The sequence below is a fragment of the Ruditapes philippinarum genome, unplaced genomic scaffold, assembly GCF_026571515.1.
Source record: "Ruditapes philippinarum isolate M1 unplaced genomic scaffold, ASM2657151v2 ctg920_1_1_1_1, whole genome shotgun sequence".
In the NCBI taxonomy this organism is placed as follows: Eukaryota; Metazoa; Mollusca; class Bivalvia; order Venerida; family Veneridae; genus Ruditapes; species Ruditapes philippinarum.
In genome coordinates this window covers 95,606-167,694 of record NW_026857627.1, presented here as the reverse complement: position 1 = coordinate 167,694, position 72,089 = coordinate 95,606, and the positions used below count along the sequence as shown (strand labels likewise).

Below are 72,089 nucleotides of genomic sequence, written 5' to 3'. Positions count from 1 at the left end.
ATTCTGTTACTATTTAAATCTATTTCAACTTTATCAAAGTTTCTTTAAGAGATAATTTTTTATATCTCAGATGTTGTATGTACCTTTGCAAACAGGGGCAGGTCTGCTCCAGTTACCACTTGAGTTACATGTGACCAAAACGGGGTCAGATGTTTCGTATCCTTGGTTACAGCTGTATGTAACGTTATCGTTATATTTATTGCCTGTTTTGGATAAAATTTTCCCTTGGTTTGGCCATTTCGGGTCACCACAGTCTGAGACAATATACAAAGAAAGTAAGTTATAGATGGACATATTTAGGGAAGATCTTTAACGTTCAATTAAGTAATCGGTGCCGCTGTTTATGACAAAATAGTATAAAATTAATCAAAACCAAATCAGGCTTACGTGATATAACCAAGTAACTAAATGATATCATACAGCGTCATCGCTGTTCTCAACTTTAAGACTTCGAGTTTACTTCCTTGATTCGATTGCAAATTTTATCTACTATAGTTCTATTTATATCTGACGTCTTACTCTATTGTGGTAATACCAATACTATACAATCACTAGTACTTTTGAAACACAATACGGTCAATTTTCCTGTTTAAGTAAAATTATTTTACTTAAAGTATTCGGATTTATTTGGCACTTTTGCCAACTTAAATTTATCTCATTTTGTGTGTTAATTGCTTTTAGCAAGTGTTTTGTCAATGGACATGTTTATGACATCACTTAATGACGTCAAACTTCAACTTGAAATTTGACGTCATATAGGATGAGAAGCGCTCCGACCACCATTGCGGTAAGCCGTTATTTTTTCTTTTTCGGAAGTTTTTCCATTTTTTTTCTATTTTCCCACCTCATTCATTCTATATGTACATTAACTATGAAATTTTGATGTCTTATATATCTAATACAATTCATAAAAGTAACATTTGCTTTAATTTTCATTTGTTTTGTTATTTGTTATAGTTACACCGACGGTCCTGCGATATCGAACTGAGACTCTCCGTCCTACGTTAACACTAATTTTTACAAAAAAAGTTATCAAATTGGAAAAAAATATTTTATACCTTTCTGGTATACTGCTAATATTTGTCAACCCGTAAGCAACTGCTTCCGAACGATATATCTAATTTGGTAGATTCATATATAACAGAACAGTCAGTAAAAGATTATTAAAAGTTTCCTATTCTGTGATAAATGTAATTCGAATGCACTCGCTCAATAATTACATGATCTTAATACATATTTTTCATATTGTATTTATTCATTCTGATTTTCAAATTTGACACGAATATATATATATATATATATATATATATATATATATATATATATATATATATATATATATATATATATATATATATATATATATATATATATATATATATATATATATATATATATATCATGGTCTAGTGTCATAATTATCCGATGTTTTCATTTACCTTTAATGTTACATTTTGGGACCTCATTACTCCATCTACTGTTAGCTTGACATTCAGATGTATTCGTTCCATTCATTTCGAAACCTACGTCGCATTTGAATGCCATCAGTGACTGATATGTTGTTCCATTCGATATTTCAATAGAACCATTTATTGGCTTTGTTCGTGGTCCACAATCTGAAAGTATCGGAGTTACTTTAACTGTCACTCTTAGTTTTGCTTTCATTAATTTGACATGGAAAAATATAAAACTTATTTTAATGTCATAATAATCGGATTAAAGCTGACGTTATACAAGTATTTGTTTTCATTTACCTTTTATGATACATTGTGGGACCTCATTACTCCATTTACTGTTAGCTTGACATTCAGATGTATTCGTTCCATTCATTTCGAAACCTACGTCGCATTTGAATGTCACTAATGACTGATATGTTGTTCCATTCGATATTTCAACAGAACCATTCATTGGCTTTGTTGGATGTCCGCAATCTGAAGATATCGGAGTTACGTATATATCAATATATGATTATAACTAAATGGTTTAAAAGGAAATTTAAAAGAGACGTTTCGGAAAGGTTAAACATTGATAGTGTGAAGCATTTAGTTACCAGACTCTGAAATATGGATTTATGTCAAGTAAAAAAGAAACAATAACGATACATACCATTGATAGTGCAATTGAGACTGTAAATACTCCAGTTTCCTGATGGTTCACAACTTGTCATGTTATCACCAATTAACGTATATCCCGTTTCACAGATGAATGTGGCTACAGACTTATATTCAGTTCCATTTTCTGTGTTGACCTTGCCATTTGTTGGATTTTGAATGGCACCACAGTCTTACAAAACAAATATGACACTTTTAAACTCATTTGACCCAACAAAATATGTTGAAAACGCGATCTAAGTTCACATGCACAGAAATAAAATGAAATGACCACTCCGGCACTTGGTATTTGAACTCGCGACCACCGGCTTATAACCAAAAATGCAAATTGTTTTAGACCGCTTACCAAAGCAACCACTTCCATGCGCAAATCAGATTGAATTTATTTAAGTATCGTAGTACAATAACATATTGTTGATCAAATCAATCAACGTAATTTTCGTGATTTTATTTCTGTGCCTATGAACCCAAACATGTCCTACAACATCGCTCTAAAATCAATTAAAACATACCTGTCTTAGACATACGGTTAAACTACATTTGTATATTTTTTTTTATCTTATTGTATATTTGTATGAAATCTTATATTTTAAAGAAAAAACAAATCATGATTATTTTTTATTCAAGCTTTTTCCTTTAATCAAATATAATGGCATTGTAAAGACAAATTTGTTAAAGAAGAATGATCTGACAGTACTATATTGAAAATGCAATATAGTGGATTCAAAGAAATAACATGTACAAATTACGTACTCTTTATTTCACATGTTGGAACTCTTCCACTCCATGAACCATTGGCCTGACAAATTCTTGTATCTGATCCATTTAGATCAAATCCTTCGTTGCACACGTATTTTGCAATCGACAAGTAAGTTGTTCCATTGACTGCAGTAGCGTTTCCGTCTGTTGGTCCTTCAGGTGAATCGCAGTCTAAAACACCAAAAATAATAATCAAATTTATAAAGGGATACAAATCTGGAAAAAGGATGTTCCTTAGGTGGCTATGAAAACATCAATATTATATGAACATTTCAGACTTGGTTTGATTGAGTCTGTTCATGAAAGATATTATAAACTTGTAACATCGTTAACGCTCCCTAGCACCGGCTTAACCGGTATTCAATCTTCAACGCTAATTATGCTGGAATCAATAATACTGTAGAACCAAAAAATAAATAAAATAAATACAACACTAAAGTGAAGTACATGGCAACGTTTTACAGCTACCACACGTCACACCTGTTGTTGTGGAAAAGTGGCAATGTCCCGGAAGCAATGAAAACAACAATAATTCTTTTCTTTTGTAAAGTAATCTTAAATTGATTTCACTTTTTAAGTCAGTTGTGCTTACGAGTAATGTATCTCAGTATTGACTACATGTATACATGTATCTCTGACTTAAAGGTTGAGAATTGAGTACCGCTCAAGCCGGTGCTAGGGGGCGTGAGGGATGTTGCACTTATTCATTATCTTTCATGTACAGACTCAATCAAACCGAGACTGCAATTCATATGTACTTTTGTTGTGATTAATGCTTCCGAGAGATCACTTTGTTTCCGGAATTTTGTTTTATATCATTTAATAAATTCATCTAAAATAAAGCTCGTACCAAATGTTATCAATTTATCAGGATACGTGTACATCGTTGTTTTGGTTTAAAAAAGATATGCGTCCAAATGATAACTACATCAATATTTTCAATTTTCACTTTTAATTCATCAGATTTTGAATTGACCCTCTCTTTTAATGGCATGTACGATTAAAATGAAAGAATAAAAATATAATCCTATTGGATAGTTTTGAATGGACAGGGATCAATGACGAATTTTTGAATAATTTTAAGGTATTGATGTTTCAATACTTATATTGCATTAATTGTTCTCTTAAAGGCGTATTCTACAGTTTTACATGATTATTAAACATGTATGCAGAATAAAACCGTCTGATTTTATCTTTCAATTCTTTGAATATGATAACGAAGCGGTAATTAATGAGTAGTTTTAAGGTTATCTATCCTACAAAACAACATGTATGTTTCATTATTGCCATTTTGCAATATATCATTTCATTGATCGCATGTGTTTTATTGATGAATGCTCAAAGACCATATGTGATTTAATTCAATATGAAACTTTTTCTCCTTCATCATCATCATCCTCGGGTGACGCAAAAAATGAAACGACACAGTTTAAGAAATACAAAGTTTAAATTTGTTTTCTTTATCTGTATTTGAAAGTGTGAACTAAAATATCAAAGCTGCTTTTTTGTTTCATTATTTAGTAAAATACATAGTCTAATCTATCTCAAAAGTCTTAACATCTTACTTGCTCAGAGTTTGAGTTTTCATATGATACGTTTTGTATAAAAATGAAACAATTTAATCTGAAATTCACAAGCTTTTTGTTCGTTTAAATACAGTGGAATTCAAACCTTTTATTTTGCAAGAGGTTGTCTTGTTATCCCAGTTTCCTGAAGCTTCGCATGTTATGTTTGCTTGACCAATCATGTTGTAGCCCTCATCACAGATGTATGTAGCATTTGAACCGTAAACTGTACTGTTCTGATGCAATACTATATCACCATTTGCAGGGGGTAATACTACTCCACAGTCTATACAATTCAAAGGATATTAATTTACATGACTTTGGAAAGAATTAAATCAATCTATCCTTATCCATTTTTTCATATTTGACTAAACTAAGATGAGGATTATTGTTTCCAGCATAAGCTTGTATCTCTTTTCACAAGGAACTCACTATACATGATGGCACTTAATATATCGTTCCGTAATTATTTATATAATAAGTCTTTTAATGACATGGAAAATAATATTGTTAGCCCTGAATGAAAGCAGGTACAAAATTCAATAATTTAAGCTGTGCGACCCAGTTTTTGAGCCTCGATGACCCATATTCGAACATGACCAAGAAATCATAGGTGCAACGTTTCTGACATATTACCATTGATTTTGGAATAAAAAATAAAAATCTCAAAAGAGTTAACAAGGCTTTTCCAAAGTTGTGTGACAAAATGTTTGAAAGCAGAAGAATGATACTCAATTTTGGGCTAGACATTATCGTATCAACCTTTCTGACAATATATCATGATATACTGGACACAAATGTAACCTGTAGTCTTGCAGTTTATTAACAATGTTTTTTCATCCATATTTGGGCTGTGGTCCAATTTATGACCCAAGAGGAACCCTCCTCTGCTTTTGAACTTGCGATAGAAATTATCTTACAGTTTTTATGGGATACTTCGATAGAACATGTATCTTTTGGAGTGTTAAATAGTTTTTTTTCATATTTGGGCTTTGTTAACTAGTTTATGACCAAAAGTAAACCATTTTCTAACTTGTACTTGAAATCATTGCAACAACCCTTCTGATATAATAAGACATTTTGGCTGAAAATGATATCCCATGTGTTTTATAAGATTTTTCGATGTTTGGGCTGTGTCTAGTTTTTTTACCCAAGATGACAGATATTCGAACTTCGACTAGTTATCATCTTGACAACCTTTCTGGCCAGTTTTCATGTTGTTGTTTCTTTTGGGTTTATTTTGCACCGGAAAAAAATAAGTAGCTTCCATTTGATTCACAAGGTATTTCCATATTTATGTGGTGTGGCCTAATCCTCAACTCCAAGAGACCCATTTACAAAATTGAGCTAAAATGTATCTAGACATTTTATTTACAATTTCCAGAATATTTAGGCCAAAACAGTAGCCTTTAGAGCATGAAAAAGGTCAATATCTTGTCTGTGTGAACTATTTGTTTTATCCCAGCTGACTTATATGCAAACCTGAGATATAAATTAGCGTTAACTACCTTTCTGACACATGTTCAGGATATTTGGACAAAAGCCAGTACCGGCAAGTGGCTGGAAGATAACAGTAGCTACTAGAGTGACAACAAGACTTTTTTTTACTAGATATGCATGACATTTTGATGACCGAAAACAATAAATTTCTGTATCTTAAAAATAACTCATCTTGTGTATTTTTCTAAAAAAGTATTGATAATGGAATTTATAAATCAGTATTATAATACTAAAAATGTCATACCTTTTATTTGGCAATATGTTGTATAATCGCTCCACTTCCCAGTATTCTTGCATTCTATAGTGTCAGACCCATTCAATTGATAGCCATTGTCACATATATACACTGCCTTAGATGCAAATGTAGTCATGTTTGAGACATAGCTGATTATACCATTTGACGGTGAAGATAATTTCCCACAATCTTCAAATTGAACACAAAAAAACAAAGAGTAAAATTATTGTACAATAGAAAAACTCTTACGTAAAGAGCCAAAAAGTCAAAATTTAAAGTACATGTATTGCATGCTCGGTTTGATGAAGCATGCTCATGGACGATGCAGAAAAGTACAAGCGGCCGTCCATGCCTATCAGAATTTAACATTAATCCGAAAATTTGTCAGAAAGGTAAGTTACCAGTGCTTGCTGTTTACTATTTTAGATATTCAATATAATAAGATTTAAATTAATTTCTGGTTGGCTTAAAAACCTTTTATAATATGCTGTTTATACCATGACAAACCTAAGAACGTTCAAATGGCAATGTATTTCTACATCATAGATGGTTAACTACGTGTTGACGTAAATTGTTTATTGCGTTTTGTTCTTAATGGCATATTTCTTTCGATTTTGGTATCATTGGATCAACAAACAGAAAATTAAAAGTTACATCGCGATAATGACTCGAATTACTTTAATTGCGCAGCATTAGCGTCGCCACTGAATACTGGCATTTTTGTTTACAGCGAATTTTTGAAAACATCGGATGGAATTTCCTATGAACTTGTCATCATTAACCCTTTGCGAAATCATCACTTCATTATAAGTACTGACAATATATAAGGTATACTATAGTCTTTCTGACAAAATATAGCCATATTTATTTAGTTGATTCAAAAAGATCTATAAATTACTTAAAATTTTCAAAATAAATTACTTAAAATTTTCAAACAAGTAATATCAATTTTTTGACTATATTACAATTGCTGTTACGTACTAAAACTATCACCTTTAATCACTATTTAAATTTCTGAGAAAATTATCAAGTATGAAAAAAATGAGTTCACTTTATTTGTCCTCTAACATCTTAAGCCTTTTTTATAATAAATTTGAACGCTTGATAATTAGATGATACTGATGTTGCTACCTTTAAGGACGCATGTAGGCATATTTATCCATTTTCCGCTGGCAGAGCATTTTATATTTGTTGTTGATATGTCACTTGTTTGGTTGTCGTTCTTGTTATAAAATCCAGTATCACAGTCTATTTCAGCAATTGACATGTACTCTGTACCATTCTTTTGACGTCTAATATTTGCATTACTGATGTTTAAATGTGTAACACTTCCACAATCTACAAACACATTAGAATTTTCAAATACATGAATTCTACGAAAAGGTTTTACTCCAATGTAACGTCAAAAAAGTAACTTGAATTCTTTTTCATCATTTTGCTTCCTTTTTATATAATCTCATACTTGTGAATTAAACTCCACAATTTTGTCATGCTAGTTTAAAAACGGTTTTGTGTTTGTTATAGAGACTGCAATTGCGTGACACTCGTTAACGACTTTTTATAAGCTAGAAATGAAATTAGTTGCAAAAGGACTAATACAATCCAATCTGTTAGATTCGAACTGATTTCTCTGTTTTTTGAAATGATAACAAAAAACATTTTAAGAAATAAGAACCGAGCATTTCGATTCTAAATGTTCATGAAGTAAGCAGGAGTAATATTTTCAAATATTTACTCTATTCATCTGCACCACCAGAGAACATTTCTCATCTGCACCACCAGAGAACATTTATCATATTAAAATTATAATGCACGTATATAATTATAAAATAATTGAATTTATCTACATCTAGTCTTTTCCGATGAAAAAATTGAACAAATTTAAAAAAGGTATCATTATAAGCTGTATTCAAACATATCTCAGGACAGTGTGTAGTCGAGTTTTTCCGAATGAGTTACATGCAAGTCAATTAGAAATGGCACATATTTCTTTCCTCACAATCATGAAATATTATATTACCAAAATCGCCATTCGAAGGACTACTCGTATTTTATTATTATTCGTAATTGTTATATTACTTTTAGAATTCATTATATCATGACGTCGTCTATTCTATTTATAAAACAAAATGCTATCACAAATCTTTGCGTTTACTTGAATAGTTATGACTTCAATAATAAACTGTATTTTGCTTTATTATAGTGTACATATTTTAGATAGTTACCTTTTCTGACACAGGTCGGTAAATTCGTCCAATCGCCTGATTCACGACAGGTTATTATCTTTGTTGATGTTCCTTCGGTTTGGTCTCCATCTTTATCTTTAAAACCAACATCACAGCTAATGTTTGCGATTGATGTAAACACTGTGTCGTTAATATAATTCCTTTCATTGACGTTAGTCAAACTTATGTTTTCTAGTTTTCCACATACTGTTATGACATAAGAATAAAAATATTATGAAATGCTAATAATAATATTCTCAATTAAATTTGAAATAAGAATTAAATAGCAAAGGTCACAGGGAACAAAATCTCAAAAAATATAAGAAATTTATTTGTTAAACTAAAATGGTTTTAGTCATATAAAATATGTCTCCCAAAACTAGGTATGATAGTGATAACTCCTGTTATGTGTGGTTGAAATTCCGCCAGCAAATTGACCAAGATTATTCTATTTAAAGATCTGGCGGTCATTTTGTGCAGTGAAGCAGAACGTTCCAACGAAATGAACAACAAAGGATGGCACTGATCAATTTTGTAAAGTAATGTCAAAATCCTGTCAGCAGTTTGACCTATGAAAGCTGGATAAGATCTCTCTGACTATAGCTCTGGCAGCCATTCTTTGCAGAAAAGTAAGACATGGCGGCGATACGCACAACTAAGGATGGTACTGATCACTCCTGTAAAGTTCAATTTAAATCCCCCAGCACGTTGAACTGTGCAAGCCAGACACGATCTTTTCTATTTTAAGCTTTTGCGTAGCGAAGCAAAATAAGCCGGTGAAATGCACAAATAGGGATGGCACTGATCACTCCTGTAAAGTTTAATTGATTCCACCAGCAATTTGTCCTTTGAAAGCCAGACAATATTTTTCTGTTTATAACTTTGGCGGTCATTTAGTGCAGCGAAGGTCAACGTGCAAGCAAGATACACAACTAGGGATGGCACAGATAACTCCTGTGAAATTTTATAGAATTACTCCCAGCAGTTTAACCTGTAAAAGCCGGATAAAGTTTTCTATTTTAAGGTCTGGTGGCAATTTTGTGCAGCGAAGCGGAAGATGCCGGCCATGTGCACAACTAGGGGTGATACTGATCACTCCTGTAAAGTTTCATGGATATTTCAGTAGTAATTCACCTGTGAAAGCCGGAAAACATATTTAGCCATCTATAGCTCTGGCGGCCATTTTCTTCAGGGAAGCGAAACATGCCGGCCATATGCACAACTAGGGTTAGTAATTTTAAACTGTTACCACTTTTTATTTTGTAAATATGGACTTAAATTATAAACACAACCGTTAACTTTTTGCAAGTAGATCCGTTGGTTGCGGGTGAAACAATTGTGCGCTTGACAAGTTTTTTATCCTGCAATCGATTGCTGCACAATAAATCAATGAAAGAAAATAAAAGAAAAAGAGTGAACATATTTCGGTAATCCAGTTTAAAATCGACATTTATATAGTAAGTTTTACTTGCAATAAGCTGTCCTGCTCGATACATGTTAACGGATTGATGACAGGGATGTTTCATTTACGTAAAGTGAGACATAACAACCGTTTGGACAAAGTGATTTCGTGGAAATTGCAAATTTTACTTCTATGTATATTTAATAACTGTAAAGAAATATGTTGATCTTTTTAGACCCATTTTATGTGGGAGAATAGCTTTCAACGGACGGGCGGATTTTGGTTTTATGTGACTTTTCCATTGTTATTAAAAAGCCACATTTAACCAAAAAAGCCACATAAAACTTTTCTGAATGAAAATGATCAAAGAAAAACTAATTGTGACCTATTGTTTCCATAGTCATATAAACCCAAAATGTTAGGTAGGACGTCAAGACGGTCGGACAGACAGACGGCGGAGGCAAAAACAATATGTCTCCCAAAATTGTTGGAGACATTATTGTAAAAAGAACAAAAAATATAGTATATATTAAAGTGTCTGTATTAAACAGTACATTCCTTTAGGTATGCAAGATGGAAGGTTCTCCCAGTTTCCTTTCGTTGAACATGTTAGTGTAGTTGTTGACAGTCCAGATGTTTGAGTGCCATGTTCGTTATAGTAACCACGTTCACACTCTACATCTGCCGTTGAGTTAAATACGGTGTCATCATGCAGTTGTACCGATGATAGGTTAAGGTTTGTTAGGTTAAGTTGCTTCACAGTCCCGCAATCTTAACACAAAAAATAAGATTAGCAATGTATTAAAATGCATGCAATATAGCATGACCAAGCATATTGACCATGTATGACCATAACTGATAAACAAATAGAAATAAACAAACAGTTTTCTGTAAATCAAACAAGTTGGCAATGTCATGTCTTGACGTTTGGTTAACATTGTTTAAAAGCTTTGTCGATGTCATTCGATTCAGAAACGATAGTAATTAACCTAAATAACATTGGTTTATTAACAAAAATATAAACTTTTAATGATAAACATATTTTTGCATTTACTATACTTTGGCTAATATACTTTAACAATTCCAAATCTAAAAGACATGTCTGATAAATTTGAATATTAGCTATTTATGAATTGATTTCCGATCTTAGTTTACGATACCCATGATTTCAAAAAAGCCCGTATATTAACTTATAATATTTAATCATGATAAAAGAAAGCACATAGTCTTTTTTATATTTTTCATCTCTATAACACGTTTGCTAGAAAATAAGCAAATATAGGTACAATAACCATAAACCTACATGAAACTGTTGTTCATGTAACGTATGATTATCCATGAAATATTTATTTATTAAGGATAAGCAATAATTGTAACACCTTTATCGCAACACAAATATAAATGAAAATAATTAAACATTTTTTCTAAGCCGTATCATTATAATTAAAATGAACTATATAAAAGTGAAAGCGGTCTTAATAAGTTAAATAAACAGTTAAATTACAAATAAATGAATAAATACCTTTCCTGACACATTTCGGTAGATTTTCCCACGTTCCGTTTTCGTTACATCTAATCACAGTACTTGTTATTCCTGATACCTGGCTACTATTTAACTCTTTATATCCCTCATCACAACTTATATTCGCAAGCGACGTATATATTGTGGTTCTGTTGATCAGACTTCTGTTTTCAGCATTTGTTAAATTTAGTTCATCCAATCTCCCACAATCTGAAACAAATGTCAAAAATGTAAATCATTAATACTTTTCAAAACATGTTAAAAACAAACATAGTTTATGATCATTTATTGAACAAAAAGAGAAATATAAGTATAATAAAAATAAAACGTTATAAAAATAAGAATAATTTATGTATGAAAAAATGAATTTCATACCTTTAGGTACGCATACTGGCATATTGATCCATGTTCCTTTATCAGAACATGTTATTTGTTGGGTTGATATTCCAGCTGTTTGATTTCTACCTTCAATAAAATATCCGTCATCGCAGTCTATATCTGCTGTTGATTCAAATTTTGTATCATTATTTAGACGTCTGTGAACGACATTAGTTATATTGATACCTGTTAGGTTTCCACAATCTGAATAAAACACAGTACATTGCACAAAATATTCTCTTTTTTATGTAATTGAAAGTCAGAATGGTTACCCTATGGTGGTTGGTGGTTAAACGTTTTCTCGTCACTCACGTTTAACAAAAACTAACCTTGTGGTTAAAGTGGTTAAAGAAAAAAAAAACCAGAAACACTTATAAACCCTACAAGATTTTTTGAGTGTCATGTTTGTTCAAGTAACGTATTGTAACGAGAGCAACGTATTAATTTGCATAATATAGCATGACCAAGTAAATAAACCATATATATAAAAATATAAAAATTACTGTATGGGCAAACAGATGGCTTGTCACTTTCAATCCAAATAAAACTGAATCTGTCATTTTTTCCCGTAAGGTTAATAAACCTGTTCATCCTCCCCTTAGTATGAACGGAATACAAATAAATGAGGTGACCACTCACAAACATCTTGGAGTAACTTTTTCATCTGAAGGAACTTGGCATACCCATATAATGAACATATCACAAAAGGCATGGCAACGACTTAATATTATGAGGTCTTTAAAATTCATCACTGATCGTAGATCACTCGAAACTATATATCTTTCTTTCATCCGGCCTCTTCTTGAATACTCAGATGTAGTCTGGGATAATATTACTCAACAAGATGAATTCGAGTTAGAAAAAATCCAACTTGAAGCCTGCAGAATTATAACTGGTACAACGAAACTTGTTTCTTTCTCAAATCTGTATGAAGACACATGTTTTCAACCCCTAAAAGTAAGACGCTATAAACACAAACTAATTCTGCTATATAAAATGTTCAATCACCTATCTCCACAATATCTATCTTCCATAGTTCCAAACACAGTAGGACAAACTTCAGTATACAACTTACGAAATGCAAGTAACACTAGAAATATTTTCTGTCAAACTCAACTTTATTCAAATTCATTCTTACCATCTTCGATTAAAGACTGGAATGATCTCCCTGTCGAATTAAGAAATGCACCATCGCTTGCAATTTTCAAAAAAAGACTAAATGAAGATGTCCAAAAAGTTCCAGCTCACTACTATATAGGTGAAAGAAGATATCAAATAATACATACACGACTAAGAACACATTGCAGCTCTCTGAAAGAACATCTGTTTTCTAAAAACATAATAGACAGCCCTTTTTGTATATGTGGTGAAATAGAAAATACAGAACACTATTTCCTCCGCTGCCCCATGTATCAAGATGACCGCACTGTCCTTATAAACAATTTAAGTCAAATCACAAACTGTAACATTGAATAATTTACTACACGGCGATAATTCACTTACCGGTGCTCAAAACGAAACAACTATATCACATATACATAAATACATACAAAAAACAAAAAGATTTGATACATAATAATATTCGTTTGAAAAGAAAACGGTCCTCCAACTCCATAGTAGTAAAGTGACTTTCTTTCTTTCTCTTGTTCCTTATCTCTTTTTCTCTTCTATTATTACTTCTCCTCCAATGTACATGTTTTAATAATTAAATTTCTCAACATATTAGTTTAATTAACCAATCACTAAACTAAGCAATATATCCCTTTAAAAATGAATTCATACTCGTGCTTATACCTCTAATCCAAAAATCTCAAATCGGCAATTGATCAAAAATGCTTATTAAATAAAAAGCTTCACGACGAATTTTTACTTGGGCGAATCCTAGGACCGTTCAAAAACCAGCCAATTACTAATCTTAGAATAAATCCCGTAGGTCTCGTACCAAAACAAAACGGTGGTTTCAGATTAATAACGCACCTTTCATACCCACCAGGCAACAGTATAAATGAATTTATCGATCCAGAATTTTGCCATGTTCAATATTCACAATTCGACAATGCAGTAAGAATAGTTCAAGAAATAGGGGGTTCTGCTTTTATGGCAAAAGCTGACATTTCTTCTGCATTTAATTTATGCCCTATATGGCCAGGCGATTTTGATTTATTAGGTATAAAAACCGAAGAGGGATATTGGACTCAAAAAATGCTGCCACAAGGCGCATCATGTTCATGTTTTATTTTTGAAAAATTTTCAAAGTTTTTACAATGGCTTGTGTCTAAAGTATCAAAATCATACTATATTGATCACCTGCTAGATGATTTTTTTATGGCAGAAAAATCTTTTGAAAAATGCTTGAATTTAATGCAAACTTTTGATAAAATTTGCAATGAACTTGGTGTCCCCCTAAGTGTCGAAAAATGGATGGGACCTGTTACAACTATAACATACCTGGGTCTTGAAATTGATTCAATCAATCAAATGGTGAGGGTGCCTTTAGAAAAAATAAGGAAAGCGAAAAACTGTCTCGTTTGTTTAAGAAACGCTAAAAAAGATCAGACTCAAAGACTTACAATCAGTCGTTGGTCTACTTAATTTTATATCAAAAAGCTATTCCCAGTGGTCGTGCCTTTAATAGACGTTTTTATGACGCCATGTCGTATGTAAAGAAACCGTTCCATTTTATTAGAGTCAACCAAGGCATGAAAGAAGATGCGAATATTTGGCTAACATTTCTTGAAAAATTCAATGGTTATGTTATGTTTACAGAAAAAAATTGGGCAGATAACTGCCATTTAGAATTATATACGGACGCATCTGGCAATAAGAACCTTGGTTGCGGAGCATACTTTCAGGGCAACTGGGTGGCTTTTAAATGGCCAGGCGGTTGGGACGATTCTACTTTTAAAAATGTTACTTATATTTAGAATTGGTCCCTATTATACTGGCATTTTATACTTGGGGCAAAGAATTAAGAAACAAAAAGATAATGCTAAGGTCCGATAATAATGCATTAGTGGAGATCATAAATAAAAAGTCATCAAAAAATAAACTAGTTATGGTACTCATCCGCCATTTCGTACTTTTGCTTTTAACCAATAATATTCAAGTGAAAGCAAAGCATATATCGGGGTACAAAAATAAAATATGTGACACTATTAGCCGTTTTCAGTGGCAGAAAGTGGCCAAAGTTCTACCGGACTACGCTGCATCAGACCCATGTCCAATCCCAGAGGCATTTCATGCGATCTTCAAATAGAGAAAGAGCGATTAATCAATGCTGCACTTAGTCAAAGTACACATAAAGCCTACCTTGCAGGTTTAAAATCATTTGAAGAATTTTTGGCAAAATTGGGACACTCTCAAAACTGGCCGCCAGTTGTACAAGATATAACGGAATATATTGCATACATGTCTTTACGTCAATACTCATTTTCAACAGTAGCTGTTCACGTTTCAGCAATAAGTTATTTTAATAAAATAAACAATTTGGTTGACAATACAAAACAATTCATAGTCAAAAAGTATGCTAGAAGGGTTCCGTAGATTATCGAAAAGACATGACACAAGACACCCGATAACACAAAATGTACTGATACAGCTTTTATCAGCCCTACCTAACGCTTGCAGATCACAATATGAGTGTTTAATGTTTTCTGCTGCTTTCTGTCTTGCCTACATAGGTCTGTTAAGAATAAGCGAATTTGCATTGCCTTCAAAGAAATCAAAAAAGGTAGTTTTAAATGTAGATGACGTAACGATCAATCAAAAATCTCATCAGACTGTATTTTAGATGTTCAAAAAACAGACCAGAGATATGTAGGATGTTCTATTGATATTCCGATAAACTGACCAAAACAAACTCTGTTATGAAAAACTGAAAGAGTTTTTACATTTTAGAAGTAAAGTGCAAGGGCCGTTATTCTGCCATTTCGATGGAAGTCCCTTAACATCCTTTCAATTCAATTCAGTATTAAAAAGGACTTTGAACTTGATAGGTCAAGAAAAAAATGAATTTAAAGCACACTCTTTTCGAATCGGCGGAGCTTCTAATATGTTCCGTGAGGGTTGTGCTATCAATGATATAAAATACAGAGGCCGTTGGCGATCTAACGCTTACAAATCCTACATCCGATAAGTTTATGCTATTTCAAAAAACTTATTTTTTTAGGATCTGCCAAAATGGCTGTAATGTGAATGCCGGCGATCCGAAATTTGGCTATTAAAATAAAATATGTATTTGTATTAAGAAACCGTTACCGGGTCTTAATACACATTAATGTATCAAATAGAGCAATTAATGCTGTTGTAATAAAAAGATGTTGTATATATTGGCATTATGTGCCTGGCATTATGTGCCTGATATTGTGTTTTTTTTTGTTTTTTTTTTAAAATGTGTTAATGAATAACAAGCAGTTGGCATTATGTGCCCGACATTATGTGTCTTTAATGATTTATAACACCCAGTTGGCATTATGTGCCTGACATTATGTGTCTTTAAAAATTTATAACACCCAGTTGGCATTATGTGCCTGACATTATGTGTCTTTAAAAAATTTTATAACTGTTACCACATAGTTGACATTATGTGCCTGACATGTGTTTTTTGATAACATTACTTGATTATTATTTAATTTAAATGGATAGGTACACAATACTGAATATATAATCAAACTTATTTCAGACTGTAAAATGTCGGATGTTTGGATTATAGGCTCTTCAATTATTAGGGATGCCTTTCAAACAGCATGTCGCAGAAGTGAAGGTGCTCACTTGGGACTTCAATCTCTAGGTTATAATGTTATATGGGAAATATCAGGGGGGCATGAAAGTTTTCTGATTTAAAACCTTCGATAGAATACTTGCTTGAGTTTTAAAAATGCGCCTAAATTTTTGATAATACACTGTGGCGGGAACGATTTAGGAAATCGACCTTCAGTTGAAATCATATGGGACATCAAAAACTTTATAACAGGGACTTTGCTTGAAAAAATGCCTGATACGAAAATAATTTGGTCTCAGATATTACCAAGAAGGTCATGGAGATATATCCAATGTAACAAAACTGCAAATAAAAACCCGCATGCGTATAAATAGTTGTATCAGTACATTTGTTATTAAACTCGGGGGTTTATTATATTCGTTTACCCTGATATTACGGAGAACCCTAGGTTGTATAGGCCGGATGGCACACATCTGTCGGACTTTGGTAACCACATTTTATTGAATACAATATCGGGTGCTCTCCACACATTCACGTCCATGGGCTGGGTAGGGCAAAATTGTTTGCTGTGGTAGCCCGCTTTGGCGGAAGCCCACAGTCAAATGTTTCACTTTGCTTGTGGGCTTTTTGGCATGTGCTACCACGTTTTTGCAACCGTTGCCGGGGCAAAAACAGTTATAGTAAAGACATTTAGTAGTTTTAACTCGAAACACATAGACATTTCAATAGGTTAAATAATTAAAATGCTTTTATCCAGCCATGGCCGTTTTCACGCCAACACGTTTTTATTAATAAATATTAGTACGTTTTTTAAACTGATTTCTCTTTTCCTTTATTCCCAAGTTGTAATGTTTGAATAATATTTGATTTATCCGCTAGAGGATTAAATCTTTTATTCAAATCTTGCAACTTAACATTTTTATTATAACACCCCCAGTAGGGCCTCAGAAAGAGTTGTCAGGGGAGACAACCTACACTGGATTATGTCATATATAAGGCAGAAAAAATTCTGGGAACGGTCTTTCATTCGTGGACACCATAGAAGAGGTAGACTAGTTTATCGTTAAAAAAATCTAAATTAAAAAATCAAATATTGAATCCCACCACAAACCCACCCGTTCAATTTCTTTGTTTTTGCTCTCTTCCCTTTTTTATATTTTCAGATAACACTATTAACACGTCATGGCTGGAACAGAAAGATATAGAAACAGGAGAATGCTTATAAGTCTCAGCGACCGTTATCGGAGCTGATCAATTTGTAAAACAGACATGTTAAAGTGATTTCATCATCTGTACCTGTGTACCTTGAGTTGAAGCATGTGCTACCACGTTTTTGCAACCGTTGCCGGGGCAAAAACAGTTATAGTAAAGACATTTAGTAGTTTTAACTCGAAACACATAGACATTTCAATAGGTTAAATAATTAAAATGCTTTTATCCAGCCATGGCCGTTTTCACGCCAACACGTTTTTATTAATAAATATTAGTACGTTTTTTAAACTGATTTCTCTTTTCCTTTATTCCCAAGTTGTAATGTTTGAATAATAGTGTTTGTAAGTTTTATAAATGTAAAGGTATGTGCTTATGTTTTTGTTTTATAAAATTATGCAATATTATAATAGTTTCATTTTTTATATCATATCTTAGTATATTAAACATAGAATGTTACAAATCTCCGTTGCATCAATTTACGATACATGGCATAGTGTCTAGTCATATCATAAGTAAACCTAAATAAAGTGAAATGTACTGTAATAGAAAGTCGGTAGTACCATAAATTATAATAAATACCATAAATTATTATTGAGATACATTCCTAATACCAAACCACGAACCAATTACATTTGTATGTTATTTTTAATGTTTATGTTATTATTTAACATACCGGTATGCAATTATAGTATTATGCTTACGTATAGCAATAAAACTATTTTATGTTTTAGGTTTTTTATTAAACAAAACAATATCTCAAGCGTAAAGATTGATGAACAATTCGTTATCATGTACACAATTGATGTATTGGTTTTATATGACTCACATATGCCGGACCGTACATGTCACGTATGGGACATATTCGGTCAAATAAATCACAGCTGTCTTTATAAGCCATATACGTTTCTGAAATTTGGTAGTATTTGCCTGACCGTTTATGTAACATATTTTACACAGTAAACTAACATTATCATCGTCGTTCTAATCTACCTTCATCAACGGTAATAATACATCATCACCAACAAGTGTCGAAAATATGTGCTTATGTTTTTGGACAATAATATTTCTTTCACTTGAAGATAAAATATCGACTTTATGTGCCCCCACTCTGAGGGGGAAGGGTATTTAAACTTTTTACTTGTCCGTACGCCTGTGCCTGCGAACGTGCGCCTGTCAGTCCTGGAATCTTTAGATATATATAATTTAGTTAATCAGCTTGTGATAATGATGATGATAATGCTGCTGCTGCTGCTGATGATGATGATGGTGATGATGATGATAATGATGATAATGATGATGATGATGATAATGATGATGATGATAATGATGATGACGATGGCGATGATCGGGCGATGAAAATGGCGGTTGTGGTATTTACTATTACGTCATTTGGTTTTTTAACAAACGGTATTGTGCAATATGGGCTTTATTAAGTACATGTGATGTACGTTTGTATTTTAATTTTTTGCGCATTTTTTGTAAGTGACAAATACGTTTTGGTCAGCATGGAAAAACTCATTAATACCTATGTAACTATATATAGTAACAAGATCTATGGTATTTCAGGGCCATTATGGCAAGATCTAGGAGGTCATTATGCAATTTTGGCTGCCTTGCTACTCGGCATTATTTTTCCATAATTGGCGAGTGAATGAGCGCACGTGCAAAATGACGTAATCAACTCTTTCAATATGGCTGCTGATGTTGAATGAACTGTATGAATGTCAATTGCACACAAAATTTAAAGTTTAAATGACGTTATCAACCTCAATCAACAAAGCTTAACATTGAAGATTTATAAACTCAAGAAAAAATACAATAACTCTACCCAAGACAAAACATGACCCTTAAAACTTCCAAAAATCATTTTAGTTAGACGGTAGAAAAAAAGATCGGATCGATGCCGATGGCAAACTTTCATAAATCTCGGAAACCGTTCATGAAGGCACTATATTTTATAAAAGTACTAGAGTATTTTTCGATATAAACAACAATAAAACAACATTGTCTCATATTTATTTTGTTTTGTCATGTTTTTAAAGGTATTCGGAGAATTAATCTGAATGACAGCTACATGTGTATTTGTTTACATTGACAACAGTCCGTTTCTTAGAAAGGGCGACAACGAAGATTAGATTTTTATGAAAACCCTAATAATTACATGAATTGTATACATGTAGTTTGAAATTAGCAGTAACAATAAAATATATACGAAATTGTTGGATTTATTATTAAAAATATAGGCATTCCAATGAAAACTAATTTAGTTGTTGAGAATACAAGCAAATCTGAACGTAAATGCATACTTTGTTGTTAAACTAACTTTTCAGGATTAATTTGTTCCATTTTGGTAATAATAATACAGTGAATTCTTCATCTCAAAATTTTCAGTCAAAAGCTTTTTCAAATATAAACATTATATTACTTGCAAAAAGTACGATTGCTAGTTTATACAAGAAGACCACTTTTTAGATGTCGTGATTAAGATAATATATACGTGAAGATATTATGTATATACCGTATATCACGTTATTTTCCGCATACAGCAAATTTTGCAACTTTGGCATTGATCTTAATTAAGCGAGGTTGTTGTACATGTTTTTTTTCTTCGTTGTTTCTGCTGACAAAGGGTGACCACTGTTTTTGTCAGATATATCTTTATAGCTTTCACAGTTTAGACATATTTTTCTAATTTTCCTCCGATGTTTTGCTTAATATTGATAAACATCTCAAAATAAACAATTACTCACATTATTATTTCGCATATAAACATAAGGACTATCATGTTTGAAATACGTTTTAAATGACAAGAACTGAACAAACACATAAGTTTTGTAACTGTAAACTATATTCAGAAAACTGTACCCTCTGTCTGCATTTAATAATGTAAGATACATGTATATACATAAACTATAGAAAACGATTACTGAAAAGGTTGAATTGTATGAAATGGTCGTGCAGAATCAAAAGATATGACAATATTTGTAATATAAGTTTTTACGTAAAATTCTATTGGCTGAGTCTGATGAAAGAATAACTGGTACTGCATTAATGTATTTTGTTAGACACTTGTCAAAAAAAATGTACTTGTATAACACTAAATTACTACGAAATGGTTGGCCTAACTTAAATTTTGGATTCATTTTGGTCTCATTCCCGGTGCGGATTGAGACTTAACCCGTTGTAGTTAAAAAAGAAATGTTTTAAATTTTGAAGTGGCCCAACTTAAGTCATCTCTAGTTTGATTGGTCATAATTAAAGTGTATTAATTGCATCTGAGTAGTTTTTGTGTGTTATTTATGACTTTAAAAGTTGTTTTGTGTATTCTCCAGGAACTCATTTGTTGGCGGAAGGAATAAAGATTAAAGTACTACCCACCATCAATTCAGGAGTTTTTGAAGTGGTGAATTTTAACAGAGTTATAATAGAATGAAGATTTCTTAAACAGTAGGTGGCTAACATATACTATCTCCGGCCTTGTTTGACTTAGATAGTGTAAAATACAGTATATAATCCATCTATAACAGTGGAATCTAGAATTAAGCCTCAAATGTGACCGATTTACTATAGACCAAAGAGTACGAAAATTCACTGGGCCGAAACCCTAAAAATGCCTAACTTGATCATTGTTAGAATTTCAAATGTTATGATATAGACTGCTTGACCTTCGTAGATTTTCTTTTATACAATCTACTTCGAAACTATAACGTTGCAGGGATTTTACTATTTGCAGCGTTTTTCATCTGATTTGCATATGTTACAGTAAAATTACAAATATTCAACAAATATTCAACAACAAAAATATTACAATGTCTACAATAGTAATCATGCTTTCCTACATTCATGTCATTTATTCTAAAGTGTCTTTACATGTAACCACAGCTTCAATTGAAAACAAAGGGAAACTTAATAATTGAATTTTATGGGACAATGCATATAGACCAATTATGAAAAATAAACTTTTTAACAACTGTTTCAGGCTTTAAATCATTTTCAATTTATTTATTAATATCCATATGTGTGGAACATAACACAAACATATATCTACTTGTAATAAAGTTGGTAAGTGAACAGCATGGATCCTGATCAGACTGCGCGGATGCATATCGTCTAAATGATAACTGATCATGGACCATAAGAATTAACCTTAACTTCATTATCAAATCAATACTAAAGGCGTGGTTTAAACAGACTTCTAAACCGCTACATATTACTTGTATTATGTATTTAAATATATGTTGTAAATTTAAGTTTACATACCTATTTTTGTGCATGGTTCTAAATACCCAAATTGGCCATCAGAGTCGCACTTTAATGTTTTATTGGAATTATCACCTTTTGTGAATTCGTATCCATTTTCACATTGGTATGAAATTGTTTGTCCTTCGTGATACAGTTTGTTGTCTTGTGTCACTGTGGTAAACCGAATATTGTTGGCGTTAGGCAATTTGCACCCTGTAATACATTCAATAAAGTTCTAATATTTTTCTTACCTTTCTGATGTTCGAAAATAATAATAAAAAAACGCTTTGAGCAAAGCTTTGAGTTTTATAGATTAAAGATAACTTTATTACAATGTATATTATACGCAAATTTGTCAATGCTGAAGTACTTTCTAACATTTTCGTTTCATCTAATTAACCGTAGAATATATGAGGAGTGTTCAAATATAAATGCATCTAAACATTATATTTTTCAATATTGATACCACATTAATTTAAATCCGTTCACTTTATCTGGATTAAAGGCTCGCTTTATAGAGTCTACTCGATGGTTGGTAAAAGATCAGTCTATGCCAATGAAATACGCTCTTGTATTAAGAAAAGTTGTTTCCTTGGCATATGGAGTAAAGACATGTTTTTATGAAATCTGTTCTGTATATGGACAAAATGCAATGTTGTTTTTCATCAGTTATCCGTTATGATAATAAATTAAAGATACACTCCATGTTCATCGACATGAAACAGTAACGTTTGTAAAATCGGTTGCTAAGATGAAAGACATATACAGTTAATACCGGCGCAAGATACACCACTAGGTGCTATAGTTGATATCTCATAAGGAGCAGCTCATACCATTCTAAAACATAATTTGAAAATGTGACAGATCTGTGCGTGTTAATTAAGACATTATATATCATCTAACTAAGATGATGTGCAGTATATGCAAGGTAGACACAACACAATTACGTTTAAGTTAAAATTCGAATGCTTTCCAGCGTGACGAACACATTTCTTTCCTTGTATTTTTCAAGTTTGGTGTACATGATTTGTGTTTGGTGTATATTTATATCCTCTTCGTACAAATGTTATTTTTATAATCTTCACAAACTATATATAAATAACATGGATTAACAAAAAAATTGTTTAGTTTTATTTTCTGCTACATACCTTTCTCACACGAATTGATAACTGTTTTATAGTAATATCCATATTTACATAAACATTGCTTCTCTTTGGTACACACAGAATTTGATAAAGTTCCGCAATTGTTCTCGGTCGTGCAATGGTTTGAATGTACTACGGAAAAATTATATTGTGAACAATTCCTTAAACAATATAACTTGGTGAATGAAACATATAATATATATATATATAAATATTTAACAACTGATCAATTCAATAATACTGTTGCTGATAACAAGAGGAAAACATAAATAAATCGTTATTTATTTATTCATGAATCTTTAAAATAAATACAGATTTCTACTAAAAAATAACTTTTTCTACATTTAAATGCTTAACCTAACATAAAATTTGAGTATTAAGTTATAGTTTCAAATTACTTACAATGTAAGGCTTATTGTAAATAAAAAAACAACAACAAAACTTTGTTAATTATATTATACATATTTATTGAGGCATTGGCAACATTAAGAGATCAACACGTTTCCAAAACCAAAACGGAAAGTTGCTAGTCATTGTCCAGATAAGTGTTGACGTTATTTTTTCTCTCAAATAGATTTCAATATTTTGGATACTTATGTCCCCTATATTTGTCAATTAAATTTAATCAGATTTAAACACACTTTGTCAAAAGTGGTAACTGTCAGCATTCATCCCTAGCACGAGCAAATAACTATACTATAGGTATTTTATGACAAATAACAATATTGTTCACAACATTTAATTTGCAATAATTCAATATTATCAACATAATCATACATGTATATATCACAATTAATATTGCCAAATATATCAGAGTTAATGTGTCACTTGGTTGTCTAATTGAATTCAATGACTCATAGTAATATAATGTAATATAAATTTAAAGTATCTCAATGGCATAATATCTCAAATTGATGATCTTGCCTGATACAGAGAGGTTTTGCTTTGTTTATTATTTGTTTTTGTATTATAATAATGTTTAGTTAAAATATACATGTACAAAATACTAGAAAGCAGCAATCGTTTTGCATTACAATGGAGGAGTTGGCCTGAATTTTTATTTAAAGTGTGTTTTCATGCTTTTTATAATAGCGTTACTTTACTGACCTTCTTCGCACAATTTGGAAGCATTTTGACGGAACCCAGCTGTACATTTACATGTGTTGTTTCGGCACGAGGCATTCCCGATCTCGTTGCAAACGCTACTATTTTGGCCGGTACATGGCTTCCCAAGTACTAAAAGTAAGAACAAAACGAACAAAAAGTAACAAAAAACGGAAATGTTATCTAAATAACTTTGACAGAAATTCCAAATAATAAAAAGTTTCCTTTATTTCCTGTTGTTGCATTTTAATTTGAATTCTGACATGATAGCTAAGTCAGGACTACAATGTAGATACCCAAATTTATCTGAAAACCAAAATTCCATCATTTTTCGGCATGTCCCCGATAACACGGGGAAGAAACTGTTACACGAAAGAATTCTAATGATAACTGTTACGAAGTTCCTAGAAGAAGTTACGGATTTCGTCAGAAAACTTTTCTTATATACCGAAGAAATACTCAGAAGAAAATGGTAATTTTCATGTTTCATATTTGTAATTTATTTTTCTATGTAAAGGGCAAGACAATATTAGTTAGAAATGTTATGTACAGTTATTCCACGCCAGTTTAGTCATTAGATCTGTAATGATACGTAAAAACTAGATATAAGCCGTTTATAAATCATACCATAAAACAAATATGAACTTTAAGGTCGTGAATATGATAAGATATGTACTGAAAAATTGACATTGGCCGAGGTGATACGAGTTGAGGTTCGCTTGCGTTATTCTTGTTTGTATACATTTATGACTCATAATGATGCCTTTATCCATTTATCAATTAGGAGACTTATAAGCAGCAAGGGCAACATTGTCACAAAACTAGCCCGTCATAAAAGCTTTTGATGGACATGTGGTCATTATAGATATGCATAGAAATTAGCAAATAGCAAGTGCGAACTTGACCTTTTAACAAGCTCATGTATGAAGCAATACATTTAATGGTGGTGAACATTTCTATAAATTATGTAGAAAATATTCTCCAGACATAATAATATAGATATGTCATCATATTTTGTGACCTTTACCTTACATAAATTGACATAAAATACAAGTGCTACATGGTGGTATTCATGATAACGACAATTTTGTGTTACAATCTCTCAATATTTAATAACTGAATGGTCCTTATACACGTCTTCATTTTTTATCTAAACTTGGACCCCTATATGTGACCTTCACCTTGGCCCCAGGGACCTGAACTTTGCGCCTGACACTATGCATTACAATGGTGAACATTTGTAACAAGCTAAATTAAAATCCCTCTATGCATGTAAAAAGTTTGCTCAAGACAAGCAAGCATTTTCCATGACCTCTAAGTGTGACACTGAGCTAAAGGCGCGCCATAGCTTCTAATAGAAGTGAACAAGTCTATGAAGTTTCATTAAAATCCCTTCAAGCGTGTAGGAGATAGGTTTCACAAAAAAATGTGTCACATATGTAGCCATGATTTTTACCATTTGTATTACAATCCCTCAATAAATGATGACTAAATGATCCCTTTACACACTTTCATATTTCTATCTGAACTTTGACCCCTCTGTTTGACCTTGACCACAGGGGCCTGAGTTTTGCACACCACACTGTCCCTTACAATGTTGAACATATGTGCCGAGTTAAATTGAATTCCTCTATGGATGTAGAATTTGTGCTCTGGACAAGCCTTTTTCAATGACCTCTAAGTGTTCTTGACCTTCGACATAGAGCCCTGATTCATGCGCCCGTTGCAGCTGCTCATAGTGTTGAACATTTCAATGGAGTTTCTTAATAATCCTTGCATGCGTAAAGGCGAAAGGTTCCAGACAAAAGACAAAATTCGGATATTTCATTATCTTAAGTGACATTGACCTTGCATATATTGACCTAAATTACAAGTGTAACAGATGTAGTCATGATAATAGACAATTATGTTGCAATCCTTCATTATTGATAACTAAATGGTCCGTTGATTTTAATTTTATGCATGACAATCCGCCTCACAATAAAGAACATGTGCACCAAGTTATATCCCTTTATGCATGCAGCATGCACCAGACAACCGTTTTATCATGACATTTTAGTGAGACCTTGCTATTTGGCCTACAGACATGCTTTATACGGGATACACTGATTCGCACTGCGTTAAACATTTCTTTGAAGTTTTGTTAAATCCCTTAATGCGTGAAGGAGATATGCTCCAGACAAAATCTGTATATTTCAACATCTATTGTGAATTTGATATCGCATATATTGGCCTAAATGACAAGTGTCACAGCCGTAGTAATGATAATGGCCACTCTTGTTACAATCCCTCAATAAATGATGACTAAATGGTCCTTCATGGTCCTACAAACCTTCATATTTTACCTGAACTTTTACCTTTATGTGTGACCTTGACCATGGCTACATGGACCTAAAAATTTAAAATTATGCGCGACACTTTTCCTCACAATGGTGAACATTTGTGACAAGTTATATTGAAATCCCGCCATGCATGTAAAAGTTTTGTTTCGAACAAGCGTTTTTCAAATACCTCTAAGTGCGACCTGGACCTTTAACCTATAGACCTGGTTCATGCCAGCGACACGGCGTTTTATACTGGTGAACATTTCTATGTAGTTTTTTTTATAAAATGCCTCCGTGTGTTAAGGAGATATGCTCCGGGACGAAATTTGACATCGCCCGTCCGCAGACAAGGGGTTTAGTATAAATACGACCCGTTTTACAAACGGAGGAATAAAAATGAAATATTATATATTTCAGTTTATATGTATTACACTTAAAGAAAGTTCTTTTGGTGATTCACTTTATTCTATAGAGAAGGGGAAGGAATATAGTCATCAAAACTCCTAACCACAATTTCCCTTTTTTTAAGCCCTAATATATAGCCTTACAGAAATGCCCAAAGAGAGTCAATGTTTGTCAATTTATCAGTTTATCAATATAATATCACGCAGTAACAAAAACACAACTAAAAATATTTGAGGTTATGTTAAAACTTAAATTAACTTAACTTACTTAACAGTAAGGGTTAACGTAATCGATAATTTAATCGTGAAACACCAATAAAAGTCTTCAAGAGATAAACATACCTGCTGGTGTGGTAGCTTCCATTGCTGTTGGTCTTGTTGTAGTTGCTGGTGTAGTTAGTGGTGTTGTAGTTGTTGAAGTTGTTGTTGCTTTTGATGTTGTTGTTGGTGATGGTGGTGGTGTTGTTTTTTGTGTTGATGTTATTGGTGGTGGTGGTGTTGTTGTTGGTATTGTTGTTGTTTGTGTTGTATTTGGTGTAGTTGTTGATATAATTGTTGTTTGTTTTGTTGTTGGTGTTGTTTTTGTTGTTGGTATTGTTGTTGTTTGTTTTATTGTTGTTTTTGTTTTTGTTGTTGTTGGTGTTTGTATTGTGGTTGTTGGTTTTGTTGTTGGTGCTTTTGTTAGAGTTGTTGTTGGTGATGTTGTTGGTATTTTTGTTGTTTTAGTTGTATTTGGTGTTGTTGTGGGTTTAATTGTTGTTTGTTTTGTTGTTGGTATTGCTGTTGTTGGTTTTGTTGTTGTTGATTTTGTTGTTGTTGTTGGTGGTGGTGGTGTTGTTGTTTGTCTTGTTGTTGGTGTTGGTGTTGTTGTTGGTTTTGTTGGTATTGCTGTTGTTGTTGGTTTTGTTGTTGATGTTGATTTTGTTGTTGGTATTGTTGATGTTGTTGGTTTTTTTGTTGATGTTGTTTTTGTTGTTGTTGTTGTTGGTATTGCTGTTGTTGTTGGTTTTGTTGTTGATGTTGTTTTTGTTGTTGGTGTTGTTGGTATTGTTGTTGTTGTTGTTGGTTTTGTTGTTGATGTTGTTTTTGTTGTTGGTGTTGTTGGTATTGCTGTTGTTGTTGTTGTTTTTGTTGTTGGTTGTGTTGGTATTGCTGTTGTTGTTGGTTTTGTTGTTGATGTTGTTTTTGTTGTTGGTGTTGTTGGTATTGTTGTTGTTGTTGGTTTTGTTGTTGATGTTGTTTTTGTTGTTTTTGATGTTGGTATTGCTGTTGTTGGTTTTGTTGTTGATGTTGTTTTTGTTGTTGGTGTTGTTGGTATTGCTGTTGTTGTTGGTTTTGTTGTTTTTGATGTTGCTAGTGTTGTTGTTGGTATTGTTGTTGTTGATATTGTTGCTGGTGTTGTATTTGGTTCTGTTGTTTGTTTTGTTGTTGTTGTTGTTGATGATATTGTAGGTGTCGTTGTTGGTGTAGTATTAGAAGTGCTTATCGTAGACTGAGTTGCTAACAAATAAAACAATAAAGACATTAGAATTGCCATCACTTGTCAGATTTCTCTACCATAATATACCTAAATTAATTAAGGTAATTTAATAAATTATTTTTTATGGAATCAATAGTATTCCATCCGTTACTATTTCTTTTCAGTTACGGATGAATATACAAAATATTGTATTTTTTTATATATTATTTTTTGCAATCCTAACGCAGATTTATATAACAAGTTAGTGCAGTTGCTGTATCTTTTGGTCCATTTTCAGTGTTTTTAGTGTGGCTCTAGGTCAACCATAAATATTTTTATATAAATATTTATTCTGCTGTTCCTTATTTTACATTTGAATACGAAAATAGAGTAAACAGAACCCCCAAAGAAAGTCCAACACAGCAAAGTTGAAAATGTTGAGGTTCTGTTTGATTGAGACTATGGACGATACTGAAAAGTGCAAGCTACCGTCCATGCCCCCCTAGCAATACCCCAGCTTGAGCAGAATTCAACATTTAAACACGAAAATGGTGAAATTTTGAAAATAGAAACATCCGCAGATGTGTTCATACGGCGGTTATCATGGAACCATCAATGTGACCCAGAAATGCCATTCCATGAAAAGCGGCATGCGGTCCTCAAATAAAAAAATGCTTGTGCCCTAAACGAGAAAATAATGGGCGGAACTAAATAAAATGGAAATTTGAAAGGGGATCTGAGGTTATGAAGCCTGCATATCACAGACAAGAAATCAAAAGACAATTATAAATTTAGAAACAAATATTTTTGTTGTTGCACGTAGTTGAAATCTTCGAGTCTTCAGTTGCTAATATGCGAAAAAAATATATAAGTATGATTTTTGCTTCCAGAATAGTAAGTGTTCATTTCTTAATTTATCAACTATTATCATGACATTTTAATTATATTATATAATTATATATTATATTTCATGTCCGTTCCATAACTTTTAAACCACATAATAAATTTCTTAATAACTAGGCACAAGTGATCACCATAATAAGACAATATGCAGAGCGCAAAAATTTGGTTGCTACCCCAAGGTCATGTCACACTTAAAGGTCAAATGTTAAAAATTATTCATAGTAATTATATTATAATTATATATTATATTTCATGTCCATTCCATAGCTTTGAAACCACTTGATAAATTTCTTAATAACTTGGCACAAGTGATCACCATAATAAGACGATGTGCAAAGCGCAAAATTGGGTTGCTACCCCAAGGTCAAGGTCACACTTAAAGGTCAAATGTTAAAATTCTTCATTTCATAATGAAAGGTCTACATTTCGTATTCGCTCCATAACTTTTAAACAGCTAATTATTTTTAAGAATAACTAAAAACAAGTGATCACCATAATGAGACGATGTACAGAGCGCAGTAATAAGGTTGCTATCCCCAAGGTCAAGGTCACACTTAAAGGTCAAACGTTGTAAAGTCTTCATTTTTTTAATGAAAAGTCAACATTTCATGTCCATTCCATAACTTTTAAACCCCTAAGTAAATATTTAAATAACTTGGCACAAGTGATCACTATAATGAGACGATGTGCAGAGCGCAAATAATTGGGTTGCTACCCCCGTCAAGGTCATACTTAAAAGTCAAATGTTAAAATGTCTTTATTTCATATCAAAAGGTCTACATTTCGTGTCCGTTCCATAACTTTTAAACCACTAAATAACGTTTGAAATAACTTGGCACAAGTGATCACCATAATTAAGCGATGTGCATAGCTTAATAATTGGGCTGTTGCCACCAAAGTCAAGGTCACACTTTAAGGTCATATGTTAAAAGTCTTCATTTCATTATAAAAATCTGCATTTCATGTGTGATCCATAACTTTTTAATCGCTGGACTTTTTGTAATAAATTGAAAAAAAAAAGATCATGATTATGAGAGTGCAGAGTGCAATAATTGGGTTGCTATTTAAGAGGTCAAGGTCACACTTTAAAGTCAAATGTTAAAAATTCTAAATAACTTTTAAACCGCTGAGTTGTTTTAAATAGCTTGGCAAAAGTGATCACCACTATGAGTCAATTTGCAGAGTGCAATAATTGGGTTGCTACCCTCAAGGTCAAGTCAAACTTAAAAGTCAAGTGTTAAAAGTCTACATTTCGTGCCTGCTCCATAACTTTTAAACAACTGAAAAGTTTTCTTGGCACCAGGAAACACCCTTATCAGACAATATACAGAGCGTAATAATTAAATTGCTATCTCAAGGTCAAGGGTCACACTTACAGGTCAAATGATAGAAAGTCTACATTTCGCATCTGTTCATAACATTTAAACCGCTGCAATGTTTTAAGATAACTTGGCAGAAATGATCACCATTATGAAACCATTTGCAGAGCACAATAACGAAGTCACAACCCTTAAGGTCAGTGTCACACACAAAGGTTCAAGGTAAAAAATATCTGTTTTTTCATGTCCGCTCTATATCTTGTTGACAATTCAAAGGTTTAAAAATTCTTGGCACAAATGATCCCCACCATGACACAATCTGCAAAGCTCAACATCAAGGTTGTTACCCCGAAGGTCAAGGTTGTATATTATCTATAACTTTTTTACTTTGTGGAATATTTTAAATAGCTTGGCACAAATAATCACCATCGTGAAACTATTGGCTTATGATATGCATGGCACAACATCAAGGTCATGGTTGGCAAAAGGTCTAGAAGTACACATTCATGTTCACTGCGGAAGGGGACTTAGCTGCCCTTAAGACTACCTTGTTTAAATTAATTTAAAGCTAAATGTTATATCATATACATTTTAAAGGGAATCAGCTAGGGGAATAAATGCTCTTACTTCTGTCATACAGCAATATGCGATTTGTTTTTGCGCTGAAACAAGTAACTTAAAATAATAATAAAACACTTTTCACCCTATGATTTCAATAACCAAATTATGAAAAAAAATGAAAGCTATCTGAGACTTCGTCCAGCAAATTAGAAAAGTTATTAAAATGCATTGTGTAATAAAACTGTGTAAATGTACTCATTTAGCGCATGCATTTCCATGAAAAAAATCATTTTTTATCAAGCCCCTGCATGACATAAGAAAATTATTAGTCAGTACATACTTTGAACTCCAACGTCTATAAACGTCACAAAAATCATTACAGTTACATGTAACTAACATTTTACTCACCCTTTTTTAATATTTAACAAGTAGAAGCAAAATATCTTACGCGTTTACCCTATATTTTCATTGCATAAATATTTTTCTTTCACGAATTCACTACATGCTAAATTATAGCAAAATTCACCGTGTTGAATTTATTTTATTTCCCAAATGTTATTGCGATGAGGCGCAATATTTTCAACAGATTTGTAGGTCAAAACGAAGGAATATTAACCGTAGAATCGCAAAGTTAAAATTAACGAAGACATCAATGTAAAAGTATACGTCTACTGAACATTGCACAATTAAAACAGAGGAAATCGAAAAAGAATTGATAAAAACACACCGTTTTTGTTGTCAGCGTTGTTTGTGCTGTGTGGAGGCTGTAAAAAGTCGCCCCGTACGTTCAATCAGGGATGTTATATTTCCGATCCTTAAAGATCGTTCAAAACGGCATCATTGTTGAGTTTGTGGTACTTTTAGTTTTTACTTTTTTGCATTTTTTCTTGTTGGTTGGTTCCAATATTCCTACTGGAATATTGTTGATTCACCTTCTGCTTTTTAAATTTGTCTTTTGACGTCATATCTGTGACATACAGGCTTCATAACCTCTGATCTCCTTTAAAAAATCCATTTTATTTAGTTCTGCTCATAGTTTTCTCGTTTAGGGCACACGCATTCTTTTACTTGGGGACCATACGCCGTTTTTCATGGAATGGCACGAAACTGTCTCATTGAAGGTTCCATGATAACCGCCGTATGAACACATCTGCGGATGTTTCTAAATTTAACATTACACCAATACCATGATTAAATGCTGAATTCTGCTTAAGCCAGTGCTAGGGGGGCGTGGACAGTAAAGTGCACTTTCCATTGCAGTCCGCGAACAGGCTCAATCAAACCGAGCCTTCAACATTTTCAGTTTTGTCTTGTTGGGCTTTCTTAAAGGATTCTTTATTTCTCTCTATTTTACTAATAAAAAAGCAGTTCCACAAGCGCCATTAGGGGGCGTTTTGACGTCATATTAACGCTCTTTATTTACAAAATAATGCTGCAGAAGTAAAGCTTACATATCTACTTGTTTGCATACCAAACGTCATACAGATATTTTATGTTGACAAATTTCGGTCGGAAAGTAGCGAGCCACATTAAATTAAGTGTTTGGTGAATTTTAGCAGCAAACGCTGTCGTCTACCGCTAAGTTCAGACGATGAGGCATTAATCTCTAAAACCTGATAGCAGAAATATAGTGACAATCAGAACCAAAAGTTGCAGATTGGCTCGTCGGCGTCACATTTATTTATTATATTGTGATCAAAATTGGTAAAGTAAATTTGAAACGTAGGTGTTATTCGCTAAAACGATTTATTTTTTAAGGTTCAAATAAAATACCTGATTTATAGCGTAAGAAAAGCATATCAAAGCAGACATAAAGGAATTTTTCGGTAATGGTAATTGAACATGTTATGTGTTTTGCACCTGATTGTTAATTATGTTGTCTTGGATTATCTATGAAAAGTGAAGAATATGTGTGGCATTGTCTATATCGTAAAGATCCTAACATTACGATCTTTCTTTAGAAACAGAAGTAAATTTTTGCACATGCACATTCTGTGTAGGGATATAGCAATACTGAAAAATAGTTTTAATCAGTATTTGATGAACATTTTGAACAGAGCAGAAGCTAAAATTTTGATAAATTACTGGTGCAAAGGTAATTACATACATCAAGTTTTCTGCATTTATGCGTTCATGGTATTTCATATGTATAAAGAAAATAATATAAGGGACTTTATTCGAATCTACATTAAAATGATTCAGTTACGAATACATATGTTGAAAGTATCAGTATAAGACTCTTTTATCAGGAATTAAGATAGGAACAAGAGGGTGTTAGCAATAGAATTTGATTAGCCTTGAACTACGTAATATTACATAATTGGTACTGTACACTTCTTTTGATTATGTAGATTGTCAAGCTTGTAAATGTCAAACAGTTGGACACATTCCAAGTTGCTTTTACAGCTACTTCCTAACAATATCATTGAATCTATGCGGTTTTGTATCATATCGCAGTTAATAACAATCGAAATATAAAAAAATCTTCATATACAATTTTTATCAGTCTTTGGTATTATATACATGTACACAGTATGTTACGTTATAAAACTGTAGCAAAATTAATCTAGAATTTGAAATTTGTTAAGATAAACTAGTCACAAGTGAGCTATTTTACATTTGTACAACCGTTAAATGAACTTATCTACTCAAGCATTTTTATAATTATTGTTACATATTTATGTGACTAATAAATTTACTGTTAGACATGACAGTCAAATCAGAAATAGGATTTGAAATTAAAATAAATGCTCATGTATTTGCATTATCATATTTTTACATTTTAAGAATAATAATTTACTGAGTGGCAAGTGTTTCCTCTTTATATTTGTGATAAATGGTATACTTATTCAATGAGCGAGATTTCATGTTATATCTGATACAGTTAAGTCATTTTATATGAATATTTCAAGAAGGATAAAGTAGATCTCTTTTTTTTGCTAAGGGAGTTCTTAAAATATCTTTTGCTCTTTTGTTAAAGATATGTTACTTATAATATGATATAAAACTTATCGTATCGTATTGTCAACTTAGATAGAATTTCAATGGACGTGTACTGCAATTTTGTGCAAAGCATTGTCCGTCTTGCGCTACACAGACTGCGCTTGTGCGGACAAATATCTCAACCTGTCGATTGTGCACAGCAAAAAGTCTATAGGCACAGACACGATATTCTCTCTCCGTCTCGGACCAATTTAAAACGCAGATAGAAAATGTGCACAAGAAATCTTATAATGTATAAAATATAATGTGATTTTTTAGCAGAATGGAGAAACAATATTTACCGTTCGGTTGTTCAGTGATTGTTGTTGTATCTGGCTTTGCGGTCGACATTGCAACTGATTTTAACGAAAAGTTTGTTGTATGTGTGGCTTGTGATGTATGATTCTCCGTTGATGAAACATTACCAATGGTAATCCACGTTATAATACATAAACACATTAGCACGTGCATCACGTGAAAAGTCATTCTTTAGTGCTATATTTTCCCTTACTCTGTCACAATAATATTCATGTAAGTTTAACATTTATAATTTGCACAATGCTGTTCAGAAGAAAGCTTAAAACTTACTGAGAAGAAAATGTAGAAAAAGAATGAGTAGGTATATTTATATACCCGTTTATCGTAAATCAAAGACCATTGGTAAACAAGGTTGATATGCTCGTCAACTTGTTTCCGATAAGAACATTTGCACTTTTTATCAGACAGTTTCAACAGTTATCGACAAGTTCTATTATAACAACATGCAAACAAATTGCGTTAACAGGCTTTGATACTTTTTTCAAATGTGATCGCAGTGTTTTTTGCCTGCCCAATTTTCAGTCGACAGTTCATTTAATGTCACGAACGTACGAACGAACGAATTTGCCTTAGTTATTGTGAAATTGTACTTTTTTGTTGCTGTTATTTTGATGGTTTTTGTTAGATAAGGAAATGAGGATTGAATTAGGAAGAAAAGTCATTTCTACATTGATTCCTTTGACAAATATGGTTGAATGTATTGAGTATTTAATAAAGCAAACTTTATGTAAGTTTATCACAAAATAATACGATAAACTCACAAAAGCCATACTTGAAGTTCCCGTTTATCATAAATATGCGTACACATGTGTTGTTATTGTTAATATATAAAATTCTATCTTCTTCGTTTGTACAGAAAGACCAAACAAATTATATCAAGGGCTGACAACAAAAGACCGGTAGGGACATTTCAACTACTTTAATTGCCAATTCAATATTCATGATTTAACGATTTCAACTTCACGATTTCAACTTCGTAAAATTATCGATTTCAACTAATTCATAAAGTTGAAAATTAAATTCGTGCAGTTGAAATAGTGATTTTTTGAAGATAAAGTCGTAGAGTCGTGAATTCCGTATATTGAAAACGTGAAACACAAAGTTATAATTGTGAATTCAAGAACTTCATGAATTCACAAAGATGAAATTGGCCATTCGTGAAGTTGAAATGTCCTAACCGGTCTTTCGTAATTGACCCATTCTGTACTGATTTCATTAGAATATACAGATATATAATTATATAAAACTGTATACTGTAAATGCTATTTTTTCATTTCATCGTTAATTATTACTTCATGTCGCATGAGGTGACTTATAGACGCAACAGGCCGGTGCTAGCTTAATTCTGTTAATATCTGTTTTGTATTATACGATATACACATGTTTTTATAATAAACTATTACGTTTAACGGACACTTTCATAAAATTGATTAACGTTTATTTAACACCTTAAAGCGGTTTATGTGTATTACCCGTTACGTTACTATTATTAACGAGTTGCACGTAACGAGAGGTAAGCGGCTAGACGTGGTGTATTTCCGTGATATATTACGTTATAAGGATGATGGTATATTTTATTTATTCCAAAAACACGAATGATTCCTTTAAAAAAAAAAGATAAAATCAAACAATTCTAGAAGAAGAAAAAGTCACAGCCTCCAAACTTATTTCCGTTACTTACGGCGAATTTATATAACATCAGTCCTTGAGCAATATAAGCAGCCGCCATTTTTAAATGTTGTGTATTTCACTTAGTTCATTTTGACACTTTAAACCTTGTCCGGGTCATTACTCTTAAACTATAAGAGATATCAACATGGCACTTTATCTCATTGGGCAAAAGAACTGTTACTCTGTTGTCGTCCGGTTTTTGAATTATCTCCCCTTTTAGAAAAATATTGTCCTTGACATAACTCTAAAAGTATAAGATATATCAATATGAAACTACATGTATGTTGGTTGATAGATCTCAATGGATAGATGTGCACTGGACGATAACCGCAACTCTTCTTTGCTTAATTTTGGAGTTTTTGTCTTTTGTTAATTTTTACTTTTTGAACTTTGTCCGTGACATAACTCTTAAATTATAAAAGACATCAACATTTAACTTCGTGTGTCGATAGATATTTTAAGATAGAAGTGCAATGCAAAAGAATCATAAGTCTGCCTTCCCTAATTTTGGAGTTATTGTCCTATGTTCTTTCTTTTCACATAGAAACAATTAGACTTAAAACCAAGAATTTTTGTAGGTAAATAAATCTCATTCAAATGAAGATCAGTGCAAAAGAACCGTAACTCTGCATTCTTTGATTTTGGAGTTATGGCGCTTTTTTCATTTTTAACAACTTGAGCATTGTCCAGGACATAGCTCTAAAAAGTATAAGTGATATGAACAATTAACTATATCTTATTGGGTAGATGTGCAGGGCACACTAACCGTAGCTCTGGCTTGCCTATTCTTTTTTTTTTTTTTTTTTTTTTTGAGTAAATTCCTTTGTTCGATTTTACACATTGAACTGTGTACAAGACATAACTCTAATAATATAAGCAATCTGAACAAGAAACTTTGTAGGTAAATTTAAGATCTCATTGTGTAGATGAGCAGTGCAAAGAATCATAACTCTTCCTTCCCTTATATTTCGAGTTATTGCGCTTTGCTCCTTTGAACTTGACTTTGAACATGGGGCAATACGGTGAAATTACAAGAGGTATCAACAAGAAACTAAGTTAGAAGATATATCTCATTAGTTAAAAGTTTAGTGCAAAGAACATTTACTCTGCCTTGCCTAATAGTCATTGCACTTTAAACTACGTCCAGGGACAAAGCTCTGAAACTAAAATATGTGTTTTTCTGTGTAGGGGAGCATCACCCGGTTCAAACCGGGCTTTTGTCTTTTATAAAGCTTTATATACCTGTACATATCATATATTTATCTATTATATATAACGCATAAGCGTTTAATTTTTTCTGTTACTTTTTCTTTCTTTTTAAACCGGGGAATGGGGAGGAAGAGGATTATTATTATTATTATTATTATTATTATTATTATTATTATTATTATTATTATTATTATTATTATCATCATCATCATCACCTTCATCATCATTATTATTATTATTATTATTATTATTATCATCATTATTCTATTTTGTTATTAATTTATCTTGTATCTTGAAATAAAAATAGTTATGAACCTATATCAAAAAAGGAAACTTAGAGTATATTTATAATCGCTTAATTCTTCTCTTTTATATATTATAGCATAAAATCGGCTATTTTCTCTCTTTTGCCCATGTTATAACGGGGCCAAAACCATGTGTTAACATAGTCACGCGCTCTTGTTATAGCCCGGTTTTGTCTATGCGCAATACATACAGGGCCCAGTAAATAAACAACAACAAAAATATGTTCGTGAAGTTGGCAGCCTAGCAGCCTAGCAGCCCAGCAGCCTGAAGTTGGCAGCCTAGCAGCCTGGCAGCCTAGCAGCCTAGCAGCCTAGCAGCCTGGCAGCCTAGCAGCCTAAAGAAAACTACGAATAGTACAAACATGAAATCGTCGGATATGAATCGGAAGCACATACTTAGACCATTGCACGTCTTATTTCAGTATCGCGATCTTTATTTTTTTAAATATTGAACTTTGTTTTTTTTTTATTTTGACGCTTCGAAATTTGTGAAGTTAGCAGCCTAGCAGCTTAGCAGCCTCGCAGCCTAGCAGCCTAACTGCCTAAAGAAAACAAAGGATAATACAAACATGAAAACCGTCGGAAATGAGTCGGTAGCACATGTACTTAGACTATTCCACGTCTTTCTTCAGTATCACGAACTTTATTTTTTTTAAATATTGAACTTTTTTTTTTTTTTTTTTTTTTTTTTGACACTTCGAAATTTGTGAAGTTAGCAGCCTAGCAGCCTGGCAGCCTAAAGAAAACAAAGGATAATACAAACATGAAAACCGTCGGAAGTTAGTCGGTAGCACATACTTAGACTATTCCACGTCTTTTTTCAGTATCGCGGCTATTGATCAAATGGGTATTGTTCTTAAGTTCAGTGATCTTTATGTTCATTAATGTGTTCGTTTAAACATATGCATTGTATATCTCTTTACATTTCAACCGATTTATCTTTACAGACCTAAAATAAATATGCGTTGAACATCGTCAACTTCATTATAAACATATACATACAAAATAGCATATCATAAATAAGTCACATGACGTCGCTTATTGTCCATAGACAGCGACAATATTAGCTGCGAAAATGTTAAGATTAAGACTACTTCCTACGTTATTCGAAAACATGTTTAATCCCGCAAATTTCGGAGCGTCAGAATGAAAAATAAAATAAAATTCAATATTTAAAAAATAAAGATCGCGATACTGAAATAAAACGTTGAATGGTCTAAGTATGTGCTACCGACTCATTTCGTTTGTATTATCCTTAGTTTTCTTTAGGCTGCTAGGCTGCTAGGCTGCCAGGCTGCTTGACTGCTAACTTCACAAATTTCGAAGAGTAAAAAAAAACAAAGTTCAATATTAAAAAAAAATAAAGTTCGCGATACTGAAAAAAGACGTGGAATAGTCTAAGTATGTGCTACCGACTCATTTCCGACGGTTTACATGTTTGAATTGTCCTTAGTTTTCTTTAGGCTGCTAGGCTGCTAGGCTGCCAGGCTGCCAGGCTGCTAGGCTGCTAGGCTGCCAGGCTGCTAGGCTGCTAACTTCACAAATTTCGAAGTGTCAAAAAAACAAAAACAAAAACAAACAAAGTTCAATATTTAAAAAAAATAAAGTTCGCGATACTGAAAAAAGACGTGGAATAGTCTAAGTATGTGCTACCGACTCATTTCCGACGGTTTACATGTTTGTATTTTCCTTAGTTTTCTTTAGGCTGCCAGGCTGCTAGGCTGCTAACTTCACAAATTTCGAAGCGTCAAAATAAAAAAAAAAACAAAGTTCAATATTTAAAAAAATAAAGATCGCGATACTGAAATAAGACGTGCAATGGTCTAAGTATGTGCTTCCGATTCATATCCGACGATTTCATGTTTGTACTATTCTTAGTTTTCTTTAGGCTGCTAGGCTGCTAGGCTGCTAGGCTGCCAGGCTGCTAGGCTGCTAGGCTGCCAACTTCAGGCTGCTGGGCTGCTAGGCTGCTAGGCTGCCAACTTCACGAACATAACAAAAATGACGATTTGGCCTGTTTGCCAAAAATTCATGCGCTCTTGTTAAATTGAAATTATTAATTCGAGGGCCTCATGCAATCGCATAACGGCGAGCAGCATTCAAGTAACTATGCCGGAAATACGGCGTGTATACATCGCCGATAATCTTGGTTGTCGCCCTTTCTAAGAAACGGACAGTTGTCAATGTAAACAAATATATCTGTCATTCAGTTTAACCCTCCGATTAACTTACAAAACAAGATAACACAAAATGAATATGAGAAAATGTTGTTTTATTGATGTTTATATTTATGAATGCGCTGTATACTTCTTTGAGAGAATAATGCTTAGTGCCTGATTTTTTTTTATAAACTTGTTTGCTTGAAAAAAAAAAAAAAACGATTATGATGTCACTGACACTGATCTTTTTTCTACCGTTAATCTGAAATCATTCTAAGAATTTCTGAGGGTCATGTTTTGGGTAGAGTAATGTAACGTTGTTTTTTTTTTTTTTTTCTTCAGATAATAACTCTCCAATGTCAAGTTGTGTTACATCAATTATAATTCAAAATTTCGTTCGGTTCTGAGAATTTTCCAAGTTGTTGGCCCCGAAGAAATAAAACGCATACGTAAAACATGTAGAATTGGATAAATACGGTCCAAGCACAAGAATTTAATGTTTTTGTGTTTTGTATTAACTATACAGCACGAATCTGTTTTAAAATTCTATGATATAATAGCGTCAACGCACGTTTATTTCGTGTTATAAAGTCTGCAGAGTCCCTCAGAACTGTTGGAGCCCTCGCCCTACCGGGCTCGGGCATCAACCGTTCATCGTGGCTCTGCAGACGTTATAACACGGAAAAACGTGCGTTAACCCTATAAAATAGTATACCAAATAGTAATATGTAATTTACAAATACACCATTATAAAAAGGTTGGCCCAAAATCACACACTGAAATGACCTAAATGTTTGACACTAAAGTCTTCCCTGATATATGATACTGAACTTTAACAATTATTTGCATACCTTTGATGAAAAATCAAACGGTTGTTTTATTTATGTCTAATTTCTTCAAAATAGATAAAAATGATAACATCTGTTTGTGAAGTCGATACATATTTTATACATCAATTTTTATTCGATATTGACACATATCATGAATAGCATTTTGATTAACGCTAAAAAGATTATTTTGATATCAAAAAACATAAAAAAGCTACAAATCTGTCCATACACTCGAGGAAACGTTCAACGCACACAAAACATTATTTGTTCCGAAATGTTGTATTCAGCGATTTTACAATATTTCAATTATACTTAACTTCTTCCTAGTTTGTTATCAAAAAAACGCATTCATACTCAAACGATGTGTGTGCGTACACAAACAAAGTAATTTACTTAGGTTGTCTTATCATATAATAAATAAACTAAATTAAAGTACACAAGTACTTAGGTCAAGTATATCATGTGGGAGACATACCACACACTGATAGAGAAAAACACATGCTAAAATATAAAGGAATGACCTCATAATAATGTTCCGATAACGTTTGATGAATGGCCTGACATATTGGTTTCAATTTATTCTTTGATCTGATACAAAGGACGACATATATCAAAGAATTTATTTTTATCAGTAAATCCACTGTTAAATTTGGAACAAAAGCCTTTGTATTTGCACTTAATATATACATTTATAAGTTTATATCACGGTCTATAAAGGCAAGCTTTGGTGTTCTTTTTTTATCTTTATATGTTGCTGAACATGTAGTGAGTCATTCTTAGTTCAAAAACTGAAATCAAGGTTTCAAACTAATAAGTGAAGACTCGGTTCTTAAGAGATATATCAAAATGTAATTTGGTGCTCATAATTTAAATCCTTAACAAATAAATGCTTTCGTCTGTGTTTGATAAAAAAAGATTTATGAATCAACTCACTTTATCAAGACATGTTTAACTTTATTTTACTTGCATTTCTACGACATACGAAATTTCACCGGTGTTATCAATGTCACTAATTGCATATCGTTATTTCTAATTGTCATAGCTACCCCTTGACAAGCATTAGATGTATAGAAAACATTTAAAAGTCATATAATTGAGCCGCGTCACGACAAAACCAACATAATGGATTTTCGACAAGTCTGGATCCAGACCAGCCTGCGCATCTGCGCAGTCTGATCAGGATTCATGCTGTTCGCTATCAGTTTCTCAACTTGTAAAAGGGTTGATAAACGAACAGCATGGATCCTGATTAGACTGCGCGGATGCGCAGGCTGGTCTGGATCCATGCTCGTCGCAAACGCATTACGTTGGTTTTGTCGTGACGCGGCTTATATAATACATGTATATACTCAGCTTTTTGAACAAAGTGCATAATTCTATCAACCAATCAAATTTATTTATTTTTATGCATGACCAAGCACAAGCATACAGTCATTCTGGGCAAATTGTAATTCTACAATACCAGTAATTAACCATGTGCTCGCACTTTGCTGCATTGTCTCCCTTGCCTTGACTGATTATGGCGCCTACTATACTCCATACTAAGGTTCAACTGATGATTTAAAGTACTATCTTTATATTCTCAAAGTCTCATACCTAGTTGTTTTGAAAAAGGGTCCAAGCGTGTCATGATGTAAAAGATTTATTGTTAAAATATGAAAAGAAAAACGAAACTATTATTATTTTTTTTTTAGAATAAACACATACAATAACCATATTCAAAAATAATTTCCTGGGCTAAAAAGCAATCAGAATTCTTAATATGAAGTATTTTCTTAATATACTGTTACAAAACTTGAATACACCCATAAACCAATAGCATAAAATGTGTCGTGGTGGATACCACTGTCTTTGTCTTTAGCCGGGTTTCTTGAATTTCTTTATTGTCGGCTACAGTCGACATTCAGGCAAAAGATTGCAGTTTGAAGAAGTCCATCTCAGTCTAATAAAATATTGATTTAAAATTGCCATAATCAGCTTTGTAAAATTGTGATAGGGTTCACTGTATATAAGGACTGAAACACTGTTGTCATTGGCCTGTTTATAAGACAAGCTTTTTTTCTTTCATTTGTAGTACCACTTGACCTAGCTTAACACAACGACCCCACTTGGTAAAACAATGTCATCGATAGAAGAACAAATGGAAAACAACAACAACAACAAAAAAACCAAAATAACAATCATTTGACACATGTGACCATTAAGAGATTGGCATTTAGTGACTATTTGTAACGGTAACTATAATTTATATGCTGTAACAATAAAACAATAAACAACTGGTCATATTAATAATTATGATGACGATGATGATGATGACGATAATAGTTGTGAATTAAGGTAATGAGGCTAAAAAATAAAACTTATTATTTACTACATGTAGGAAGCGTATAAAAGACGCACAACTCTTATTCAAGAGTAATGCGATGGCGTAATTGATTTTTTTTCCTTTTCTTTTCTGAATATTTACCATTTGTTTTATAAAATGCTTTATTAAGCAATACCATTTTGTGTGCGAATTATAAATGTCAAAGAATTTCAACCAAACCATAACATAATGTTTAGTGTCCTAGCTCATTTTTTTTCTAGATTTTGATATTACTCAATTCATAATTTTTGACACCTCATTTTACACAAAAATTTCAACAAAATGGTTATAGTATTGTTGTGAATAAGAGCCGGGTTTCTCAATTTCAGATTTGTAAACACACTGTCTGACTGTATGACAGAATAGTAATTACCCGATGATGAAAACACTTCTAACGTCTCACAACGGATTACAGCCAATGTTTAACAGAAATACTGTCTCAATCTGCCCTGATGTATATCCCCGAAGCTATATGATTGGTCACTTTTAGTGCAAATATTGCCATTTGTTGTAAACATGTCAGTATAAAAAGAAAAATACAAGTATTTTGTGTGTAAATATTCATATGGGTTATGGTGTTTCAACTAAATTTTAAGAAACTATACCGTACATTTAGTTTTTTTTGGATGAAGTATACTATCATAAATATGTTACGTTTATGAATGAACTAATAACTTGATAAAATTAAAATATGAAAATAGGTCAAACGCACAGTTGTGACCTGTTTAAATGACAAAAAGGGAGATCACCTAGTTTACTATTCTTATCAGATAATTACAACACATTACCTCCCTGAATAACTGGTATAATTTCTAAACATTTTCTATCGAGGGTTTGGTTTTTTTAGCTTCAGATTAAACTGAACGTGTCTTTGATGATTTATATTGTTATTTAAGTATTCTCAGTTGTTAACAATAGCTGATACTATTTCTTTTTTGTGTATGTTTTACCTTAGGGTTCTTCATTATGTTTATGATAATGTAGAAGTTAAAGACGAAATATATAAAATTCAGGATGCAATTGAGAATATTTAAGTAAACTTTTATGATTAATATACATTTTTGTGCTAGATATCAAAATGCTGCAGCGAAAAAAAAACCCTGAATAAATAAACGTCGGTAATCTCATATACATATGTAGTGAGTCCGACTACGGCGGTAGCATGTTACTAAAAATATGACATTTTTAGTAAATTTGGCAAGTCACTCAGTTAATGTTTAAAAATATTTTTTGGAAAATGTGCCAATTGCAGACTAATCCGCTTTTATTTATACAATTTCTTTAAATGCATGTAATGCAAAAACTAAAGGGAAAAAAAAACAGTTTAGAAGTTTAGAATGCTAGATAATTAAAGTAGTTGTTAGAAATAATAGCTAAACATACACTTGAAGACAAGGAACATTTAAGGGAACCATAAAGATAAAAAAACTCGGGTATGATTAAAATTATTAAAGTTACATTTTATTCACTGTTTTTTTTATCAGATGACACTTTCAAAATAATGTTAATGATAATCTGTTATGTAAATTTTATTATGGTATTATAATTATAAAAAATATTCCACAGATATGATATAATAATACAAAATACACAAACTAATACAAAAGCTTCAATTTGTTTATAATTATCAGTTCATGTATTCGGCAAGTTTCAGCAATCTATCCAGCTAAGCTTTTCGTTGGTACTTTCGGTTGTAAAAGTATTTTATTGAAAAATTTGTTAATTCTACATGTACTAAATCTGGGAAATACACAAAATCGCTTTAAATATGATAATGTATTATTAATTGACTTAATTGTGATTTTGCTATGAATTCATATAATAATCTGAAACGTTTCTTCTTTTATTTAGGAATTTCTATTTTCTGTAGATTTAACGATTGATGTATACTAAACATACACGATGAAAACAACAAAGAGCCAAGTATATAGAATGTAATTTAATTCTCACAACATGTGGTACAACTAAAACTATAAAGCAAGGTTGAAAACATATAATATAAGATCTTCATAACAATGTATTCGCTAAAATAACAATGTTGAACAGATTATTTAGTTTAAATTCACAAATAGCTTTAAAAGGTTACAAAATTGATAATTATTTCAATACAGGAACAAAGTAATTAGAAAATATGACCATCATTAAAGAAAACCATCATATACTAGTGTACAATTTCGAATATTGATGAATTTTATAGTAAAACAGTTGAATTCGGAGGTTATTCATTCATAAAGGTTTTGATTATGAGCATTCCAGGGGGCTGTCAAGGTCCCCTAAATCTATGGCGTCCCCATACTTTTGACCCATCGAGTCTTGGCACCAACATTTCTCGTCGCCACAGGCAACAGCAGGGTAGTTTCCATTAGGTTGACATTTGAAGACCTTTCCCTCTTCTGTATTAGCATGCTCATCACGGGCACATTCTTAAAAATATCAAAATATTGATGCATAGTTAAATCATTATGGAACATGCAGAGACAAAACTTATCTCTCCATTAAAGCTGCACCCCTTCAGATGAGCAAAAATATTTCGATAAAATCAAACCTGAGCAAAATTCAATAAGATTTTAGGAAAGATATAAATATTCAAATTCTAGTAAAAATTTACAACAGCTGTTGTGCGATCAATGACCGAATTTTCAGTATTTATAACTATATTGCTATTGCGTTACTAACGCAGTAAGGGCTATTTTTGCATAATTTGACCTCTTTATAGTAATGGTCATAGTTTGTAAGAGCCATTGATAATGTGTAAATTGCATTCTCTTGGTAATTTTACAATATTATACTGTTAAATACATTTTCAAATTTTCATGGAAATTAGCATGAGTCTGGAGGAGTGCTGCTTTAAAGCAGGACGTCTCCAGATTCATGCTACTTTTCATGAAAATTTTGAAAGTGTATATGAATGTATGATATATTGAAATAACCAAAAAAGAAGCAATCAATTTACACATAAACAATGGCACTTACAACCCACGTAAATTACCGAAAAAGTGGTCAAATATGCATATATATCCCTAACTACGTTCGTAACGCAGTAGAAATAAAGTTTTAACTACTGAAAAATTAGTCATTTCGCACATACCATGAAAAATATTACTTGAATTTTGAATATTTTCACTTTTCCTAAAATCTCAGTACATAGTACTTAAGTTTAATTTTATCAGTCATTTCACTCAGTCATTTCGTATAATTATATAATGTGAAATAGTACATGAATTTTGAATAGTTTTACTTTTCCTTAAATCTCAGTACATATTACTTGGGTTTAATTTTATTGAAATATTTTTACTCGTCTGAAGGCATGCATCTTTAAAATAGATATAGCGGGGAAAAGGCTGAAAACGAATGAATAAAAACTGTCAGAATAAAGCTACACATTAATTGTACAATGCGTGTATTTAACTCAAATGTATGCTCACAAATAAACTTAAGCTATTCCAAATTATCTCACAGGTATGTAGGAGTTTCATTTGACATAAATGAGATGTTCTTAATACTTAGTATGTATATCTATATATTTAGACTATCTTCAAGACATTTAAGGGTATAAAGCGATATATAATAATGAAACATTTTTGTGATATTTATGAACAGTTAAAATATATGTTGTTTCCACAATGATATGGCCGAGTCACGAACAAGGAAACCAAATATTGTACTCCTATTTATAAGAAGCATTTGAACCATTAGAAATGCTTCAGTCTTTTTTTGAGGACACATACATACAAGGAACTATGAATTTTCAGTATTCAAAATTTAAAAAAGAAATGTTAATAGCAGACAGCAGATAAATAGCTGTATACACTGTTAAATATTATTATCTAGTTTTTATGTTAAAAATCTGACATATTTGTTTGACTTAATATCTCTACAAATACTTACGACAATTCATATTGTCACCAGTTTCCCATCTTTGAACACTATAGTTAAGTTCTATTCTATCAGATGTTACACAATATGCCCTAAAACAAACGATTAATATCTGATAGAACTGTATGTCAAAGAAATAATTGTTGTTGCTTCTACATTATGCCATACACACTCATAACTAATGTGCTACAACGACAATATGCTATTTTTTGTATATACTGTATGAATGAAATATTTAGAAATATTGATGAAATAAAATGCGTATTTTCATTTTCCCTATTTTCACTGTAAAAATTATTTTTCTTGAAGTGAAACATGTTTTTATGTATTTGCACTTGTGTCTTGCCGGACTTCTTTCTTCTTAACTCAGTCAGTACACAATTAAACGGAAATTCAAATTGTAATGTCAAAATAAAAAAAAATCAACAAAAAACGTAATTAATAAAGAGATTTTTTTTCTACCGCCACACATGAAGTATCTGTTTTCATACCACTCGATGAAAATAAACTCTGTATTTAGAGAAAATCTTGATTAATCTTTATACATTGGAATAATCAACTATGTCTACGCGAAATATGCCTCTCATTGTCTTACATTGATCCTTGGTACTGCATGCCAGCGAAGCTTCCATCTTCATCACACCTCGGGAACTCTCTGCCAAGCATCAACGGCTCCTGCTGGGCGTGGAACAAGTCAACATTACATATTCCCGTAACTGGAAAAAATAATTACATATAAAAATATTACCATATCAAAAGTTTTACTGAAGATATGTCGAGGTACATTATTCTATTTGTCATTTTTACTCAATACCGACCTTGCAACATATCTGTTGACTACTAGTTTTACCGCAAAAAAGTATTTGCGGTAAATATCATTCCATACTCTATTTTCTTCTTTTTTAATAGAGAAAATATCTTGCACATATCGGATGAAAACTTACTCTCACAGTGTTCCCCAGCATGTGTGTCATCACAATGACATTCATAAGTTTCTTCATCCTCCGACAGTGAGCATGTCCCATTATCACCGCATATTCCATCTGTGCAAAACTCTTTCAGCTCTGAAATGTAAACACATGCTACAAATAAATGATTTGAACTCTCAAACACACTGCTATCATTAAAACTAATGTGTCTTTAAAAGGCTTCACTATTGAACTGTTTAATGAAAAAGATGCAATAAAAATGGCCATTATCGATTCGGGTAATCGCACCAGGGGATTTAGAATTTTGTCAAGTATATTTAAAAAATGCATGCCAAAACCTTTTTCAGGATAATATCTTTATTTAAAAAAACTTTTATCCATATGAAGAATACAATGGTGGTTTCCTAACTTGACCCGCGTTGGTCCGGTTAGAGCGCTAAGACTTTACAAAAGTTGTCCAAGTGAACTCTGGAAACGTTAAAGAACATGTCAAATGAATGACTTAGACTTGTTTCAATTATACAATAACCACTATATCTGTTTTTGTAACTTCAAGGGTTTGTTCAAGTCACATGGCTTGTTTTAAAACTATTCGGTGATTCTTTCGGCGTCTAAATTTCGTTCAACATTCATAGATATATTTACGCTTCAAAACCAAAATATTTAGAATTAATAAAAACAATTGTGCTGGGACTTTAAGAAAGAAATGCCATTTTAGCGTGATTTGAGTACGTAAGATTGTTTTATTTTTGTCATTTTGCCTGAGTATCCCTTTAAGGTATTATTCATACACAATCATTGTAACTTGTATTTTCTAATTATACGTTTAAACGTTCACTCATTAGTCAAACATTAAGAATAAACATGGCGGTCAGAATGAATATTGGATCAACAAACTGAAAACATTAATGTATGATTCATTTAATATCTTATTGTCGACTATATATTCATAAAGAAGAGGGAAGATTTAACTTATCTCTTATATTCTAAATACAGTTATAATTAGTAACTATTTATTCTCAATGTGCGACGGCTTGAACATGTTTTTTTTTGTTTTATTTGAAAGGGGAACGTAGACATCAGTTTATTGAAAAAAAAATTCATTATTGATCATAACGTTTATCCATCGTGATTAACGATTTTAATTTGTGCCTTCAAAAATGTATCTTTTAATATATTTTAGAAAGTACATACTGCAGCAAGAGTTTTGTTTCTTTTTATTTTGTTAACCTTGTCCTTTATATTTAAAAGCTTAATAAATCATTTTGCTACACAAATGATTAAAACAATATCATTTCTTAAATTTTTTCTTAAATTACCAATTGGAGTTTTCTCACCATTTTATTAATTTTGGTGCAAAGTATTGTGCAATATGTTTTCACTTTGCACGTAAACATATTTGGCAATATAAAAGTATTGAACTAAAACTTACTTTGCCTCCTCTCTATGGACTCGACAACATCTGTGATGTGTTCTAGCTTGCTACCTAATGTAGAATCAATGGTATCCAACACTTCTGCAAATTTACCATTCAAGAAACGTCTTTGTTCTTGAATCATGCGTCGTTGAAAACCCTTTCTTTCATCCTCATCTTGGCTTTTTGAATTGCCCGGATAACCTAATACTAGCGATACTACAAGAGTGAAAGATAGGATAATAACTTGTAATCTGAATTCCATTTTTTTAAATGCTGATCTGATTGGCACGATTCTTCGTTAACAAATAAATTATGGTATGATATTTGCTTCAAAACAATTCTACTCTTGTCATTGACCTCAAACTTAAAAAGCAAGCTTGCTTTTTAGAAGTGCCACTTGACCCCACTTATCACCTCATTTGCCGCTCAAAAAATGATATAAACAGTAAATTGACCGCTTAATGTTTGACCTTAATCATACGTTTTTAAGGAGCTATAAAGTGTTCATAAAAAGGCAATACTATGTCGAGTTAGGGATATCCGTACTTGAAAGTAAAATGCGTAAGATAAATGTGTTCTTCATTCCTTATAATAATCTTAAAAATGATATTCAATTAATGAGCATGCTACAAAAAATAAAACACAAAAAATATTTTAACATATATTTGACATTTGCTATGACCGATAAGAAAAGTAATTAAAATAATAACTAGAATTTAAACTCATTATAAGTCTTTTAATAACTTAACTTACAAAATTAATCAATGAAGTGTGTAAATAGAGGATATTGAATGAGTGTAGTTTAATACTAAATTTATTGAACAAGCTGAATAAAATCATATTATGCGAGCCTCTGGCGAGCATAATATTGTTTTATTCAACTTGTTCAATAAATTTAGTATTAAATCTACACGAATATAATATTCTATTTATCACATATATAAAATAATAACAGTAAACTGTTAAAATGAGTAATTTTTCAATGACGCGCATATAGTGTAACGCTAACATTAGCGCGCTTTAACGCCATGTTTCTATATAGCGCAAATGACGTCACGTCAAAGTGTTATTACATTAGTGTAATATCGTTTTTATTAAATGGCTTTATTACACACCTGCGCCAGGGTTTATAATAATGGATATTGTATAAGCTTACTATATTCTTCCGCCTAACTAAAACAAGTATGAGATTACAAGGGCAATACTGGGTTATCATGGACAATGAAGATGCATGTAGAGAAGTATGAATCTTCTGTGGTGTCTTACTGGGCTCCTTACCGTATGTATAAATAAAAAGTTCGTAACAATGAGCTATAACACGTTCATAAAAACTCCTTTAAGATAGATCGAAGCAATAATTATATGATCTATTCTAACACGACCCGCAATTCCCTATTGAACAAAGAAGAACAGAAAGTGTGTATTATTATGCAACAGATGCACAGTTCTATATTTAGACATGTGAATAAATCAGGCACAATTTTGCTTAACTATCAAGTAGGGCAACATTTATTTGTTGATGTCGTGTTAGAATCGAGAAAATATATATCCAAATCAGTTATGTTATCGCTTGATAACATCACTGTTTGTCGTTCGGATACGCATCATTGTATCCGAACTCCAAACAGTGATGTTATTGAGCGATAAAATCACTGTTTGGGATATATTATTTCTTAATCAATAGCTACGTACAATGTTCTTTGTTCAAAGAGCAATCAACAGAAGAATTTACAAAATTATATTCGTTAGTACATTGATAGAATTTCAATATAACTGTGTGTGTGTGTGTGTGTGTTTAGTGTGTGTTGTTTTAAAATAGGCTGATCATATAAGACTCTGAAACAAATTTACTCAACAGTTTCTAAACTATGGCATTTTAACGTTCAACATTAGGTATTGTGTTTCATGAATCTTTTCTTAATGGTCTTTACTTTTATCATCGTGAATTACAGTAATAAATATATAATTATGTACATGTGTAATTGTTTTATAAACAAGTTTGTAAAATTGTGTGCCAAAAAGCAATATCTACTTTTTTGTATGACTTTTGTAGGAAAATGAATACCTTAAGCTAAAAAAAATACATTTTGAAGGAAACTTGTAAAGTATATAGTTTAGTGATAAGATGCTTGGTTTACATTATTTTAATTAAACCAGACACTGTTTGAACTTTGAATTGACAAAATATGATTTCTGCTGTTATATTTTCGTTGTAATCATTCATGAACTTACCGTAAATCGACGATTTTTTACAAACTGCATCTTTTTCGGTCTGTTGGAAACAATAGTACATGTACGAACACAAAAAATTGATTCTGTATTTCGTTCTAACAAATGCTTAAAACATTTGAAACTCTCGGTTTTGTTGAGTTAGCTTTATTTTGATATTGTGTACAAGTCCACTTAAATAAAAAAAACATAAAAAGTTACTGTACTTCAATTGATTTGTTTGTCGGTTGGTATATAATGGCCTCCAAATTGAAGAGCTGGTAAACAGTTTTTTTTTTCTCCATTTCTCCATCTACAGTTATCCTTCGCACATCCATTATCAGTTAAGTCCTTACGTACAAACCATTGTCCATTACCGTCTTATTTTGAAGTTTTTTTGTTGTTTTTTCGCTATCTTCAGGCCAATTTGTTTTATTATTTTATAAAGCGTCAGTGTGGGCCTATGTTTTGAGTTCCAACATATGAAAAGGCAACATTTGATAAGATAAACAAGAAGGTCATGATGACCCTTTTATTTCTCACTTGACTACACTGTTTGTTATTGAAAAGTCGAAAGTTGCAATGAAGAGCATTGTTTGCATAGAAAGGCAATGGTTGCTATTAAGTCACTCGTTGCTATTGAAATTCAATGGTTTCTATAGAAGTGACGGGTGACTTTTAGAAAACAATTGTCGCTATGAAAGCCACTACTTGCTATTGAAAAGTAATTATTCTTTCGTAGTCAATGGTTGTTACGAAAAGTCAATGAGAAGTCACTGATTGCTGTGAAGGTAATTAATTGTTATATAAAGTCATTGGTTGTTATAAAATTATAAATGGTTTGGTAACAATAGACAGAATTTACATGTGAATGCATGGGGAGGTTCAGGGGGGGGGGGGTAGGCTTTTTAGTGAAGAAAGATCTTTTTCAGTTTTTTGATATTTCTATTGAAAATGTTCAGGAAGAGGGTATTTTATGGTTATGTTTAAAAGATAAATTTAATGGGAAGGATTTATTTATGTGTGTATGCTATCTTCCCCCAAAGAACTCGTCTAGACAGATCGATGCGTCTATATTTTATGATAAACTTCTGGGTTGTTTCTATGACTATCAGAATAAAGGTTCTATCTGTATATGCGGTGACTTTAACAGCCGATGTGGGGAGGAATATGACTTTATTGAAGGTGTTGACTGTATACCTAGTCGAAATATAATTGACTATACATGTAATGAATATGGTGGTGTTTTAATTGATTTTTTAATTAGTGCAAACTTTTATATCTTAAATGGTTGAATTTGTGTTGAAAATGACTTTACTTGCATTAAACCACAAGGTCGTTCAGTGGTTGACTTTTGTCTTATTAGTCATGATGATTTGTATATGTATTCTGATTTTGAAGTTGTACGTTCTTCAGATTTAGTAAATTATGCAAATTTTGTACAACCAACTGGAGTTCCCGACCATTCTCTTTTGCAGTGGAATATTCTTTATAATTTTTCAAGAGTTGATTCAAAGAATAATCATGAAATACATGAATCTAAGTTTGATTTCCAAAATATTCCAGGTAACTTTTTACAAGATCAAAAAGTAGTATCGGACTTATTTGAGTCAGTCCACCAGTTGGAACAAGGGCTACGAACACAGTGTGATATTGATAATGCATACGAGACACTCTGTAATACTATTGAAAATGATATGCATGATAAACTGTCTTGTAAACGTTTTGTTTTAAGACAACTGTTCTCAAATGAATAAAAAGAGAAGGGTCGGGAAACCATGGTGGAATGATGATTTAAGTTTGTTATGAAACAATGTTTGTAAATCAGAAAAAGACTGGCTATGTCGTAAATCTAACAGTAGAAGGAAAGAGCTGAATTGTATATATAGAAACTGTAGAAAACTTTTTGATAGAGAGGTACAAAAAACTAAAAGAAAATACTGGTTCCAACAGCAGGGAGAACTACTTAACTATGAAGAATGTGACCAAAACAGGTTTTGGAAAACAATTGGTAAAGTTGGTATATCTAAAACAAAAACACACAACATTCCATTTGAGTTTGTTGATGACAAAGGAGTATTAGTTACAGATCAAGACAAAGTTTTAGATTATTGGAAAGATAGTTTTAAAGATCTCTTGAATGGTTCCTCTGCTGATGGATCTTGTGTTAATCGTCAAAGAGACGTTCAGACAGATCATAACAGTTATATCCCACAGCTAGACAATATTATTTCAGTAAATGAAGTACAAAAAGCCACAGATAAAGCTGATTTCCGTTAAGCTTGTGGTGTTGATAACATACCATATGAAGCTTTTAAACATGATACTGCAGTTTCATTCTTGCATGTACTGTTTAATGTATGTTTTGAAACTGGTCAAATACCTAAAGACTGGGGAAAAGGCATTATAAATCCCATCCCAAAATCTAATATAACAGATCCTTTGAATCCGTTAAATTATAGGGGTATAACTTTAGCACCTACTATGTACAAGCTATATTGCTCGAACAGTTATCATCATGGTTAGAGGATAACTCCAAATTGGTAGATGAGCAAAATGTCTTTCGTAAGAAGCGTAGTACTGGGGACAATTTATCAAGTATCACATCTATTATAGAAACTAGATTAAAACAGAAACTCAGCACTTTTACTGCGTTTATAGATTTTAAAAAGGCTTATGACACGGTTGACCGTTCAATATTATGGGAACATTTATTTAAGATGGGATTGAATTGTAAAATGTTAAATGTTATTAAGTCTCTATATTCTTGTGTAAGTTCATGTATAAGACTGAATGGTTACACTTCGAAGTGGGTTGATGTTAATTTGGGATAACGTCAAGGAGGCATTTTATCCCCTGTGTTATTTAACTGCTATATAAATGATCTGGCTGTAAACATAAAGTCTCAAGGTCTAGGAATAGAACTTGAAGAGGGTAATTTCTTATCAATTTTATTATATGCTGATGATGTAGTACTTTTAGCAAAAAATGAGCAGGATTTACAAGCCATTTAGATACTGTATTTATATGGTGTAATACAAATCATATGACAATCAATGTAATATTGTACATTTTTGAAGCTTATCGACACCAAGAACATCGTTTCCGTTCAAGTGTTGAACTGATATTTTAAATGTCACTGATAGCTATGTATATCTTGGGTTGGCTCTTAATGAGTTTCTTGACTATAACTTTACAGCAAACTTTGTTGCTAAGGCAGCAAGCAGAGATCTTGGACTTATTATTGCAAAATTTAAACAACTTGGAGGTATGCCTTTCAATGTATCTAAAAAATTGTATGATTCCATTGTTTGGCCTGTTATGGGTTATAGTGCTGCTATTTGGGGTACAAGAAAGTACAAATGTACAAATGTATTGAAGCAGTACAGAACCGGGCAATGAGGTTTTTATAAAAAAAAAAAAAACATTGTAAACAATCATATTACTAATATTTCCAATCTTAAAGTCCAAATTAATGAAAAAGAACTCAAACTTCCTATTATGTATTGGATTCCCAAATTACATAAAAAACCTTACAAAGCCAGATTTATTGCTAATTCTACATCTTGCACTACAAGTAAACTTTCTATTTTATTGACGTCTTGTTTGACTGCCATTAAAACACATGTAATTAGATATTGTGATAAAGTATATGAAAACACAGGCAAACATCTCTTTTGGTCAATTAAAAATTCTGGTGAAACCTTGGATAAATTCAAAATTAATAACTTTCAAGCTTCAACTGTCAGTACATACGATTTTTCTACACTTTATACAACTTTGCCTCATAAATTAATCAATGATAAACTAATTTCCCTAATTCAGAAAACTTTTGCACGGGAAAAAGTTACCTTTCTAGCATGTAATTCTAACAAAGCTTTTTTTACTAACGGTATTGTTAAACATTATACTATGTGGACTTGTGACGAAGTTTGTAGAGCACTCTCTTTTCTTTTAGACAACATTTATGTCAGGTTTGGTAATACCTTATTTAAACAGATCATAGGAATTCCTATGGGTACTAATTGTGCATCCCTGGTCGCCGATTTGTTTTTTGTACTGCTATGAAAGAGACTTTATGTTGAGTCTCTCTGAAGAGAAACAACAAGATGTTATAGTCGCATTTAATAATACTTCAGATACCTTGATGATATTTTTAACTTAGATAATCCTTATTTTGATCAAATGGTGTCTGACATTTATCCGCATGAACTACAACTTAATAAAAAAGAACTCTTGAAATTTTAGTACATCATTTTTGGATCTTCATATTACTATCAACAAACAATTCTATTCACACGAAAATTTATGATAAAAGAGATGACTTTGACTTTTGTATAGTTAATTATCCAAATTTGGATGGAGACGTACCCCATGCAACATCCTACGGGGTTTATGTTTCTCAGTTAATTAGATTCGCTAGAGCTTGTAACAAACGTAAAGGATTTCAACGAGCGGAATATTTTTAATTACCAGCAAGCTTCTAAAACAGGGCTACCGCTATCATAAATTACGGAAATATTTTACTAAATTTACAATCGTAACTTTGATTTAATTTCTAAATTCAATAGTGATTTGAAAAACTCTTCTGCGACAAGGGATTAGCCAGCCTGGTTTTTTAATGGCGATGTGGTTTACAAACTTCGTAAGATTTTGGGTCATGGTAATTTTTCTGCTGTTTTTACTAAAATCATTTAAACGTTTTATTAAAAGAGGTTATGACCCTACTATTTTAAGACATACTGCATGTTTAGTGTTCAACCCTTTTACAGTTGGACACTACGCTTTCCTCATTTGATTGCATCTGACGGACCAAGTGAGAGACTCTATGATGGATAGTTCGTAAAGCCCTTTGGGACTGAATTGTCTTAATGTTCGTCTTCTGCCTTGCTTCGTCGGGCCCTTGTAGGTGATTTTCTTGTTGCTCTGTCTTCCTTTAGGGCATTGAGTACTTTTGTTATGGTCATTGTGTTTACTTTTATATGTTTCTACATGATCATTTTAGTGTTTTACTTATTTAACCTTTTGTAACCATGACAACTGTTAGAATTTCACTTGGCGGGGATTCATTTTATTTACACTGTCTCGTTTATAGGAACATGGTGGGGCTAAGAGCGAGGTTTGGTGCACCATTAACCGGTTTAAACTCCCCAGCAGTCATTATTATGCTGCTGACCGTTCCAAGGCGGCGCCCCACTGTGTTCCTCAGATGTATGTCTATGTTGTTTCATAGTGTTTTGGTGACACTTTTGCTTGTGTCCCTTGTTGTTTTCTCGTCTACGGTAAGTATCTTCCCCATTGCCTCTAGTTTTTATTTCTTTGATTAACCCCCCTTCCCCCGGTCTTCTGTCCCCTTCCCCTTTGTGGGCCTATTATTATTTTCTTTGAATTCCTAATCAGTTACAAATTATTTATCATTTAATGATTAACGTGTCGTTGACCTGTCCTTTTTATGTTTGGGGTCCGCCTGGGCTCCTTGCCATTGGTTCTTGTTGCTGGGTCATATGGGGGTTGCGTTCATTGAACGCCGCCTTTCCTTGTTGATCTTGTTTTTCATATTTTATAAGGAACAGGCAGATACACTCCAAATGCTGCAGTTGCTGGGGATATGGGCTGGGAACCTATCTTTATTAAACAACTTAAATGTGTGGCGAGTACTTGGTGTCGATCTGCAAGTATGAACAGTATGAGAATAAATTGTGAAGTAAATATGTACTGTTTAAAGCAGGCGGGTAGAACTTGTAAGAACTGGTATATTAGAGTAAAAGAAATTTTTGAGAAATATAATTGTGGTGAATTTTTAGTTCTTAATAATGTTTTAAATAAAAATTGTTTGGTGGAAAAGCTAACCAGTTCATATCTGGGTGAGTATTTGGATGAATGGATTGAGTCACTACATACAATAAGTAGTAGTTCTGGGCAAGGGGGAAATAAATTGAGGACTTACAGAACCTTTAAGTTTAGTTATGAAACAGGAGCATATATTACTGCTATCCTGCCGAATAAGCATAGAGCAGGATTTGCAAAGGTCTGATGTGGGGTAGCCCCTATTAGACTCGAAACGGGCAGATATGAAAGGTTAGCTTTGAACCAAAGAATTTGTCCAATCTGTAAAACTGGAATTGAAGATGAGAAACATGTTATTTTATATTGTCCAAGGTATGAGGATATTAGGAAAGATTTATTTGCCAAAGCAGAAAAATGTAAATGATCAATTTTTAAGGCTGTCTGATGACAATAAATTGTCGTTAATTTTTTCCAATACTGAAATTGTAAAGTGTGCTGCAAAATGCTGTTTCAATATTCTTAAAAGTAGAATTAACTGGTTATATTCCTGAGAACTGCCTCTTATAATGTTATTGTAAATTGCTAAACTTTTTATCCAACAAACTGAGAGTCTTACATTATACTTTTGAGAAATTGTACTAATCAGTGTATTTATAAGCCTGATTTTATGGTTGGTAATATTTTAATACTTTTAATCATTAGACAAGGGTAATTGTAAACTCTCGAGGTCTCTTGAAATGGTAAGCATACTCATAGTTAATAATTAGTAACTGATCGTTTTTTATTTTCTTTTTAGGCAAAGACATTATATTTACAGTCACTTAAATGTGAATAATGTTTTATTTTTTACTCGTATAGGTTTTTATCTTTCCGATGATGCGAAATAATTTTATTCACATGATTTTATAGTTTAAGAATCTATTGCTATTCAGTGTAATTTTACGGGTTTAAGGAAGAGAACATTTTAAGGAATTTTACTGTAAAGCAATAATACCAGAAACACTTTAAGTATTTTAGAACAAGATTAGCAATAGTTTCTTATTTTAGCAATTTTAAATTGTAATATGCATAGGAATATGGAATGAGAAGAGAGGAAACTCTGAAAGTGACATTGGACATTCTTGCAGAGTTGCCTCCCTTCCATTAGATTAAAATTTTATAGTCTCTGGTAATTCTGATAAGAATGGCCGTACATAGATAACTTTTACTGTGTAAAATTATGTCATTGAATTGTTTTATGTTGTTATGTATGGATGAGACTCAAATAAAGAATATATATATAGATGTCACTGGTTGTTAGGGAAATAAATTGTTTGCTATGCAATTCACTGGTTGTATTGGAAAATCAATGGTTACTATGAAAGGTCAATAAATACTATGGACGTTTATGGGCAGAGGTCAACTAGACAGTGTTTTATGTCAAATGTCTAAGATTTTCATGGTTATAGAGAGAGAGAGAGGCTTTTTTATTGTTTACTATAAACATTTATGGAGAACCTATGACCTTGGGTGGACACGTTTTAAAAAAAAGCATGGCTTTATTATACCCCCACAAACGAAGTTTAGGGGGGGGGGTATATAGGAGTCAGCTTGTCGGTCGGTCGGTCGGTCGGTTGGTCGGTCGGTCGGTCCGTCCGTTGGTCGGTCCACATCATGGTTTCCGGACGATAACTAGAGTTTGGAATGAGGTATTGTAATCAAACTTGGTATATAGCAACCTTATGTGGAAACTCCGGTTGGTATTGCATTTGGACCCCCTGGGGTCAAGGTCAAGGTCACCGTTACTAAAAATAGAAAAATGGTTTCTGGACAATACTAGTAACTAGAGTTAGGAATGAGATATTGTTATCAAACTTTGCGTATAGCAAGCTTATATGAAGACCTTGCTTTGTATTGCATTTGGACCCCCTGGGGTCAAGGTCAAGGTCACCGTTACTAAAAATAGAAAAATGGTTTCTGGACAATAACTAGAGTTAAGAATGAGATATTGTTATCAAACTTGGTGTAAAGCAAGCTTATATGAAGACCTGGGTTGGTATTGTATTTGGACCCCCTGGGGTCAAGGTCAAGGTCACCGATAGTAAAAATAGAAAAATGGTTTCCGGACAATAACTAGAGTTAGGAATGAGATATTGTTATCAAACTTGGTGTATAGCAAGCTTATATGAAGACCTGGGTTGGTATTGTATTTGGATCCCCTGGGGTCAAGGTCAAGGTCACCATTCTTAAAAATAGAAAAATGGTTTCCGGAAAATAACTAGAGTTAGGAATGAGATATTGTAATCAAACTTTGTGAAAAGCAAGCTTATTTGGAGACCCCAGTTGGGATTACAATTAATTGAAATATTTCATTGTACACAGTTGATTGTTTGTGTTGAAATTTTTCTTCAGACTACTTGTTTTTCAAAAAGTTGCTGGTGGGGGTAATAATCACCTTCAGTGTAACAGGGGTTCATTAGACAATGTTTAATGTCAAATATTTAAGCTTTTGTCTACATGATTATGAAGAAAAATAAAAATACAGGAATAACCTTAATATGCATATAAAAAATACAAAATGATTAAAAAGATCTTAATATCTTCGCCTTGAAGTCGAATATATGATATCTTTCATTCTTAAAATACTTTTTTGTCTTTTTTCCACAGTGAAGAAATTCAATGATGCTTTACACAAGCAGCGATTTATAAAATGGATTGCAATTGAATGAAAGAAAATACAAAATAAAAAAATAATTATCTTCTCATTTAGATTAATCATATTAGAAATGAAAATTAATTTATTTGATGGTTCTTCATGTAATTTTATAAGTTTTAAATAAACAGTTTACATGCCTTGAAATAATTATTTAAATATATATTTATCAATCATTACAGAGATTATAATATAGTGACTGTTGGACATCTTTTGGTTGTAAAGGACATTTTTCATTTATTGTTTGGATTCGGGGAAATGTTCTTAATATTTCTCGAATTTGACTGTCTTCCAATGGTACCAATTTATCTTCATTTACATAAATGGGAGATAAACTAAAGTGTTTGAGATAACAGATCGGCACAAAAGTGCAATATAAAATAAATAGCTTGAACATCGTGCTTGTTTACAATTATTACACTTTGACAGTGAGTCCGCTAATCCCATTTTATGATTTACATGATTTATATTTTGCAAAGAAATAAGGTATTTGATTTAACCAGAAATGTATATTATGTCATTAAAAACTGAGCAACATATTCTATGTACATTATGAACATTAGTGAACGTAAGCGGGGTAACCAATTTAATCATTTGTTTCAGATGTTTATAATACATTACCTCCCTTATGTCGTGCTCTTTCTTTCCTGGTTATATGAGCGACTGCATTTGCTGGTTGTTACAGATTAATAATTATAAAAGTGGCGCCTTTTTAGCGTATCCCGTTCGTAGGCATTTGTAAAATTAGTAATAATGAATAAAACTTTATAATGTATCATATCATATCGTTTATTTATACTTGCTTTGGTTAACCATTGGGCATACCGTTCATGTTACCTCTGTTTTTTGTTACTACGTATATGTTAGTGTTCATCCGTGCTGTTCTACAGAAAATATAAACTTCGACGGGAGCGATAGCGACAGGAGAATGTTTCTAATTTCTGTAGAACAGCTAAGGATGAACACTTACATATTTAGTGTCAAGCTTTATTTGGCCATTGATTACGTCCTACGCGTTACTATGAAGCATTATGAAAAATAGAAGGCGAATAAAAACGGATTTCGATATAGTATCGACTTTTTTCTTCTATGAAAATTAACACAACTTTTAATTTTTAAAAAATACAGCGTTTTTCATTGGATTACAAATAAAGCTGGACACTAAATTAACATTTATATAAATATAAAAACATAAAATGCTATAAACTGCTCGACAGCCTGCCCGGGACGCTGCCGGTGACTGAACTTTCCTTTTTCCCCAAGGTGGCTCACTGCCATGATCAACAGTTATACACTAGATTGAACAGTTCATGTATGACAGGATGCTTAATTATTTCCGGTAACTATGGCAGAAGACAGGAAATAACAAACGAAAAGAGGTTCTGTTTGACTAAGTTTCCTGTCTATGTTATTATTTGTATATACAAATTTATCTCTAAGTATTCACCCTTAATTATATTGATGAATATTCCTAGGAAAGTATACCATCACCACCTTTTCGTACATTGTTCCGCCATGTCATACTGAACTGTAGGAAAAAATCAAAGACAGCATAAAAATTAAAGGTTATGCACATATGTAAAATTAAAATTACTCCTAAAATGATGCCATTAATACAATTATATTTTGCTTATAAAGTATCTAAAGAAAACTTTTATAATGTTTGTTAACACGCCCGTTTAACTCACAACGAGTGAAAAATGTCCATCGGTTAAAATGTTGTGAGCAACTTCCGTTCCTCGTTGTGAGCACCCATCTTTGACGTGTGACACGATAAACAAGGTGAGTTTTTCATAATTTTTGAAGATTACAGACATTTATGTAAAAATATCGAAATGCAGTTAGCTAGCGATGTGTTTTTCCGAGTATGCACCTGTAAAGATATTGCCTGTTGGTGGACAATTGATGGAAATACCATGCGACGCAGTCACTCGGTGTAGCTGGAAAACTGGAGACAACTTCTCTTTGGACCTTATTCAAACATTGGAAAACGCCGATTCTGGTGAACGTTTTGTGGCATTCTAACCTAAAACAGATGCTCACAAGTCTTCAGCGTTACTTATTATGTGAAAGTCTTCATAGAAACGAAAGATATGCCCTTTTTTGCTTTAATCCTCGTTGTGAGCACCATAACCTCGTTGTGAGCAAGACAAGCGCAGTGCGTGTATGGTTTGTAATATGTAATTCAGATGGTGAAAATATAATTTTCAATCTACCACAGCAATTAAAACGTTTTTGCACAGCAGCATTTCTTTGCAAGGCGTTGTGCATACCCCAAAATGAGGGCGTATTGGTTTTGAAAATGTCCGTCAGTCAGTCCGTCAATCTGTCCGAAAACTTTAACATTGGCCATAACTTCCTTATTAGTAAACGGATTTGATTCATATTTGAACACAACATCCCTTAGCACCTTCCTACGGACCTGTATTTTTTTACCTTGACCCTTGAATGGCCTTTACCTTGAGGGTCAAATTTTCCAAAAAACATTTAAGATTGGCCATAATGTCCTGGCATAATGTTTAAGGCACAACACATCTTTGGACAAGGCCTTTCAACTATCCTATATTCTTTTGACCTCGACCCCTGAATGACCTTCACCGTTGAAGGTCAAATGTCCAAAAACTTAAAAATTGGTCATAACTTCCTTATTAGTATACGGATTCTACTCATATTTTGAAACAGCACCCCTTTAGACAAGACCTTCAAAACTGATCTGTTTTTTTACCTGTACCGCGAATGACCTTCTAGAACATCCAAAAACTTTAACATTGGTCATAACTTCTTTATAAGTAAGTGGAATTAATTCATATTTTTACACAATGCCCCTTTGGACAAAACCTTCCAACTGACCTATATTTATTTCACCTTGACCTTGAATTACCTTCACATTGAAGATCTAATTGTCCAAAAACAAATAATCTATCTGATGCATAAATCAAAGGACAAAGCAACACTTCAGGGGCATTGTCAACTTACCGTGATAGTTCTTGTTTTACATTATTTGGTCAGTCTTCAGCTCAGGATAAACACATATATGTGTGTATCACACAGATTGTGAAATTGTTGAAATATTCATAAACACCCCGTGATGTTCACTCGTCCCAAACTAGAGTATACGAAATAAAATACCTGATTTACCTCCACTGATTAGTTCTTCTGTTAATCTGATGACTTGTGAATATGAAGAATAATTTTCAAAAAAAGAAAAAGAAGAACTATTGCAAGGAAAAACTATTGTACAAAAACGTTTTGATTGCTTTTGGTAGATTGAAAATTGTATTCTTGCCATTTGAATTACATATTAAAACAAGACAAGCACTGCGCTTGTCTTGCTCACAACGAGGTTATGGTGCTCACAACGAGGATTAAAGCAAAAAAAGAGTAAATCTTCGTTTCTACGAAGACTTTCAGATAAATAATTTACGCTGAAGACTTGTGGGGCATCTGTTTTAGGTTAGAATGCACAAAAACGTCACCAGAATCGACGTTTTCAATGTTAAATTAGGTCCAAAGAGAAATTGCCTCCAGTTTTCCAGCTACCCCGAGTGACTGCGTCGCACGGTATTTCCATCAAATTGTCCACCAACAGGCAATATCTTTACACGTGCATACTCGGAAAACACATCGCTAGCTAACTGCATTCCAATATTTTTACATAAATGTCTGTAATCTTCAAAAATTATGAAAAACTCACCTTGTTTATCGTGTCACACGTCATAGATGGGTGCTCACAACGAGGAACGGAAGTTGCTCACAACATTTTAACCGATGGACATTTTTCACTCGTTGTGAGTTAAACGGGCGTGGTTAAACTAAACTGAAGAGAAAAAAGTACAACTTTTTAAAGAAAAAAGTAAAGAGAACGTTTGAAAAGTGAAATACTTTCATACTGCGTTAATCCTTTCTTAAAGATTAAACATTTCTTTTTACGAGAACACTAACAATAAACGTTCACTTTGATATAAAATTACTATGCCAGTGGCCGTTCATCTACACTTTTTAAATATCCCTTTTAACCTTTCTAATTTTTGGTATTTCTTTCCCTGATTGTATTTTAATATTGATTCAATATTATACAAGCTGTAAATTCCATTGTAAAAAGGTATGTGTATTATTTCGGTAATTGTTCTTTTTATTGTTGGCAATGTTCCCTTCAATTTAATTTTTTCTGGCATTGGTACGACATAATTGTTTAACATAAATGTCATTATAGATTTCTAAGTTTGACGAAAAGTAGAAGAAACACGACACTTGCACTGCTTAGAAAAACACACATGTTTTAAGACTTAGCAAAACATAATGAAGGTTCTCTCTGGCCAATGTCACTCATATTTACACAATGTCGCCCTTTTTGAAATTAAAAGCCACATTATCTCTGCAAAACATTGATGGCCAAATACATTTGTCTCCGGATACATGCATGTCAACTTCAGCACGTAATCCTGTTAATATAATTACCAAAAACCTGTTCTGATAGTTAATCTTAATGGATCTATTAGCCTCAAAATAAATTCATGATGTGATTCTCTAAAACAAAACAAAATTTCTACTGAAAGTGAAAACTAACACCGGTTTGCTATTAGATGAGTTGCTTTGTTCGAAATCAAAATAAGAGAAATAAGAAATGAGATTCCATTCACATTATCGTGTCAGGTTTAGCCCATTTTAAGCTTCAGGTTTAAACAAATATACCGGCTTTAAGTTCTAAACACGCAAATGGAATACTTGATAACATTTTGCGCTGTTATATATGCCTAATAAATCATAAGTTACTGAATCAAACCTGAACTGTTTAACAGGGAAAATTCACTGATAATAATGAAATCCATTAAAACGTAATTGAGACAGGCTTTCTATTTAAACATTTGAGTAGTTGAAGAGCTGTTAGTGTAAAATGCTTCCTATAGAAAATATTTGGATTTCTATTTAAATTCTACTCAGCACAAGAAATATTTCAAAATCAAGGTCTGCTGTTTGTGTTACATTTTTTCACAAAATTAAAAATACAACAACAACAAACAACCACAACAACAACAACAACAACAACAAAACATAAAAAGCACAAAAAAAACACAAAAAAAAACATGTCAACAACTCAGTTAACTTTCCACGCTTAAATTCAAAATGTTATATGCGATGTCTTTACCTTTTAATATATGTATGCCGATCACTCAATCAATCAACAACAAACTAACAAAAAACATCAACTGTACTTGAATATTCCAAAACGTTTAAAACATAACTTAAAACATGATAAAATACATAATCTAAGAGAGTCTTTTTTTAATAATATATTGATATTGCGAAGATTTATGTAAAACTGAAACGCTATGGCAATAACGTTCGTATTAAGAGAATAATAAGAAAATAACAATACTTAAAAGCGAAGTACTGAGGTTTTAATGTTGCAGTAACGTGATAGGTAAAGTAATAAGTACAGGTCTTTCATTATGTTGCAATGACTTATATGAATTTATTAAAATAGATATATCTTAGCTCTATTGTGGCGTGTTTTTTTGTAAAAGAACTAAAATTCATGAAAAACAACAAAAAGAAAAAAAAACTGATATTTACGAACAAGATGTACTAATGAAATGTTTAAAAATGATTTGCCATTTCCTCAACAAATTAAAGGTCATTTCATAACAAGATGTTTATTAATTAACATTATTTTGCCATTATGGTCTTAAAAAGATGATTGTGCGTGGTTAACGTAGTTTTCAAACTTTGCTTCAATTCTATTGTTTTTTATTACGTCATATTATGTCTTAAATTTCATAATGTTAGAATACGCAATTAGACCTACTTTTGTGGAAAAAATATTTCTGTGATATTCATTTCTCTATCTACTCATTTATATGATTTATCACGTACTTTTTATCATTGTTGTCAAATTCAAACAAGCACACTGTCAATTTTCTTCAATTAAATCACTTATCATCTATTGCCAAGTGTGTTTTATACCAGGAAATAATACAAATACAAATCTGTAGGTCATGGTTCGAATAGTCTTCTTTGACATCAGAAAAACGTTCGACTGGGTTTGGCAAAAGAGGTTTCTTTTTAAAAAATTAAAACATGCATGCACATAAATAATCTATATTGCCTTGTTAGAAATACTTACTGATAGTAAAGAAAGGATCATTATTCAAGGTGTCAAATCAAGGCTCTATACTTAGTTTTCTACTTCTACTTAAAACTTTATAATTAATAGCAGACATAATAACGCTTTCATGAATCTCTGCTGATGATTACAGCTCTATGTAATTGAAGAACATCCTAAAACAAAAGCTGCACTTATTCAATCATACATCCAAACTATCTCTTTATTTGCAGAAAAGATATCGTTAATTAATCAAAATCGGAATCATTTTTGTAACATGCACGAGCCGTCAACTTCATCCCTAGCCTCTTTACAAATGTTTAACCAACAAATGCAAAGAATACCACTTACACAATGGCGTCTTTCTTTCCTTTATTTATCCCTCTTTAAAAATGTTTAACCAACAAATTTAAGAAGTTCTAACCCCCCATCCCCACCCCCCCAAAAAAAAACAAACAAAAAAAACAAAAAAACAAAAAACAAACAAACGGATTGGCATCTTTCTGTCTGTTGATTGACATTGCATTAACTTATAAAAAACAACATTATTACAGATAAAGCTTTGAAACGGGTCAATAGATGCGTACATTTGAATTCTCAGTTTTGTCTAGATATTGTGAAAACTGTGCTTTACTTTAAAACATCTTAAAAACGGGAATAGAATGGAACAATTTAACAGTGTTTAATGTTAGTCCATGATATGTACAAATACTGAAAGACTTGTTGTACGTTAACTAAGTATTCTTAGACTTTTCACTAAATCTCAATATTATATAGTCCTTAGAATATTGTATTGTATGCATCATGCAATTCCTGTAAACTTCTTATAACAATCGAAACCCTTGTTAACTTGATAACTCTGTGAAAGGTTGAATGCCTTAACCATATGTTTAACGTGCATTGAATTTACACCCAACGGTATCATAATATATAAAGATCTACGGAATGTATCTGCACTTATACCTTGATATGTAATTGCATAATTATTCATTGATAATACCAAAAAAATGGATAACAGAAATAAGCAGCTTCATAGCCAGTTAGGAAAAACGCATGTCCCATATACCTATTTAAACTGCAACAAATTATACATTATCTGAAAGCTTTAACATTTGTCCAAGGCTCCAGGTACAAACGTTTACAGATTCCATTTAAATGATGCATTAATTTTGAAGAGAACAACTTACTAACTTTTGTTACAAAGCTACGCATATGTCGAAAACCTGGCTCAGTGGCTATGTTCTCGAAATGAAAGTTACCAATACTTTAACGTGCAGTTTCAGATGAATGTTTGAACTTTCAAATGGTGTATACAATAAAGGATCAAATCAACAGCCATTAAGTTATCATTGCAACACCATGCCTATTTTTTTTTACTTTTTGATAGGCCTGTTTGACATTTCAATTCAGTATATAGGAGCTGCTTATCTCTGTTAGCTACATTTCTGATAATACTAATATTGTTTATAGTTTTTAAATGTATATATCAAATATCTTAAAATCACTGAGAATTGTAAAATAAAGAGTTTGTATGTAACTATGTATCTTTTTATCATCAACATGATCAAACACGTTTTCCCGTCTCGTAAATTTTAAATCATGACCCATTTCAGATAGACTATAAAGTCCGCCTACGGAGAAGAATTCTGTAAGACTTGCCTTTTGTGTCTTTCGTTCTCATCCTTTTTTCATAATGCATTGTTTTGTTAAATTCTACTTTAATTCTATTGGAAATGAATATATTCAACCAACTTTAAGCGGAGCAAAGTTAATTCTGATCTACGAACACGATCGTACTCGTCAGTTTGAAACTGATTGATATGTAATGAGTTAACGAAATCTTTTTTAACATATATGATTAAAATGCCTTCCATAAATTGTCATTCAAGTGTTTTTTAAGATTATTATTTTAATCAAAATATTACAGGCACGTGAAGCATGTGTTATTTACCTTTCTATTAACAATATACAGATATGCATATCTACGAAAAGTAGGTGAAATGTTTAGCTGAAAACTAAGTAATCAATACTATAGATGGAAATATATCATTTCTTGTTTTTAGTACTTTAAAATCACTGTGTACAATAATGTTTTAAATAATGTACGAGCAATAAAACAATACCTTAATTCAATTGAAATTTTGTTACTGTAAAATCGATGCATACGTGTTTGGTTTTGTTTAAATGGCTTGACAAACTCAATCAAACAGAGCCTGCAACATTGTCATTTTTTGCCGCTTTGGACTTTGATAAAACAATTAAACAGCAAAAATATCTGATGTGATAAAATTACTTTCTTAACCACCATTACTTCCTGAAACACGACAATATTTTTAGTGTAAACCAATTATTGAAATGATACAAATGATTTCATGATTTCCTGCTCTGCTGCTTAATAAAATGTTTTGTAGATTAAATGATATTGATAGCCATTTGTAAGTCATTTGGGAATAATCCCCATTATCTTAATCCAATGTTTTATACTGTAGGATTTTTTTCTTAATGCTTTTGATTTTGCAATGATGTTGTTAAATAGGTTTTATTAATATTGTGGCATTGTTTTACTTATTTTGCTTTAAAATAAGCGTAAAAACTTGGGTTTAAGTAGAATGTGACTGAAATACTGTTGGGAAAAGGCGTAAAATGAAACAAGCAAATAAGAAGTTTAAGTAGAATTAATTTTTTCAACAAAAATTATGCTTGAAGCAATACCAAATGATTAAAGTACAAAGTAAACATAAATAAATCAAACACTATCACTTCATATATATACACTTTAAATGGATATTTGCATTTCATGAAGTATCTATCTTTTATCATTTTAAAACCCAAGTGTGAATGTTTCTGTGTAATGTTAAATAAGTTTAAGTTACAGTATTTTTAGTATGACACCGGTCCGTTTCTATTTCATCAAGATCAAATATTTCTAAATCCACTATTATGATAACAAAGGAAACAACAAAGTTCTACACCAATTTGATGTAAAAATATTTTCCTATTTAAAACTGGCGTAGATACGGCATACTTTATTAAAGGCCCATTATGCTTCGGAAATGCTTTTAATGTTATATCCCGAAAACTTTTTAGATTTGGTGTACTTTTAAGTATCCAAAAGATCACTTATTGGCTAATTACTCGTACCTGAACCATTGTTTTCTCTGTTGCTTTTTTGGCAATTTGTACATTTATAGTGAATTAATATTGTGTATGGACAAAATGCTACTTTGTTGACAGTTTGCTACTTTTATAACAAATTATTTAACAGTTACCGCTACCTTCTTAAGGTTGCAAGCATCTAACATTTTCTAAAACCATTATTTAAACTTTAAAAAATACATTGCCTTTCTGAAGACTGAAGAAATAAAAAAAATTGTTTCTGAGGCATAATGAGCCTTTAAAAGTATCTTAATTCGAACAATAAATCGTCAGATTAAAGCTATATCTTGTAAACAGATGTTTTATTACCAAGTTGACCTTTCAATATTGTCAAACAATTAGGTTTCTATTTAATGCTTTGTAATTACATGCATTTTCCTTTATAAAACATTGGTATAATTCTTTACAATATTGATTCAATGTTCAATAAATAATATCAGAGAAGAATGGTGCTGTGACAATAAAACAACAAAGGAATCTAAAACCCCAATAAAGGGTATTATCAGCATCAAGCCAGTTGGGTGTATCTTTATTAAGAAAACTTATACAAAGTTGAGTAGACTTGAAAGTAGCAAGTTTTAAAATGGAAATAATTAAGTTATGTAGTTGAGATTAAGAAAGTATCATGTGGATGATATTATTATATTTTAAATAACTTTTCCTGTGTTGCTAGGTCGTGTGGGGATACGTTCATTTGATGCAACCTCGTTGTTCATATTTTTGTACATTTCTGTCAAGGTTGGCTTCTAAATATATCTTGACTCATCTGGACGCATGCAGCTTTAACACGATTTACACGGAAACTTCGTGTCAGTAACAGCCAACGAAGGGACGACGTCCCTTTAGACCTCATTCGTGCAAACAATTGCGTACAGTTTAATCTTATACTAGGTTGATGTGTGTGTTAGCAGCATTACAGTAAGAAAAACGAGTTCATAGGTGTGTGATCATCTAATAGCGATCTTGACCAGGCATTGGTATGCCCTCTTTCTAGGAAACGTTGCCATACCAGCATGCAGACGCTTGCAGAAATCATGGTCACAAAATAGACAAATATCGTTTTTTTTTCGCCGATTTTTATATTTTCATTCATTTTCATACAAAAATCGGTGCGAAAAGTTAAATTAGACCTTCTAAAATTCATTCCGTTAGATAAAAAGGCAAGATTTTAGCATTTTATCATTTCAGTGCCTTTTCCGGTATATACCGGAATACGGTATTAAGTGTGGTGCTCTAATCCTTTTTTTTATTATCATTCTTTTTCTAGAACCACGTGATTGTACAGGACAATATCGCAACCTTGTTGCCCGGAACACACGGAATCCGCGATCGATTCAAACTTAGAGATTAACGAATAACTGCTTTTGATTTGAAATTTGTGGCACTAAGAGTTATAATTGAATAATCATAAAAATTATAATATACTTGAAGACCAATTTAACAATTTAAACCTTAAGCTTGAAATATGATAGGGGCCTACAGGTTTTCGATCTCGGGCATACCGGATACCGAAATATTTCATAATCACTTTTGTGACTCGTGATCAGGTTAAATGAACTATTTTCTCCTTTTTTATTGACTACTGCGTTAGTAACGTAGTAGATTATGCAAAGGAAAAATACGATATATTGACACTTTTGTCAACATTCCTTCTTGAATTAAGATGTCAATTGAAACGGATTGACACATTAAACCTTACTATACAGATTACTTAAAATTTTATTTCATTTTTTCCCATTTAACCATGTGGAAGTTAGTGGCTTTTAATGCATACAGTTGATTTTTGTGTGTTTCTTTTATATACAATTGTTCGTCCGAACATATTGTGGCACTGGTGTTGATAAAGATATGTATAGAAATCAGAAGTTTCCTTTCTTTCCAGTATACATAGATGAAACTTCGAAAATAAACGAAGCTAAAGTCTGGTTTTATTAATGCAGTCTGAGTAGTTATATCATTTGCTTTTAAACTATTTCCTGAAATAAACCTTCTAATTAAAAATTGGAACTTAAAGAGATTCTGCAGATGTTTATATAAATGGTACTTATGTTGGGATAAATTTCCGACAAATCGTCTTTGATATGTAAAAGAAGTTACAATAAACTAGTTTACCATTCATTTACAGCCGTCCTACTTCACTAAATTACTCCATTAAATAGTGAAGGTATTATTCTAGTTTGACAAAACAGATACTTTACAAGTAACGACTGAAGAACACATAATTCCGGAGATGCCTCATACATGCATATCTACATTACCCGTTTAAATGAAAGCTCAGTAACAATTTTCAGATTATTATTTTTAAATTTCAATTTGGGATGCATAAAACAGAGAAATAGTTTTGGTTTCAAACTGAAACAACAAAGTAAATGGATACTGGTGGTTAACAAATCTAATAAAACAAGGACGCGGATTTTAAAATTGATTACTAACAAACCACTTCAAAGTAAATCAAAAACAGTTAATTGAACTTTAAAAACTGACACTTTCTCTCTTGTCAAAATAATACTTGCTATCACGTCATATTTGTTTTTTGCTATAGACAGGCAATTTCCCATCAAAATTGTCTATAATTTCATCGAAATTATGAACACTCTCTAAGTGAATCAATCAGACAACTTCTATATACAAACCTTAGCAAAAGCTTTAATTTGTATACACACTATTTCAAAAATCATTTAGCTATCAAAGAGGAAATAAGCTAATCTAGTCATTGAATAGGTCAGTAAGGAAGGACACGCGATTATGTCAACGGAAAGCTTGGAAAATTATTGGATTTATGTGAACAAGGAATATCTTTTAACAAAGAGAGCATGATTAATGTCATATGTCTTCACCGTGAAATTGAAAGAAATGACCCTGTTTTGAAAATGATGTGATGTTGCTGGAAAGAAATAAAAAAAAACAAGCGCAAATTTAAATTTGATAACTCTTGTTACACACTACCTAAATCAAACGTCTACAGTTCATGGCGAGTATTCGAAAGCCTACA

The 72,089-nt window shown here is 32.2% G+C and overlaps 4 protein-coding genes across 4 annotated transcripts in view; all 4 read right to left on the bottom strand.

The window, feature by feature from the left end:
• The window catches only part of LOC132750391 (sushi, von Willebrand factor type A, EGF and pentraxin domain-containing protein 1-like), a 19,642-nt gene extending 11,019 nt beyond the window's left edge, over nucleotides 1-8,623 (bottom strand). The window contains exons 1-9 of the mRNA XM_060740357.1: nucleotides 8,396-8,623; nucleotides 7,302-7,508; nucleotides 6,180-6,359; nucleotides 4,542-4,721; nucleotides 2,865-3,041; nucleotides 2,107-2,283; nucleotides 1,755-1,931; nucleotides 1,440-1,616; nucleotides 84-254 (exon numbers count right to left, since the gene is read on the bottom strand). Of these exons, the coding sequence (XP_060596340.1) occupies nucleotides 84-254; nucleotides 1,440-1,616; nucleotides 1,755-1,931; nucleotides 2,107-2,283; nucleotides 2,865-3,041; nucleotides 4,542-4,721; nucleotides 6,180-6,359; nucleotides 7,302-7,437 (1,375 nt within the window). The 5' untranslated portion in view covers nucleotides 7,438-7,508; nucleotides 8,396-8,623. The remainder of the gene's footprint in view (nucleotides 1-83; nucleotides 255-1,439; nucleotides 1,617-1,754; nucleotides 1,932-2,106; nucleotides 2,284-2,864; nucleotides 3,042-4,541; nucleotides 4,722-6,179; nucleotides 6,360-7,301; nucleotides 7,509-8,395) is intronic.
• Nucleotides 8,624-10,326: 1,703 nt separating this feature from the next.
• LOC132750389 (beta-2-glycoprotein 1-like) lies at nucleotides 10,327-12,409 on the bottom strand. Its single transcript, XM_060740355.1, has 4 exons — nucleotides 12,337-12,409; nucleotides 11,695-11,901; nucleotides 11,320-11,529; nucleotides 10,327-10,568 (listed from the first exon to the last, which is right to left on the bottom strand). The coding sequence occupies exons 1-4, from the start codon at nucleotides 12,407-12,409 to the stop codon at nucleotides 10,327-10,329; spliced, it is 732 nt and encodes a 243-aa protein (XP_060596338.1).
• An 11,706-nt stretch (nucleotides 12,410-24,115) lies between these two features.
• LOC132750388 (salivary glue protein Sgs-3-like) lies at nucleotides 24,116-34,558 on the bottom strand. The gene is made up of 3 exons (XM_060740354.1): nucleotides 34,375-34,558; nucleotides 27,191-28,348; nucleotides 24,116-24,252 (listed from the first exon to the last, which is right to left on the bottom strand). The coding sequence occupies exons 1-3, from the start codon at nucleotides 34,556-34,558 to the stop codon at nucleotides 24,116-24,118; spliced, it is 1,479 nt and encodes a 492-aa protein (XP_060596337.1).
• Nucleotides 34,559-44,885: 10,327 nt separating this feature from the next.
• LOC132750390 (uncharacterized) lies at nucleotides 44,886-49,458 on the bottom strand. The gene is made up of 5 exons (XM_060740356.1): nucleotides 49,167-49,458; nucleotides 47,750-47,869; nucleotides 47,401-47,521; nucleotides 46,818-46,897; nucleotides 44,886-45,352 (listed from the first exon to the last, which is right to left on the bottom strand). Exons 1-5 carry the CDS (start codon nucleotides 49,411-49,413, stop codon nucleotides 45,171-45,173), a joined length of 750 nt encoding a protein of 249 aa, XP_060596339.1. The 5' UTR covers nucleotides 49,414-49,458; the 3' UTR covers nucleotides 44,886-45,170.
• Nucleotides 49,459-72,089: the final 22,631 nt, after the last annotated feature.

What these genes read in the sequence shown, in the direction of transcription:
- LOC132750390 (XM_060740356.1), bottom strand. Translation starts at nt 49,413, where the DNA reads ATGGAATTCAGATTACAAGTTATTATCCTATCTTTCACTCTTGTAGTA. An exon ending in GTCCATAGAGAGGAGGCAAA is followed by an intron (nt 47,870 to 49,166) that starts GTAAGTTTTAGT and finishes TTTACATTTCAG; the next exon opens with AGCTGAAAGAGTTTTGCACA. An exon ending in ATGCAGTACCAAGGATCAAT is followed by an intron (nt 46,898 to 47,400) that starts GTAAGACAATGA and finishes CGTTTGTTTTAG; the next exon opens with GGCATATTGTGTAACATCTG.
- LOC132750388 (XM_060740354.1), bottom strand. Translation starts at nt 34,558, where the DNA reads ATGACTTTTCACGTGATGCACGTGCTAATGTGTTTATGTATTATAACG. An exon ending in AATCACTGAACAACCGAACG is followed by an intron (nt 28,349 to 34,374) that starts GTAAATATTGTT and finishes TTTATTTGTTAG; the next exon opens with CAACTCAGTCTACGATAAGC. An exon ending in GGAAGCTACCACACCAGCAG is followed by an intron (nt 24,253 to 27,190) that starts GTATGTTTATCT and finishes TCTTACTTTTAG; the next exon opens with TACTTGGGAAGCCATGTACC.
- LOC132750389 (XM_060740355.1), bottom strand. Translation starts at nt 12,409, where the DNA reads ATGCCTTTTGTGATATGTTCATTATATGGGTATGCCAAGTTCCTTCAG. An exon ending in AAAGTTACTCCAAGATGTTT is followed by an intron (nt 11,902 to 12,336) that starts GTGAGTGGTCAC and finishes TGTTTTATTCAG; the next exon opens with ATTGTGGAAACCTAACAGGT. An exon ending in ACCGAAATGTGTCAGGAAAG is followed by an intron (nt 10,569 to 11,319) that starts GTATTTATTCAT and finishes TTTTGTGTTAAG; the next exon opens with ATTGCGGGACTGTGAAGCAA.